At 42.2% G+C, this 72089-nt stretch overlaps 1 long non-coding RNA gene across 1 annotated transcript; it reads left to right on the top strand.

Moving 5' to 3' along the window:
* Positions 1–39169: 39169 nt before the first annotated feature.
* LOC138737654 (uncharacterized) lies at positions 39170–67724 on the top strand. Its single transcript, XR_011341110.1, has 3 exons — positions 39170–39578; positions 65323–65408; positions 67424–67724. It is a non-coding gene; the product is annotated as an uncharacterized lncRNA (long non-coding RNA).
* Positions 67725–72089: the final 4365 nt, after the last annotated feature.

Raw genomic sequence — 72089 nt, 5'->3', positions numbered from 1 at the left:
GGATTCAAAAGGTCCTTTTTTAAGAATAACTGTTATAATAGCTTGTGAAAAAGATTCTGGTAAAGATTGTGTATCTCTAGCCTGCTGTAAAACTTCAAACAACAGAAGTAATAATTTTTGCAATTTCTTATAAAGTTACACAGTAAAACCATCCTCTCCTAACAATTTCTTTAAAATCTGTCCACTTCTCCAATTGTTCCTTAATCCAATCATTCAAAATGGTTAAATATAACTTATTGAAAAATCCATCTATTTGATCTTGCTGCACTTCTGAAGTATATTTTTTTTATAAAATTCCTTAAACTGCTCATTAATATCCTGAACTCTATAAGTAATTCAATTTTTTTTCTAACTGCCTTTATTGTTCTAGATACTTGCTCAGATTTCAATTGCCATGCCAAAATATTGTGCCTTTTCTCCAAATTCATAATATTTTTGATTAGATCTTTGCAATAAACATTCAACTCTACAAGTATTACATTTCAGTTTCTTAGAATCTAATTGTACGTTTTTCTCTTTATCAAGTGGATTCCTCTGTAACTCTTTTTCCAAAACATTTATATCTTTCTCTAACCGATCATCTTCAGCTAAATATTGCTTTAAGTATGACTGTAAAACTAATATGACCTGTTACAAGTCAAAAGGACCCCAAAACCCAGCAGCAATAGATATTCACCAAGTTATTTTTAATCAACTTTGAACATGAAAATAGAATCAAACTAACTTATCTCTATATTTATCTAAACCAAATTAACCCCCTTCTAATTCTAAGTACAAATGTAATGAGTGTGTAAATTTAAGAAAAGTTCTTTGGTTCACAGTTCAATCTCACTTCTCCTTCTTCCAAGTTCTCTGGATGCAGGCAATTCTTATACTGTGCACAGAATTTTACATGTATAAAGTTCACCAGGCTTTGGTGCTTGAAAGGTAAATGTTTACCACTCAGGAAAGTTCTTGTAGGATTTGCAGAGAGAGATTTGTTGTTCCAGGATTTCCACAACTGAGGTAGTCACCTCAATGTCTCACTGATGAAACTTGCCCCATCCGGGTTTTCCAGATGGTATCCTCTTTCTTCAAGCTATCACAGAGTTCCTTTCTGTTTCACTTATTCCAAAAGAAACATTAGACAGATAACACTTCCAGCCATCCAATGCTCTCGAACTTTGTTTCCAACCAGCTCTTCATGGCTTGTTTCAGCTGTGACTGTTCAGTCTCACACACACACTAGCTGAGAGGGTTAGTTTCAGAATATCCTCCTTGACTTTCCTGCAATGTTACTGAATATGAATTCTTCAGTATTTCAAATAAGATCTGTTTTAAAATGCATGTAACCTATTCTAAATCTTACTAAATTCTCCCAATATTTATCCATTATAGACCTCTTAAATATGCTCTTAAAGCATCCCATAGTACAAATTTACTGCTCACAGAATTTCTATTTATATAGAAAAACCGTTGTATTTGTTCATTAATTTACAAAATTCTTCATTTAATAGCAAAGGATACAAGGGCCCTTGTCATTTAATTCTTAGAACAGTGCAACGCAAGATTTATGAGCTAGTCCCAGGCACGCATGCAGGGATGACATCTATTGCTGCTGGAAGATCATCGACTTAATGAAAGACGCTCCTTGGTCTGCCTGAAACATATTGGTCTACCAGCACAGTGAGAGGATTCTGTTGTCTAGGCTGCAGGAATACATGCTGAGGGACACACTGTGGCCAATACAGTCTTTGTGGGGAAGGACATGCTACTGAGGTTGGTGGGGGGGGGCGCGGAAACCAGTGAGGAATCCCCTTAAATAACTGAAGATGTAGTAACCAGAGGGCCATATTAGCAGCAATGTAATAAGTGATTAACACTGCAATGTACATGGCAACACCACCAAAAATATAAAAAAAGATTTTCCACTATTTTCCTTGTACACATTTTTATTGTGAATAGTTAATAATTCCTCTCCTTCACTCCTCTTTCTCCCCCCCCCCATGCTATTTGTCCGGCTAAGATCTTATAGCAGGTACCCCCTCCACCCCCCATAAACTGTCCAATTCCCTTCTTACAAGTAACTAGAGTTTCTAAATCTATCTTGTTTACCCTTGCTTGCAACTTTTTCTGCAAAGTGAAAGAGAAGGACAGTTTTGGAGGAGAATACAACTAATCTTTCCATATACAGAACCAGTGCTGGAGCAACCCTTAATTGACTAACTGCATTTACACAAAATGTTTTGGCAGTGTAGCTCCTCTTGGTTGTGTTTGGAGCAGGGAAGCATGTGGATGAAGTGTGAAGGATGACACAAATTCCACAAACTCCCCACCATTGGTGCCTACAAAAAGAATGAAAATTTCCATGGTGTTTCTACAAATGTGGCTGCCAATTCTCCTGACACATAGCTAAGAGCTGTTAAGAATCTTTGTAGTGATCGCAAACAGAAAATTTCAGTTCTTTACACTAGTATTTTAAAGTGTTATTTTTGCAGTTGTTATGGAGCCCTGACAAAGGGAGATTAACTTTTAAGTTGATCCTGTACCAAGATAGAAATTATACAGTATGCGGCAACAAATCAATAGCTGAGATATTCCCTGGAGCCCCTTCCCTCTTCTACTTTGACAACACTAGTAGTGTTGAAGAAATGCAAAAAAAAAAGGATCTGTGCCACACTTCTGAAGTTATTGGAGCAGACATAAGCAAATTGAATTTAAACTGTCATTTGTAGAAAAATATAATGTTAAATTATGCTGGGTTAACAGACACAACTGAATATTCAAACCAAAAATTAACGGAAGTACATGTTTAATGCCAGATCATCTCGGATATGAAATATTGTATTGTTTTCATTTCTCCAGTATCAATCCCTCAAATTGTGCTTGTTGAAACAACATCTTTTGGTTTCCTGAAGATCTAAACTGAAGGATTTCACTTCAAAATTGGTTTGTTGTCAAAATTGTATGAGTAATGTTGGATTCATTAAGTGTTTGATCAAGTCCTTCTGATATTCAATAAGTAAGACTTTTTACACTTCAAATGTCCATACAAACAAGATGCTGGCAAATTATTTCAGCAGTCCAAATATTGTAGGTCAAATGAGATAAAGTTATGGAACTATTACATATTACTGAGAGATTCATTAACCTTTACCTCATTTGGCCTAATCAATGACATGTAACATTTCTACATCATTAAAAGATGAACAACTGAGAAGAACATGCAGCCTTTTCCTTATCCAAGGAGGGGGCTATAAATTTCAAACTGTAGCAAAAATATTCAATTTGATGGAGTCGATAGATAATGGTTCTCAACCTTTTTATTTCCACTTACATCACTTTAAATATTCCCTATGTTTTAGGTGGTTTGTGATTAGTAAGAGATTGCTTAAGCTGGTATAAGAGTGGACAGAAAAAGTTTGAAAACCACTATTTTAATCATACCTAATTGACTCGTTATGTGCATGGTTTCATAACTCCAAAGGAAATGGGCCAATGACAAATTTTCTTAAGCAAAATATTTCAGTAACAATTGGGTCTAGAGCAGTGGTTCTCAACCTTTCCACTCGCATACCACCTTAAGTAATTGGATTAGACACTTGTTATGCTGGACAATAAATTTGTTTGACAAGTCCCAAAAATATCTGGTATTATAGCACATACTGAAACACTGTAGCCAAGAAATTTCTTCCCTGTATGGTCAGCTGGCAATCATGTCATTTTTTCAATGCTTAATAAAAGTGAACACTGAACAGCACACGAAGAATTAAGCAGTGGCTCAATTTTCCTCAAGATACAAATGCTTTTGGTGCATGTCAAACGCCCAGCAACTGAAATTTTCTGTTTGCAATCACTACAAAGATTCTTAACAGCTCTTAGCTATGTGTCAGGAGAATTGGCAGCCACATTTGTAGGAACACCATGGAAATTTTCATTCTTTTTGTAGAATGCAAGGAAGGTGGAGGTGATGATGGTTGTACAGCAAAGGATGCTAGAAACAGTCAAATTTGTATAGCTTATTTCAGACAACGCCCATCAAATCACCCAAGGCTAACTTGCTTTACTCAACATTGAAACTGAAGTTTTGGTTCCATAGTTTGGCTCCATAAAGTAAATAACTTTTATAAAACTACAGGATAGAAGTTTTAACTCTCCGCAGGATGCCTTCAGAAATAATATTGATGATTAATGTGAGGTTAAGTCAATTGAATGAATTAGGCAACAACAAATGGAATCTGGGGATAACGGACACGTGCTTCAAAACAATTTGCCAATTATAATCCATGATTCCAGTTTGTTCTGAAGCAGCAGTCTCAGGTCAAAGATCAACAGATCTGCAAACTACAATCATCAGTTCCCAGAAGCCCAACATGTCCTGACTACAAGCCTTATAGCAATAACAGTTGCAATGGTTGATTTTCAACAAATGATAATTATTTTCCAAGGGGGAATACTTTAAAATGCATAGGTTGATGTACCATCAATTACTCAAAGACTGAGGCTGAGAAATCAATAGGCTTTTATTCTCTAAAGAACAAAGGCCCATCCGTACTGCTCGACTGTCCTGCACTGAGGAGGGGGGGGGGGGGGGGGGAGGTTGTGGAACAGTCACATTTATACTGGAGGCTGTGGGTGGAGCCACAGGTACAGCCAGCTAATGGGTGTGCCCAGCCAGATAAATACATACAGTGGTTTACCACACAAGTTACATTATATATTCCTTGTTGAACCCAGTGTTAATAATTAAGGACCCAAATTAAAATCAGCCCTTAACTGAATAATGCATTCCACACACATTGAGAATATTATTACCTGTGCAAAATGTATTGGGTAAATTATATCAGTGATTTTACAAACTACAATGGTAATGCAATGGTTACAATTGGAACAGAGGCAAGAATAGTCAAGGCAAGTTTATTTCCATCTGATTGGACAAGTACAACCCAACAAAACTACATTCTCTGGTCCTCGGTGCAAAACAGGCAGACACACAGCTAGACAATAACACCATTAAAATAATATACAGGCAGTACAAGTACTTAATCTATACAAATAAATATTGTTTAGTAAATATTAGAGACTCAGATGGTTAGTGTGAGCAGTTCCTTTGATCATTCAGCATTCTCATTGCCTGTGGGAAGAAGCTGTTCCTCAGTATGGAGGTGCTGGCTCGGATACTCCTGCATCTCTCCATGATGGGAGCAGCTGAAAGATGGGTGCAGGGTGGAAGGGGTCCTCAATAATTTTGTGCACCTTCTTCTTTGGGGGATGAGAGGAAGGGATACTTCAATGATCCACTCTGCCACTGTCAAGGTCCTGTGGATTGACCTCCGAACTATTTTTTTAATTTTTCCCCCCAATTTAGTCATACAGTAACAGGCCCCTTCAGCCTATGCCACCCAATTAACCTACAAACCCAGTACACTTTGAACAGTGGGAGGAAACCAGAGCCCCAGGGAAAATTCAGATACAGAGAAAACATATAAACTCCTTACGTACAGCACAGGATTCAAACCCCTACTATGCCAACCACGCTGCATTTTCTCTGCAGCAGCCATACCACATTGTGATGCAGCTGACATAATGGTGGCCAGTAGCCTTGCCCACTTCAGTCTTCACAGGAAATGCCATTACTGTTGCACTTTCCTGACAAATGAGATGTTGAGTTCCCACGATAACGCTCAGCTCTCAAGAGTAATTATTACTCTTCAAAATTCAGCTCAACAAAGATTCCTGACCTGAAATGCTGACTGACCATTTCTCTCTATGGATGCTGTCTGACCTACTGAGTTTCTCCATCTTTTCCTTGATCATTCAAGGTTCCTGTATCTGCAGTTTCTTGTGTTTCTCCAGTTTTATTTTAAATCACATCAGTCTGTTTGAAAGCCAATTCCAACAGGTTTTACACCACGGTTTAACTGCAGGGCCCAGCTACAATCATGTCATATACCATATCCTGATTTGAACTTAATCATGAAGCAACTCACCTTCCTCCAACATGAGAGTTTATGAGTGGAGTTTTCTTCAACATAAACACACTTAGTCAGTGAATTTTGGTGACATTAGGCTGGTAAATCAATTAAACAATTTATCTCCCCAATTCCAACAAACTGATTTAAAAGCAGGCAGGCCTCTATTGTTTCCGGAGATTTTCTGTGACCTTCAGATAACCTTTGATAGGCTGTTGAGGTAATAGGGGAGGTTTTCACATCTTACCAATCAGGAGGGATGCAATAATAACAATAATTAATCCTGTGATTGATCTTGTGACCTGTATGCATTTGCTTCCCACTGGTGATTGCTGCAGCAGCTATCGTAAATGGACAGGATTTAACCAACAACTTCACAAATTCAACTACATTCAAATACAAAATATCTGGGTGGAAAATCAATAAGTAATCAAAAAAGTCATGTCAGAATGAAACATGAAAGTCTACAGATGCTGGGATTGTAGTAAAAACACTGAAATTCTGGAGAAACTCTGCTGGTCTTTTCAGAGTCTATTGTCCATGTTTTAGGCCTGATGTTAAATATCTTATCTTAATATATAAATTAAATAGTATTGCAAAAACATCAAATGCAAACACACTGTATATGGTAATGTCCATGCCCTCCTTTGGAATGGCACTATAGGTCATACGGAAATGGGCAAGGCCTTAAACAGCTATTTTGTGTCAGTCTTCACAGGGGAAGAGATTTCTAACAGGTTAAGGAGTGATGTTAAGGATTTGATGAGAGGTGAGGACTTCGTACTATGTTGAAAGAGGTAGTGCTGAGCAAACGTTGATCTAAAGATAAATAAAGGATGAATGCATCCCAGGATACTGAAAGAAATAGCAGAAGTTATAGTAGATGCACTTATGGTAATTTCCCAAAATTCTCTGGACTCTTGAGAGGTCCTGGCAAATTAGAACACTGTGGCAATCCACATTTTTGTAGCGGCAAACCTGTCCTGCTTGTCACGTGCGGTCGGCAGAGTAGCTACAGCAAGGATGGTGTTGTGGGACCGTCTCACTTACTACAAGCCACTTACTTTTGCTTTCGCAAAGTCCTCTGACCAGTGGTCTGCCCGACAACAGAGACACTTATCCTACATCTCTCAGTTCACTGCTATCTGACACCTGTCAGGAAAGCACAACATGATTGACGATGCAGTTTCTCGGCCTGCAGTCAACATCATGACACAGGGTATCGACTACCATGATCTGGTTCAGGCATAATGAAATGACCCCAAGACACTCAGTTTCAGAATGGCAATCACAGGGTTGCAGCTCCTCTGCGAACTTTTCACTGGCCAGCCCCGCCCCCTCATCCCTGCCCAGAGGAGGAGAACGGTTTTTGACTTAATCCACGGTTATCGCATCCCTCCATCTGCATGGCAGTGTGGCTAGTAGCCGCAAAATTTGTTTGGCATGGCCTACACAAACAGGTCACTGAGTGGACCAAGAACTGCACAGACTGCCAGACATCCAAGGTTCAGCGACATACCAAGCATGAACTCCAACACTTCAGCAGTCCAATCCGAAGGCTCCAACATTTCCATCTAGAGATAGTCAGGACCCTGCCTGTCTCCTGGGGATCCCGCTACCTACTCACAGTGATGGCAGATTTACTCGCTGAACAGAGGCCATACCCATCCCACTCCACCTGGGTCTCATCTCCACCTGGGTCTCCCATTTTGGTGTCCCAGCAGAGGTTAAAACCGACCAGGGAGCACAATTCACCTCTGCCCTGTGGACTCAACTCTCCAGACTCTTGGGCATGCAGCTGCAGTGTACCACTGCTTATCACCCCCAAGCCAATGATCTAGTGGAGTGTTTCCACTGACACCTCAAACTGGCACTGAAGGCCAAACTCGGTTGTCCTGGGTTCTCCTAGGCATTCGCACAGTGCCCAACAATAACCTCGGGACCTCCTTGGCTGAACTACTCTACAGCGAAGCCATTGCAGTGTCTGGACAATTCCTCCCTCCAGCAACCAAGCAAATCACCGACACCGCCGTCATCCTCGAAAGGCTGCGTGACAAACTGGGCTCCATTGCACCATCCTCGCCATTGTGACACGACCAATAGCCCTGCAATTACCCCTCAGATTTGTCTTCCTGTAAGTACGTGTTTGTGCGCAGAGGCGCATGCAGAGCTCCCCTTCAACAACCTTATGAGGGTCCATACAAGGTGCTGCACAGTAATGCTTCAAAGTTCACCCTTGAAATTGGGGCAGGGAGGAGGTACTCACACTGGACCATTTAAAGCCAGCGCATGAGGGCTTGTCCCAGCCAGTACAGTTTGCCCCAACAACTGCCAAAACAGCACGCCTCTCCGTAATGCATTCCAAGGGCATCGGTGCCAGTTCTTGGAGGGCAAGGGTTGTGTGGCGACACACATTATTGTAGCAGCGAACTGGCCCTGCTTGTCATGTGTGGTCGGCAGGGCAGCAGAGGCAAGGATGGCATCACAGACCTGTAATGTGTGTCGAAAGAACCAAAGACTTGTTGATCCAAACCAAGGCTTTTATTAACTGAAAGACTGGAGCATATCACAAGTAGGCCCACCAGTCCAGAATGACCTGGTCTGGCTAGAAGCAATCCTTTAAGACCTGCCAGTAGGTGTGGCTACACTCTCAGCCAATCACAGTCATCCTACACTAGAATCTGTACTATCACATTCACCCCTTCTTTGAGAACCGACCCCAGGGTGGATGGAGGTTAGGGGCTGTACCAGTCAGGGGGTCTGACCATCTGGCATGACCGCCATGGCGCAGGTATTGGGGTCGCCAGAGTCGTGTCGTTGGCAGGCCCGTAGGGTGCAGCCACTGCTTCGCTCAATTCCCCAACGGCATTGTCGACAGTCTGGCCTGAGCTGGTGGGGTGGTGCTGGTCCCTCTGTTCAAGCGCATGACCTGGGGAGATCGAATAGTGGAGGTTGGGTTAAAGACACTGCTGCGCTTCATCCGGCTTGGGCTAGGTCACTTACCGAGACTGTGTCCTCCCGTCCGTCCGGGTACTCAATGTAGGCATAATGCGAGTTTGCATGGAGCAGAGTCACTCGGTCAACCAAGGGGTCATTCTTAGAGTACCGGATGTGGTGTCGTAAAAGGACTGGACCGGGAACTGTGAACCATGGTGGTATGGTCGTACCCAACTCGGATTTCCTCGGGAAAGAGAACATCCTTTCATGGGGAGTGGTATTGGTCGCGGTGCATAGGAGTGAGCGGATGGAGTGTAGGGCACTAGTGAGCACATCCTGCCAGCGAGAGGTGGGGAGACCTTTGGACCGAAGGGCAAGCATAACCGCTTTCCAGACGGTGGCATTCTCTCTTTTGACTTACCCATTACCATGTGGGTTATAGCTGGTGGTCCTGCTTGAAGCAATACCATGCTCCAGAAGGTACTGCCACAGCTCCGTGCTCATAAACGAGGACCCCCTGTCACTGTGGATGTAACTGGGGTACCCAAAGATGGTGAAGATGCTGTGCAGGGTCTCTATAACTGAGGAGGCAGTCATGTCCGAGCAGGGCACAACGAACGGGAAGTGGGAGTACTCGTCGATGGCTGTAAGGATGTAGGTGTTACAGTTGATCGACGGTAGGAGCCCCTTGAAGTCTACACTGAGACGCTCAAATGGGGGGATGGCTTTGATGATGTGTGTGTTCTCCAGATGGAAGAAGTGGGGCTTGCACTCAGCGCACACTGGGCAGGCTCGGGTCATGGAGTGAATCTCCTCGACCACGTAGGACAGGTTGCGAGCTTTGACAAAGTGCGCGAACCTAGTGACCCCTGGATGACAGAGCTCCCCATGGAGTTTCTGCAGCTTGTCCAGTTGCCTGTTGGCGCGTCCCCCTGGAGAGTGCATCTGGTGGGTAGTATCACAAGTAGGTCAACCAGTCCAGAATGACCTGGTCTGGCTAGGAGCAATCCTTTAAGACCTGCCAGTAGGTGTGGCTACACTCTCAGCCAATCACAGTCATCCTACACTCTTCTTTGGCTTGGCTTCGCGGACGAAGATTTATGGAGGGGTAATGTCCACGTCAGCTGCAGGCTCATTTGTGGCTGATAAGTCCGATGAGGGACAGGCAGACACGGTTGCAGCGGTTGCAAGGGAAAATTGGTGGGTTGGGGTTGGGTGTTGGGTTTTTCCTCCTTTGTCTTTTGTCAGTGAGGTGGGCTCTGCAGTCTTCTTCAAAGGAGGTTGCTGCCCGCCGAACTATGAGGCGCCAAGATGCACGGTTTGAGGCGATATCAGCCCACCGGCGGTGGTCAATGTGGCAGGCACCAAGAGATTTCTTTAGGCAGTCCTTGTACCTCTTCTTTGGTGCACCTCTGTCACAGTGGCCAGTGGAGAGCTCGCCATATAACACGATCTTGCGAAAGGCGATGGTCCTCCATTCTGGAGATATGACCTACCCAGCGCAGTTGGATTCGATGCTGTCGGCCTCTGTCATCTCAAGTACTTCGATGTTAGGGATGAAGTCGCTCCAATGAAGGTTGAGGATGGAGCAGAGACAACGCTGGTGGAAGCGTTCTAGGAGCCGTAGGTGATGCCGGTAGAGGACCCATGATTCGGAGCCGAACAGGAGTGTGGGTATGACAATAGCTCTGTATACACTACACTACCATCTGTACATATGTACATATACACATTGGTGATAGAATCTGTACTATCACAAGACCATCTCTTTCGGTCCAGGCTGGAAGATCGCGTACGCGCTTGCATCATCGGGACGAAAGCATTGGGACCTCGGGGGTGGAACAGAACAGGTTGCAGTGCTTGATTCAAATAAAGTCAGTTGTGCTACCAGAGCTCAAAGCCTTTTGTCTCAGTATCTTCACTGCACTCGCTCACAACACACCACAAGACAACAAAAGGAGGTAGTCAAAAGGCAGATTACTATAGGCCAGTTAGCTAAGTGTCTGTAGTCATAAAAATGCTTGTGCTGTCATCAAGGATGATATAGCGAGACGTCTCATAGAAGTTGTTGCATCAGGTAGTAACAGCATGGATTCAGGAAAGTCCTGCTTAACACATTTAATAGTTCTTTGAGGATATATGATGGATGGTGTAGAGCTCGTCGAAAGAACCAAAGACTTGTTGATCCAAACCAAGGCTTTTATTAGCAAAAGACCAGAGCTCTTCACAGGTGGCCGACCAGTCTGGAATGATCCGACCTGGCTAGGGACACAACCCTTTAAGGCCCAGACAATAGGTGTGGCTTAGCTCTCAGCCAATCGCTGTAAGCACAGTCTAGATACAGTAACTATATACACTATGTACATTGGTGATAGATCTGTACTATCACAGATAGATGGTTCTTTTATTATTCAGAAATCTGACGGCAGTGGGGAAGAAGCTGTCCTTGTGCCATTGAGTGCTCGTCTTTAGACTCCTGCACCTTTTTCCCTGATGGTAGCAGAGAGAAGCCGAGATAGGTAAACTGGTTGACCGTTTTGAGTTTTGTGTGCCCGATGGAGATGTGGGGGGGCTGGTAGTCATGGTGGGGAGCTGGCTGATGGAGGACCTCAGTTTTCTTCAGGCTGACTTCCAGGCCAAACATTTTGGCAGTTTCCGCAAAGCAGGACGTCAAGCGCTGAAGAGCTGGCTCTGAATGGGCAACTAAAGCGGCATCATCTGCAAAGAGTAGTTCACGGACAAGTTTCTCTTGTGTCTTGGTGTGAGCTTGCAGGCGCCTCAGATTGAAGAGACTGCCATCCGTGCGGTACCGGATGTAAACAGCGTCTTCATTGTTGGGGTCTTTCATGGCTTGGTTCAGCATCATGCTGAAGAAGATTGAAAAGAGGGTTGGTGCGAGAACACAGCCTTGCTTCACGCCATTGTTAATGGAGAAGGGTTCAGAGAGCTCATTGCTGTATCTGACCCGACCTTGTTGGTTTTCGTGCAGTTGGATAATCATGTTGAGGAACTTTGGGGGACATCCGATGCGCTCTAGTATTTGCCAAAGCCCTTTCCTGCTCACGGTGTCGAAGGCTTTGGTGAGGTCAACAAAGGTGATGTAGAGTCCTTTGTTTTGTTCTCTGCACTTTTCTTGGAGCTGTCTGAGGGCAAAGACCATGTCAGTGGTTCCTCTGTTTGCGCGAAAGCCGCACTGTGATTCTGGGAGAATATTCTCGGCGACACTAGATATTATTCTATTTAGTAGAATCCTAGCGAAGATTTTGCCTGCAATGGAGAGCAACGTGATTCCCCTGTAGTTTGAGCAGTCTGATTTCTCGCCTTTGTTTTTGTACAGGGTGATGATGGTGGCATCACGAAGATCCTGAGGCAGTTTACCTTGGTCCCAACAAAGCTTGAAAAACTCATGCAGTTTGGCATGCAGAGTTTTTCCGCCAGCCTTCCAGACTCAAAACTCAAAACGGTCAACCAGTTTACCTATCTCGGCTGCACCATTTCATCAGATGCAAGGATCGACAATGAGATAGACAACAGACTCGCCAAGGCAAATAGCGCCTTTGGAAGACTACACAAAAGAGTCTGGAAAAACAACCAACTGAAAAACCTCACAAAGATAAGCGTATACAGAGCCGTTGTCATACCCACACTCCTGTTCGGCTCCGAATCATGGGTCCTCTACCGGCACCACCTACGGCTCCTAGAACGCTTCCACCAGCGTTGTCTCCGCTCCATCCTCAACATCCATTGGAGCGCTTACACCCCTAACGTCGAAGTACTCGAGATGGCAGAGGTCGACAGCATCGAGTCCACGCTGCTGAAGATCCAGCTGCGCTGGATGGGTCACGTCTCCACAATGGAGGACCATCGCCTTCCCAAGATCGTGTTATATGGCGAGCTCTCCACTGGCCACCGTGACAGAGGTGCACCAAAGAAAAGGTACAAGGAATGCCTAAAGAAATCTCTTGGTGCCTGCCACATTGACCACCGCCAGTGGGCTGATAACGCCTCAAACCGTGCATCTTGGCGCCTCACAGTTTGGCGGGCAGCAACCTCCTTTGAAGAAGACCGCAGAGCCCACCTCACTGACAAAAGGCAAAGGAGGAAAAACCCAACACCCAACCCCAACCAACCAATTTTCCCTTGCAACCGCTGCAATCGTGTCTGCCTGTCCCGCATCGGACTTGTCAGCCACAAACGAGCCTGCAGCTGACGTGGACTTTTTACCCCCTCCATAAATCTTCGTCCGCGAAGCCAAGCCAAAGAAAAAAGCAGAGAGAAGGACATGGCCTTGGTGTTGGGAGTCTTTCAGGATAGAGGCTGCTTTTTTAAGACACTGCCTCATGTAGATGTCCTTGATGGAGTGAAGTCTGGTGCCTGTGATGGCACAGGCTGAGTTAACAACCTTCTTGAGTTTTCTCTTGTCCTGAGATTTGGTGCCTCCATACCAGGCAGTGATGCAACCAGCCAGAATGCTCTCCACTGTACACCTGAAGAAATTTTTGAGAGTCTTTGGTGACATACCAAATGTCTTCAGACACCTCACGAAGTATAGCAGCTGGCGAGCCTTCTTCATGATCGCTTCAAAATGGAGGCTCCAGGACAGGTCCTTGGAGATGTTGACACCCAGGAATTTGATGTTCTTGACCCTCTCCACTACTGAGCCCTTGAAGAGGATGATAGCAATGAGGACAGAGCATATCCTGGGAGGTGAAATCCTTGATGATTGCTGCTGCTTTCCAACGGCAGTGCTCCATTAGATGTTCTCGATGACGGGGAGAGTTTTCCCTGTGATGCACTGGGCTGATTCCATGACCTTTTGCAGGGATTTCTGTTCAGAGGTGTTGGTGCCCTCATACAAGACTGTGATACAGCTGGTTGGCTCACTTTCCACCACACATCTGTTGAAGTTTGTCTAGGTTTCTGAAAACACGTCGAAGCTCTACAAACACCTAAGTGAGTAGAGGTGCTGACATGCTTACAATGACATAGGTATGATGTGTCCTGGAAAGGTCCTCCAAGATAGTGTCTCCCAGGAATTTAAATTTGCTCACCCTCTCCACGTCTGGAGAGGGTACCACTGGAACTGATACACATCTGGGTCTCCTTTTTTTCATTGGCATAGATGGCATAGTGGTTGGCACAACGTCTTTACAGCGCCAGCGATCGGGACCGGACCGTGTTCAAATCCTGTGCTGTCTGTAAGGAATTTGTACTTTCTGCTGTGTCTGGATGCATATTGAATGAGTCAAATGTGTGTCCTGCTAGTTCATCCACTGTTCATCCATGATGGTGTCTATGAATGCCTCCACTGGTAAATCATGCAAAAGACCTTTGACCCTTCTCCCTCCTGTTGGCTGAAGGTAAGGATGCTAAATGGCCTCTCCTTGTCAAAAATTTGGTGGCCTCCCTAAGGCATTTGAGAGCAGCAAACTGAGATACGGCAGAGATTACCAGCATTATCCTAGGATGTCCTGAGCCTAGGAAAGGGAGAATGACTATGACATCTCTGGCACATTTGATGCCATTGGAAACCTGTGGTACCCAATTAACCTGGAGCCCCAAATGTTTTGGGGGGTAAGAATAAACCGGAGCACCTGGGGAAAGCTCACATAGGTAAGAGAAGGTAGAAACTCCTTTCAGACAGCGTCGGATTCAAACCCAGATCACTGGTGCTGTAATGGTGTCGCACTAACTGCTACATTAACCGTGCTGCATGAAGCAAGGACAAATAATGCAATTTCCTCACAATCACTTAAAACACACAAAAATCAGTGAAAATTTACTTTGCTTTTACAAGAACACAGCGCACTTGTCTGTTTCTAGACCTTAAAATGTGTTGGTTTTCTGTTCTACTGCTTCAAAGGTTATATCATTAGTGGGGAATGTATAATTAGTTGAACATGTTAGTTTTGTTGTGGTATATTTTTGCTCGTGTGTTTTTTTCATTTTTTGGGGTTTTTTTAAGTGATTCTTGTCTTTCATTATCTCTAAACTGTCCATCATCAGTCCAGCATCTTGAAGCAGATAATGAGGAGAAAATTACTTTCAATCAATATTAGAAGATGGAAAACCTAGTCTTTCCTTTTTGTCCTTGATTGAAGCTGAATGAATTTGTTAGTGAATCATTTAACTGCAAAATCTGAACACTAATCCACTGCATTAAAATAGAAAGCTTTCTCTTAAGTGCTGAACTTTCTGATCTTTTTCACACAGAAATGAGGTACCTGCTGGAATACCCCAAGAATCATTTCTTGGCCCTCGTGTATTTATTAATCTATATTAATGACATGGAGGAGGGAACAGAATGCAAGAGCTCAAAGTGTTCCGATGAAATAAAAATAGGTGGGAAGGAAGCTGCAGTGAGACTCTTTGGTCTCTGCAGCGGGGTATGGATAGGTTAAGTGAGGGGCAGAAAGCTTTGCAAATGAAGTTTTAAGTGAGAAAGTGTAAGGCAGACTATTATCTAAATGAAAAGAGATTAGAGTACAAAGAGGAAAGTCTGCTGGTCCTCTGATTATTGCGCAATACACAAAAGTGCTGGAGAATCTCAGAAGGTTATGAACCATCTATAGGAAGCAAAGAGTAACCAATGTTATCATTCTCAGCTTTTTTTTCCTTCTGACCCGCCCCCCCCCTCCACCCATATCCACCTATGGCCTCTTGCCTGCTGGCTTATGTTCCTCCCCCTGCCCCTTTCTCTGTACTCTCCTCTCCCTGCCCCCACCCTTTTGATTCAGGTGCCTGTCTGGTTTTTTCTCAGACCTTGAACTCGAACTCAAGCCCAAACCATTGCCATATTCAAAAGTAAATGGTAACCAGAGATTAGAGCATAGAAGAATCTAGGAACTCTTGTGGATAGAACTCAAAGCATCAGCCTCCAGGTAATTAAGAAGGCATGGAGGTCTTTATTGCTGGAGGACCTTTGTTTGGAAAATGCAAATTAGGATTCCCAAGCATGCTGGCAAAGGACAAAAACTCAGTTTTGGAAGAGTATTTGATCCATTTGATAAAAGTGGTCAAGGAGAAATAGTGGATATCCCCCCCCCTCAAAAGTATTAAACAAGCCTGTCCGCCTCCAAGTCAAAATTCCCTCTTCCACTCTGAGTAACCCCAACTATTTTTGACCTCTTCTATTTGCAAGATCCCCCACCTCCAACTCTCATTCCCCAACTTAACTGACCACAGTCAGTAAGTGGATGGTCTCTCCTTTCTGCCGATTTTGTGTGGACAATGAAACGGCAGAAAGTAAAGGTTCTGTTAGTAGTAGTAGTAGCTTTTATTGTTATTTAAAACTGGTACATAGTACACAATTAAAGACAAAATTACATCCTCCAGAAACAACAATAACAGCGATTACACTTCAGACAACACGAGACACCATTTCTGCTCCAGACAAAACAAAAGATAAAAACTACAAGACTAAACCACACCTACACAAAACTACATCATGAGAGAGAAAAAAAAACAATGCTAACAATACAATAAAAGATGAAAAACTAGGCAATAGGCAGAGTGGAGACAATTTCAGAGACTTAGGTTTCAAAAAGTTGGTGGCTCAAAAAGAAGAATCGCCACACAGTTCACAAGTCCATACAGGTCCGTCAGCTTTGGCACTGTAATGGTAGAGAGACCCCCATGGCCTCCTCTCCAACTCCACCATCTGCCGCAGGGCCCCGCGCTCCAAGATGTCACATCTTCCCGAACTTCTAGGTCAGGCACATGACACGGTCACTCCAGGTTCCATTATTGTCATGTAATACTACATTTAGAATGTAACATACATGAAATTCTGTAACTTTGTCCACTGTAAGGAGACAGAGAGTCACCACTTTGTCCAGTGTCCCTCACAGAAATGAGGCCCCAGCGATAAACGAACTTGCAACCTTAGGTTTATACAAGACCAGTGCTCCAACCACTGAGCTATTGGAGCCTCAGTATAAGGGCTTGTGAGAGAAGACCACAAGTATACAGCAGCTACTAGTTTGAACCCCATTTATTTGTTGATTGCTCGTAAACTACACCCAATTAAATGAAGTCCATGAAGTAAGGTAAAACTTCTAAAGAGGGAGGTACTTGCCAATCTGCACAGAACTATATTCATTCCTACCTCTCTTCTGTGAATAACCAGAGTTCTTTTCTTCAGTAAATGAAAACAACCCATTGGACATTACTCAGAATAATTATTGGCAGGAAGCTAGAACCTGATTCATAAAGAAAAAGTAATGACTTGCATTTTGTGGATCTCCTGATGTTGATTTGCTAGTTTGTAGATCTTTGTCTAAAGAAAGAGGCCCTGGATAGTGGTTGGTCAATGTGCAATGTAAGTCATCACATGATTGCCCCAGAACAAATCTTACCCATGCGTTAAATGGAAAAATTCCAAAGGCTGTCCAAATCACGCATCCATATTTGCCAGCTCTTACTTTTGTTTAAGTTGATTTAATACATGACTTTAAATACTGGTGATTCCCTATCCCCCCAGGCTATACATTTGCAACAGGTCAGACTGATCCTTGCTGAATTTGCAAGCATCTGACACCAGGATTAATAAATGATCAGAGACTAGAATCCTGCAGTCAGTTGTGATATACATTTACTTGACATTGAGAGTTTAAAGTACCTTTCATATTACAACCGACAGAACCATATCATACCACTCCCTACCCCTTCATACTATGATCTGAGATGGTCATCTGAACATACTCATCACCATCCCAAAATCAGTCTGCAACAATCAGAAGATGCAAAATTTCTGGTGACTGAACAAAATATCTTTCCTAAGCAGACAAATAATTTCTCCCCATGGATGCTGTCTGACCTGCTCGACTCCTCCAGCAATTCTTTGTCTGCTCAAGATCCCAGCATATGTAGCTCATGTGTTTCTTAAAATATATTTCCATGACTCTCGTACCCTTCTCATGAGAAGTTTTACTTTGAAGATTAAACTTTGCAACCATTGCCAACAGCAATTACAATTCTTCCCATCCCTACCACCCACTTCACTATGTTTGGCATTCCTTTTTCCTTTCCTGATCTAACCTGGTACCTATCCCTGCCACCCTCGTTTGTTTGGTCTTTGTGTCAGCTCTTAATGCTGACACTGGTCAGACAGTTGTTAATGTTGAGAAACACAAAAACAGCAGATGCTAGAATCTTGAGCAAACAATGAGGGGCTGGAGGAACAATAGATCAGACAATATCTGTGGGCAGAAATGGCCAGTCAACATTTCAGGTCAGAACCCTTTATTATGACTATTCTCTTCTAACAAAAGGCAATCCACCAATGGGCCTTTGTGCCAAGACCTGGGAAAGGGGAAAGGTAAAGGGAACACATCTGCAGGATGAAAAGTGCAGTCTATAAAAGTTCTGGAGAAACTCAGCAGATCACGTGGCATCCCCAGAAAGTAGATTCAGTTGAATTTTTGGGCCTGAGCCGTTCTTATTTTTCCAAACTGTTCATTTTGGCAATCCTAAAGTTTGGGTGATGTCTCTTGCTGTTTTATTTTTTTTTGTTTTTCAGCCTCGTAATGACTCCTTTGACTTTCATTGCTGAAAATTGGGAAGATGCCCAAATAAAAAGGAGGTAGGGGAAGAGGAAGGGGAAAGAACAAAGCTAATGAGCGTTAGGGGAGAGGACAGAGGAAAGATACTGGAGCTCCCTGACAGGAGAATGAATAGGAGGTGGAGAGCTGATAAGGGACGAGGGCAAAAGTCTGGGGGAGGGGTGGAGTCTGGGAGGGTCGATATTAGCCCCTTTTAAATTGCAGCACCTGGGTAGTCCTCCTGGGACCCAGGTGTGATGACTGGGGCAAAGGTGCTGAAATTGCAAGGGGATTGACCCATTAAATCACCAATTGAGCTATTTAAGGGGGAATCCCACCCCTGCAATGATGCATCACATACTCACTGGAAGTACTGTCGGATGTTCAGATGCTGACTGCCCGGTGATGCACGCACGCAAGCGTTGACATCACCAGAATAAGCGGGTCAGCCATTTTCCTGTTCAAATTGCCTGTGGACGAGACCTAGGTAAGTTTAACTGGGTTCCCTGACTACCTCTGAGGTAGGTCAGTGACCCGGTTGGATTCCAACGGAGATGACTGAATCGGACCCTTTCTAACTGTCACATAACTGAGGCACTAACCGGACAAATTGCCCGGTTAACCCCATTTTACATGGCAGCTTGAAAGGGTCTGTTGATGCTGTCTGGCCTGAGAATGAATAGAAAGTGTTGTTTCTCCAATTTGCAGTGGCTTTGATTTGGCAGTACATGAGCCCATGGACAGACACATCAATGTTGGGTGTGGAATTGAAGTGGCTGGCAACTGGAAGGTCCTTACTGTTGCAACTGGGAGGTCCTTACAGAGCAGAAGTGGTCAACAAAAAAATCTCCCAGTCTGTATCCAGTAATACTGATGTTGAGGAGACAGTATTGGGAGCATCAGATGTGCAGATGACCCCTAGAGATTCAAAAATTAAGTACTACTAATCTACTATCAATAACTCAAAAGAACAATAGGCTTTTACTTACAATAAGCTTGAAGGTCATCCTGTGCTGCGACCCAAGTTTTCTAGGGAGGGGTTGTGGTGTTGGAGCCTTAATACAGGGTCGAGGGAGGAGCCACAGAACAGGGTGGAGCCAGATTAATGAGTGTACAGCAGTTCACCACATTTGCATCATTTGGAAGAACTATTTGGGGCTCCGAATAGTGATGAGGGAGGAGATGACAGTGCAAGTGTAATATTTCAGGTGGTTACAGGGTACCAAGGAGTGATTGATAGGAAGGGATGAGTGGATGAGAGAGTCACAGAGGGAACAATCCCTACAGAAAATTAAGAGGGGAGTGGAAGATGTGTCTGGTGGTGGAATCCCATTGTAGGCAGTGGAAATTCAGGAGAATTATAGAATTATATATTGAATATTGAAGATAGTGGGGTAGTAGGTGAAAATGTGGGGACTCCTGTCTTTGTTGTGTCTATGGTGGGGAAGAGGCCAGGGCAGATGAATAGGAAATAGCAGAGATAAAGCTGTGTGCTGAATTAAAGAAGGAGGAAATCTCAGATGAAATAATTTGGTGTATAACATACCAACCCCAGATTATCCACTTCTTCAGACACATAGAACATCTTTTCAATTTATTGCAATGTAGCAAATACTCGATTTAGGAAATTCTCCCACATTTGGATCAATGAGGCTTTATCCTTTTTGCAGACGGTCTAGCAATGCTATAAACATTCATGTGGTTGCAGTTCTACATGATGCAAGATCAAAGAGAGCAAATTGCATTTTCAATAAACCTTCCACAAAAGCTGTTCAATTTATTATTGCCTTACAATGAATTACAGCAGTAGTGTTTTTTTTAATTAAGGATTTTCAATTACCATGACGTTACAAGACAAAAATAATCAAAAAAAGATCACAGATATATACAATACAATACCAAATCCTAACTACATGTTGATATACAAAGAAGGAAGAATCAACACATTATCACAAATATCAAATTCTGCACTATTGTCTATAAGTACAAAATTACACACCAGGCCGATCCTTCAAAGATAAGTTGGAAATCTGAAACTAAAACGAGAGGACACAGTCTCAAGATTCGGGGAGTAGATTTAGGACAGAGATGAGGAAAAATAGTTTTTCCCAGAGAGTAGTGAATGTTTGGAATTCTCTAACCAGGGAAGTGGTTGAGGCTGCCTCATTAAACATATTTAAAATTCGGTTAGATAAATGTTTACATGATAGAGGAAATAGGGGATATGGGGAGAAGGCAGGTAGGTGGAGTTAGGTCATAAATTAGATCAGCCATGATCATATTGAATGGCGGAGCAGGCTCGATGGGCCATTTTTGGCCTACTCCTGTTCCTACTTCCTATGTTCCTATGTAACAGAAAAGAAGAAAAAAAAGAAAAAGAGAAAGACCCCCTCCCCTAAAGGAAAAGAAAAAAAAGAAAAAGAGAAAGACCCCCTCCCCTAAAGGAAAAGAAAAAAAAGAAAAAGAGAAAGACCCCCTCCCCTAAAGGAAAAGGAAAAAAAGGGGGTAATTCTCCCAGATGATGTAACAAAATCATCTGTTTTCCAAAAGGATCAATTACATACAGATGAAACATTGTGTGATTCATCCAGAGCTTACTTCCTCCCTTAAAGGATAAATGTCTTGACATAGACAAGGCAAGGGATACCGGAGCGATATTGGAGAACGGAGGAGGGGTGGAATCATCAAGCGTTAATCCCCGGGTATCTTAAATGCAGGTTCAATATTCTTAAAAACATTTTGTAACAATTCCTGAGGTTGTAATAGTCTTCTCCAGGAGAACACAACTATGCACTTCTGACTTCCAGTGGGTAAGTCTCAGTTGGGAATCAGATTTCCAAATAATGGCTATATATTTCTTGGCTACCCCTAAAGTGAGTTTAACAATTTCAATTGATATTTTTGACAACATCATTTTAGGTCTTATATCTGCTAATTTCCCCAGCAGTAGTTCAGAAATGTAGTGAATAGGACCATGATCAAGGATGCCAAGATGTTAGTTCCCTTAATTTAGTTTTAGTCCTAGGTTTCCAGAGAGAGGAAAAAAAAACACAGATAAGATGATAAGCTAAGAAAATGGATTGCATAGTTCCCAGTTTTTAGTGCTACTCAGGCAATGTTCTTTTGATTGTGTCAGTAATCATTTTAAAGTGAAATTGTATCAGGCGCGGACTGACTGAGCACATCTGAGATAACAATCTATGTTAATATGCCTGACCTCCTTAATTTCTCACCATATAAAGTGAAGCCCAAAGGTCGTTGTACAACAGAATATTTGCTGCAATGATTTTAGGTGGCACCACTGGTAAGATTACATTACTGAAGTTGCTATGACAATGACTGGTCATTCAGAGTGGTTTGGGGATTAGAGACAGGAGGGAGAGATGTGCCCATTAATAATCTCTTTCCAGACTCTTCAGATACATCAGCATTCCTGAAGAAGCATCATTCGAACCACATTTTCCAAATCTATCATCACTGAAAAATGGCAAGATCTTTTGCAACAGTCTTGCTCTTGGGCCACATAGTGGTATCTTGGACAATGGGCTTGCCAGCATTGCTCGGAATCCACAGAGATGGTTGCCACTAATTACTTTCAAAGATTTCCATTTGATCAATTTGCAGCTCAATGTGGCCATGGACAATGAGAAGAATGTATTCTTTGTGAATGTCATGTGTCTGGGAAGCCCTCACTACTCCTCAGTCTCGAGGAAGTCCAGAGTACCATCCATTTTCTGAAGTCAGCACTGCAGGAGGAGCAGATCTTGGTCCACAAGGGCTGTCATCTTGTCCCCTGACTTCACTAGCCACAACATCTGAGCACAGATACAATAAAAACCGCACAAATAGAAAGATGATAATAAAAAAAAACACCAATAACCTCCTCAAGGTTAGATTTCTTAACCTGAATCAGTGTAGAGACTCCACGTAGGACATAGCAAAAAGATAATGTGATATTATCCTTGTTTGCTCCATAATGAACAATGTTTCAAACAGCAGCTCATATCAGTAACGATACAGCACAGACACCCAAAGTGTGAGGAGATAGAGCCTCAGTCGCAAAAGATTTGGAAAAAGATGATAATAAAGCAGCTGTCCCTGTTCAGAATACATGGCTTCATCGCGCAATTGATACAGGAGAGAAGCATTATCTACTTAAATTACTGTGGAGTCTCTGAGGAGCCTACAAATTCACCATCCGCTATGTCATGGTTTCCAACCTTTTTCTTCCAACTCACATACCACTTTAAGTGCCATAGGTGCTTTGTGATTCGTAAGGGATTGCTTAAGGTGGGATGTGAGTGGAAAGAAATAAATTTGAAAGCCACTGTTTTAATCATGCCTAATTGACTCGTTATGTGCACGGTTTCATAACTCCAAAGGAAATGGGCCAATGACAATTTTTCGCAAGCAAAATATTTCGGTAACAATTGGGTCTAGAGCAGTGGTTCTCAACCTTCCCTTCCCACTCACATCCCACCTTAAGCAATCCCTTACTATTCGCAGAGCACCAATGACATAGAGAATACTTAAAGTGGGATGTGAATTGGGAAAAAAAGGTTGGGAACCACTGGTCCATGTGAATCAAATAACCCACTTCGATCATTAGCACCAGATGAAGCACCCAGGTCATGTGTGTAAAAACAAATCAAATCCACCACTATTTTTCAAGCCCAAAATAGTTCAACCAGCTAAGAGTGGGGACTTTCTGTGGTGCGCTGTTAGACAGAATCAGACAAACACAAGGTAAAGACTGAACAACAGAAAAACCTTCACAGAGCCAGGCTGGCTGTGGCCACAGTAACACAGTGTGAGGCCTCGGGAGGTTGGCACAGGCTTATATCCCGGAGGGTGATTGGCACCCGACCAGGTGGGGCTTGATCCATTCAAGCTGATTGATTGGCAGCCAGCTAGGTGTTGTCCTGTCTCCTGACACATCTGCAGGTACAGAGGTTGTCCCTGCAGTAGGCTGGTGGTGTACCACCACATTCACCCCCTTTAAAAATGTCCCGGGGGGGGGGGGGCAGTAACAAGGAATCACACCAACTATGTACACATAATATTTACAGGTTGAGACGATTCGGCGGCCGCCGGGGTCTCTGTGACTGTTGTAGGACTGGCTCCTGGTCACTGGTCAAAGGGGAAGTCGGGGGGCTGGAAGCAGGGGTGTATGTGGCTGGTGTGGTGCCGCGCGGAGGGCTGGCCAGGGGGGGCAGGGTCGACGTATGCAGGTCATATTGGATGGGTGGGGGGGCAAGTTCGAAAACCTCCACAGAGCCAGGCTGGCTATGGCTGCAGCAACTCAATGTGAGGCCTCGGGAGGCCGGCACAGGCTTATAGCCCAGAGGGTGATTGACACCTGACCGGGTGGGGCTTGATCCATTCAGGCCGACTGATTGGCAGCCGGCCAGGTGTTGTCCTGTCCCCTTACACTTCGGCAGGTACAGAGGTTGCCCCTGCAGTAGGCTGGTGGTGAACCACCACATTTTCATTTGTCATAAATATGGCAAATTCCATGGCATTTCCACCTTAAGAGGCATTTGATTGGAGTAAAAAAACTCCCAAAACTGCAACCATTTCATGCCCTTCCAGACACCTCCCAAGCAACTTGATGCCATGAGTAACCTTTGATCAGGAGGCTGCCTCCTGCACATATAGTGCTTTAGATGCCTTGCAATTTCCTCTGCTCCCCAAGTACCCTGCCCACCAATCATTCCTGGGCAGCAGTCCCAATGATGGAGCAGTGCCACATGTTTGTAATGTGAATCTCTAAGGTCTGCTTCCTGAGTTTAAAGATGGGCTTCATCCAGTAATGCCCCCACTGATCCTGAAACTGTGTGACAACTATACATCGATCCCAAGTGTTCTAATTTTGAACAAATGCCAATGAATTTTGAGATTTTTTAAAGATCTTTTCAAACACCTTTGTGGAGGTTGTTAATGCAATTCTGGTGCCTCACTGATTAGGGACCAGGGATTGATTCTGGTATTGCTGTCTGTGTAAAGCTTACATGTCCTTATGGATTTTCCCCCGGTGGTGCAATTTTCTCCCGCAGGCCCAAGGTGTGCATGAATTGGTCTCTGTAAATCACTTCTCGGTGTAGATTAACAGCAAAAAGAATTAGAAGTGGTTGATGGCATGTGAAAGAGAGAATAATTTAAAGGAGCATGTTCTGCTGAGAACAACCTGGACCAAAAGGGCTGAATGGCATCCTCCTCTGTCAATATAAGAAAGCCTGCAAGGGTAAATTTCTAACCCAGGATCAGTAAAACTAATTTGATTTGTGAGTAAATGTTGCTTTTCAGACTAATAGGTTGAAAATCTCACCACACACGAATGCTACACATTCTGCTATCATTACTTGGAGAATTTTAAATTAGAAAACAAAATTCCTGTCCCAAACAGTCATCAAGAAATCTGCAGAAAATTACCCAACTTAAGGTGTTTAATTTTCAACATTACATCACTGTTTCCTTTGAACATATGAACACACATTTCTGGGCCTTAGAACACACCAGAGACATCTTTTGTCACAAAGAATTCACTTCCAGGATTAGTTGTTTCACTTGAAACTGTATAAATATTCAGAATTGGTTACAATTCGACAGGATGAATGGAAATAAAAGGGTTTGACCAAAATTGGGAGCAATTCTTATTGAAATATCTTGCTTGCATTGAAGGTGATTGGTTTGAATGGCCTGCTTTCATGTTATGAATTCTATTTATTTTAAAATTTTGGTTTGAACTCAGTGAGGTTTCAATATAAAAGAAGAGTCTGCATGGCAGTGGACAGACAGCTGAGGATAAAGAAGTTTCAATGGAACAGAGAAACACAGAAGTGATATTTTCAGAGACACCGTGAACAGAAAAGAGTGATGCCTAGTAAATAAAAAGGCTTTTGGTATGTCAAAAGCATTATAGTCCAGGCTTGAAAGATTAAATCCTACTCCCATCAAATCGATTGAAAACACAAACCCACAGATTGAAGGAATTTAAAGAGCTTAATGATCTTATGAATTCTTCCTTGGATCTGTTTACCAGTGACTATATAATGTACTTTTTTCCAGAAGGAAATTTAAAAAAGAGACTCGTTTCAAAATTAAGGAAATCAAGAACAATTTGTTAAGTCTCAAGCAAGACAGCTCTTGTGGTGGTGTCCAGTTCTGACTGGTATTCCCCTGAGCTGCTCTTACCAAAATCCATATTATCTGATTCACCTTCAGCCTGCTTGCGTGCATGTGCAAAATTTTACTAGTGGACTGATGTCCTGTATCGTCTCATTTCTACTGAGCATCTCCTACCTAATTAAAGTTTGTCAGGTCTTTTCCGCAACTGCAAACAACAATCCATTTGTCACAGCCAGCTCATGGGAAATTCAGTGACTTACTCTGGAATTGCACTGCACACAGCAGGACTCAACTTCACCAGGTGATGAAAATGGGAATTTAAAAATGTGAAAGATTTGTTCAGTTGTTATTTCTGTGATGCATACTTGTGGCTGAGAATACATGAATCACCAGCTGTTTCCAAGGTAGCGGGCATTGAAGGCACAAGGCATTCTTAGAAGCATAAGTGGCCAGAATGACGTATTGTGCACACATTCAATGAACAACATCCATTTCTGCTCTTGAAATTGTCAGCACTTACAGATAAATATTTTATTGTCACATAGGTGGCAGGGCTGCCTACAGCTGAGGGAAGCAGCCATGAGAGAGGTTGAATACTCTCCCTTTCTCTTTCTTCTATTCTCCCTCTCTGCCTCATTAAGTCGACAAGGATGTAAACTCAGCCAGAAGCGTGTTTCGGTGGGAGATCTGTTTCACAAAGCAATCTTGACTGAGTAATGGAACTAATGCCACCAGAGGCTACTTGAAAAAAATAGAACTAATGTGTGAAAATGAAATGCCATTAACTACTATTACAATTACTAACGAGGTTGTGCCTGTGGTGGAAACAAGCAACAGGATATATTCCAGCTGCTGGCACATCTCAACCATGTCCTATAAGAAAACTGCACATAAACACTTCTCAAGTTGTTGCCCTTGTGACATCGATATCTATGGGTCAGGGGTTGCCGACAAAAATAAGGACATAGTCTCATAACTATCATATTTTAATTTTTTTAAATTTAGACATACAGCATGATAACAGGCATTTTGGCCCACGAGCCTGTGCCACCCAATTAACCTACACCCTTAGAAGTTTTGAACGGTGGGAGGAAACCAGAGTCCCGGGAAAAACCCACTCAGTCATGAGAAGAACGTATAAACTCCTTACAGACGATGCGGGATTCAAACCCCGGTCCCGATCGTTAGCGCTGTAAAAATGTTGCGCTAACCATTACACAAACCATGCCTCTCAAATGCATGCTGAAAAACAGGAATCCTTAATCATAACTGTCAACAATATATTGAATTCTCACCTTTAGGTATTATATGTAACTTCAAGATCAGACACTACAATCCATGATCTTTTATAATTAGCAAACGTGTTCTATGGCGAGCTCTCCACTGGCCACCGAGACAGAGGTGCACCAAAGAAGAGGTACAAGGACTGCTTAAAGAAATCTCTTGGTGCCTGCCACATTGACCACCGCCAGTGGGCTGATATTGCCTCCAACCGTGCATCTTGGCGCCTCACAGTTCGGCGGGCAGCAACCTCCTTTGAAGAAGACCGCAGAGCCCACCTCACTGACAAAAGTCAAAGGAGGAAAAACCCAACACCCAACCCCAACCAACCAATTTTCCCTTGCAACCGCTGCAACTGTGCCTGCCTGTCCCGCATCGGACTTGTCAGTCACCAACAAGCCTGCAGCAGACGTGGGCATACCCCTCCATAAATTTTCATCCGCAAAGCCAAGCCAAAGAAGAGAAGATCTTGGAGTGTTGTGAATTTGGTAGATCTGGAAAATTTCGTGTCTGTTGCATCATTGTGGCTGATTCCTGCCACACAATTTGATGTACAGAGGGATCTAGGGTCCAAGTTGACAACTCCTTGAAGATGGCCACTCGAGTAGATAGGACGATAAAGAACCCATTGACATGCTTGCTTTTATTGAGCAGAGCACTGAGTGTAGGATAAAGAAATTATGTTGCAACCACAAGAAACTTTGTTTAGCTGCACTTGGAGGATTGGGTGGAATTCTGGTCATCCCATTACAGAAAGAAGGTGGAGACTGGAAAAGGTGCAATGTTGAAGGCTGAGGTGAGACCTGATAGAAATGTCTCTTTTCAGAATAAAAATACAAAGTGTTACCATGTGTTTAAGGTGTGAAGGGGAAAATTTAAAGGAGAAGTGAGGGGCAAGTCATTTATCCCCCACACAGAGAGTGGTAGATACCTGGAAATGGGCTGCCTGAGGTAGTGGTGAAGGCACATATGAAAATAGTATATAACAGGCTTTTAGATGATTCTAATGGTTGTTTCAAAACAATCTAATTCATTCTGAATTTCCCCATTTTCCAACAATAGTTTCTCAATCTTTTTTAAACTATTATTTTAAGCCCTAAAAGTAGGATTCATGTAGATGGTCCATTTTAGGTGAACATGAGGGCAATAGAGGCTTTTTTTGTGCTGTAAACTTTTGATTCCTTCGTATGACTTCAGTGGAACCCAAATTTAAGAAGAAACATTCTATGTTCCTGTACTTCTGTTGTTTCCTGCTGTGATCACCAGTTATGTTTTTTTGACATAGAACTTGCATGGTTTTTTAATTCTGAAATGTCTCCCTACCTTCCGGAAGTGGCCATTCACACAGGAACGACCAAAACTCCAAATATCTATAATCACACCGTGAGTTTAGACAGAATACCCAAAGCATGGTATTTAAGGAGGCTGGATGTCCTATTCATTAGCCCATTGTGCACGGATCACCTACAGTTCAGTTTAGATTGCAGGTGATCTATGAAAATAACTAGGGGTCGAGGAGGTAAAATGTCGGAACGGGAATGAGTTCTTATTCACTTTTACACAGACTGCATTCCAGGCAATTAGAAATAATTTTCTAGAATGCAATGGCTGTGTAAAAAGCATAATTGAGGAGTCAACTGATTAGATGGTAGTGGGCTGCTAGGTATTTCAGCTTCATTAATCTATTTTGATCTATAAGAAAGCCATAGTGAGTGTATTTAAGACATCTTCATTTTGAGACGACACTTCAAGAGGTGAGGTATTGGTGATAAGTGTGTTTTCTTGATGATTTTACCAAATCTAAATCAGTATTATTGGGCACTTTCCTCATGAGAGTAAAATCTTTTTCTTGCAACCTGCACTGAGAAACTGAAAACTGAATTTTTTTTAAAAATGTAGACATTCAGCATGGTAGCAGGCTCTTCCAGTCTATGAGCCTGTGACCCCCAAATACACCAATTATCCTCCAATCCTCATATATTTTGAAGGGTGGGAGGAAACCAGAGCACCCAGAGGAAACCCACGCCTTCATGGGGAGAATGTACAAACTCCTTATAGACAGAGCCGGATTCGAACCCAGCTTGCTGGTGCTGTAATAGCATCGCGCTAACTGCTAGGCAAACCATGCCACCCCATTTTAAAAATAAAACCAAAAAAAAATCTGAAATTCAATGATATTATCATTACGGCATTCACAATAATCAAAATCCTGGGAGATCATCAGGATTCAGAACAGGAGCAGCCACAAAAATGCATCACTCCAACAGCAGGTCATAGGCAGGTTACTTTACGGTCATTTATTTTCCTCATGACATCAGAAGAGGTAAATAGGGAACTTTGTCAAGAGTGTTTTAAAATTATTTATCTGGTCTCCTCAACAATATAGATGTCATTTGTTCACCTCAAAAACTAAATTGGACAAGCCACATAAATATTGTGACCACAAAACAGGACAGAGGCTAGGCTCCATTCATTAATTAATCTCCTGACACCTCAAAGCCTTTCCACCATCTATAACCACAAGACAGAAGCATGATAGAATACTTACCATTTGCACAGATGAGTGCAGCTTTTTTTTAGTTGCTTTACACTATCCAGAACAAATATATGGCCTTCTGTCGAATCCCGGACTTATTTACATTCAGTTGGGGGGGTAAGGGGAAGCTAATTAATGAAACACAATATTTGTGGCAGATCTATGCAAGGGCCTTTTCCAATAATACTTCCACTTCACATTTAATTGTATTCCCCAATCAAATTCCCCTTTCTTTAAACACAGGGGGTCATTGATCAGAAGTTTTACTAATCATGCCAGCAGTGTCTTCAGTAGTCAAGGGCCCAAGCCCTGGAATTTGCCTCCAAAACTTTTATTTCTTACTGTATATTTTTGTTTCTTTTAGGTACTGTCTAAAACCTACTTTTTGGAGTAAGCATTCAATGATTTGCCCTAAAATCGCATTATATGCCCTTTTGTCAAACATTGTCTGATAATCCTCATGAAAGTTTTGCTTCATTAAAAATTCAATATAAAGACAAGATACAGCTGTATTTGTTGACTTTTTGAATTTGCCTTTTAATCAAGTACTTTTTAAATGAGCTGATGAATCACACTGTTTAGATTTCATAATTATTTTCATTTTCATTATATGAAATGATTCAATTATCAGAATAAAAGATGGATAAAACCTTGCAAATACAATAAGGTAGTGGCTATTTGGTGATAGCCATTAATAGCTTTATGCTCTTAACACCAAATGCACAAAACCCAAGGTACTTCAGCCACTTCAGTGATAACTGAAAAAAAAATCAAAAACTAGATTCAATTAAAAGACTGCCATATAACTACCTGCACCTTTTAACGGTGTATTCCTGCATATGATATTTGTCCAATACCTATCTATCTATATATTGTTGAAAATAAAGTACTTTCTGTTGCTCTAGTATGGAGTGGGCAACCTCTAGTATGGGGCGGGCAATCCTTTACCATGCTGGATGGTGTATCAGTGGTTGAATGGGGGGCCGCACTGATGCTACCATAAACGAAATAAATACTAAAACACAAGCATTATGTAATTGAAGTTTTCGATTGTCTCTGCTTGAGGTACGTAATGTACAATATATGAACATAACTGATGAAAATTTATCAAAAAATGATCCATTAAAAAAAAGTTCAAGCAATGACATCAACCATATTCCTTCCAAAAAACTAGAATGATGCAATTCAGATCAGGGAAAGGATCTTCAAATTTGGAAATGCACCAATAATCACGAGTTAGTCATTAAAATAACACAATTTTTAAAAAAACATAAAAGTAAAATAGGATAAAAATTAGTCACAATTAAAACAAAATAACTAACCCCAAAAAAGCTCAATCTGTGGGAAACAATTTTGTTTGTTGTTTGAAAGCATTTCGATAGTGAATGACATCATTGTTGATGTCAATAACAAGACATCATCTCAAGTTTTCAAATAGTTCGGGAGTTTTAAAAATAATCAGTAACAAATAGTTTTGTTGCAAAATTGAACCTTTCTCAGCAGAAGTTATTGGGTATTCCTCTCAACTTCTGCCTTTGATCCAGATTTCCAGCTTTTATTTAATTTCTCCGCACTCTGAGATGAACTATGAGTAGGTGAGGTAAAGCCCATTACTTTAGCTTTGTGCTAAATTTGTTTTGCTTGCAGGCAGAGTCAAAGAAACATCATAGCATCCCACACACTGACATCGTAGTGCCCCACACGTGCCTTTTTGAGCCGCTCAGGGGAGTTGAAAAAAGGGGGAGGGGGGGCAGCAGGGAGAGGATCGGCTCAGGAGGGGGAGAGAGAGGGTCTAAAGAGCACGGAGAGAGAGCTAGGAGAGTGTGCGGCTCAGGGGAGTAGGGAGAGGGGGTGGGTGGGCTGTTCAGGGGAGGGGGAACTTTGGGGTCGCTCTGAAAGGTTCACCCTTTTGGTTGCCCCATGGATGAGTAGCCTGGACCAAGAGCGGGATAGCTTGTCTTAGGCCCATCTTGAGGGTGAAGCATGTTCCCATAATTGCCATGATGAGATATATTTCCAGTGGCAGAAAGTCATATGGTTGATGAGAAATTCCTGATTATATCGATGTGGAGAGACTTCAGTGAACATTCCATGTTAATGCAGTCATTTCACTGCACGGTTTACAACCATGAGGGATCGGGTGGCATTTATATAGCCACAAAGTATTTCCTTTGTTGAGGGATATTTAATCCATGCTCACAGACCTGGTGCCACTGATGACAAAGGCTGACAGATTAGTGCGACGAATGGTATAGGTTGGAGCGCAAAGGATGATTGGGCTGCGGACCGGATAAATTTAGAAACAGCTCACAGGTCATAGTTTGCCCACCCCTGTTCTGGTAGTTGATCATCCATATCCAGAATATGCGAGAAGACATTGATTACTCATCCTGGTGATTTTGAATGAATCTTCCAAGTTGGAGTTTGAAACTGAAACACTCTGATAAGTTCAATATTGGGTCTACAACAGGAGTGGCCACCTTTAGCTGTTAACCTTGTGTATTCATGTGATAATGAAGAGCGATTATTATATGCATAAGTATAATGACATTTTTGCTTGCTGTGCTATAAGCAATATGATTTTACCTGCTAATAGACAAATTGAGATTTGTGGAGGGACACAAGAAGAAGTGGTAAGGTGATATTGGCAAAGAAATTGGTTTGCAGCAGGAATGGTGCTCCAGAGAATCGTTAAGAAGCTAATTGTTGTTTAGATGGGCCAGTAATCATTGCTTAGGAAATAAACATGCATTTTCGGAAATACCATTTGACTTAAAAGTCCTCTCCCAAATGAGACTGGTTGACTGAGAGTAAATCAGATGTTGCGGCATATTTTGTTGCTTAGAAGGAACTGTTGAATTGGTGCTGGAGGTTTGGAAAAGACCTTTGAAGAACCGCAGGAAACTTCATTGGATCCTTTGCCAAGACTTCACCACTTGAGCAACAAGTGAGCAAAAACTTGAGCAAGCATTCTCAAAATGCTTGGGGATATCGCCTAAGTTGAGTTGGTGCTGCATTATTCTACTTCCTGTTCAAGGATGTCTTGATTTGGTCTACTGAAGGAAAGAAAGGAAGATGTAACATTCTGCAGAGCTGCATTGATTGCTGCAGGAGGGAAAGGAAGATATGGAAGTGTTGGATGGGGCTTCTTCACTATCTGGTGACAGGATATACCTCTTCTCTGGGCCTCCATTGCTACATACAGAAATCTACGTACTTTTCATTTGATCCTGAAGCCATTCTAAAATTTACATTTAGATTGAGTATTCTCATTCTACACCTTTTGGTGGAAGTGAAGTTCGAGCTTATCATCTCAAATTATACACCTTCAGATATTGGATTTGGTGGTTCCAGACAATTGAAATTTACTAGATCCAAATAATCAACTTAGCTCCTCTTTTCGTCCTTTCATCAAATTGACCAAGCAGCCATAAATGACCAGCTCTATTTTAATTGGATGCAATTCAGAAATTAAGATGCACATGCACTGTAATATAGGGTACTAATTTCATTCCTGATTTCAATATAGCAGTGGCTGCAATTTGTTCTCTGCTTCAAAAAGTAGGTTTATGTTAAAATCAGTGGAACGCTGTCTCTAAAATGAAGACGTTGTGCAGCTACATGTAGCTCCCGCAAGAGTTCTCAGTTTCTACTCCATGGAGCCACATCTCCATGCACCCAATCTGCATTTACCATTCATACCTATGCTAGCCCTTGCTTTGTGTGATCATACTGCTCCAACTGTTCTTCTAGTGCCATTGCTACAGCTCTTTAAAAGCAGAGCAGGCCATTGATGGTAAATGATTGCAGGTGGTGCAAGCTGAGAGCTTCTGAAAGTTTGAACTCCTAAAAATCTTTTCCATTGGCTCTATACCTTTGATCGCCAGAGACATTTTGAAACATGAAAAACAATTAAAAATCAAGATGCATTTCGTGGAAATACAGCATATTTAAGTCACGTGAAGTTCAGCATAAGTTGTACTACCTGCATCATTTAGTTGTCAGATACAAAGTGCAACCAACCTCTCAGCTCAGCACAGTAGGGTATGTCCCTGGGTTCATTACAAAGTCCAGGTTGAGAAAGCCTTGTCATCTGCTGCCCTTCTGTTGCACACACATTTAATCTTCTAAATGTAGCATAGTTCAAGCTGCACTGCATAGGCAGGGATGTCTGGAAAGCATTGATGGCTACATTGCAGATAGCTGGTGGATCCATCACCTACTCCTTGGTACAAGCCATCCCTTAACACAGGAAAATGTTACAAGTTAAGTTCATTGTCAACCAAAATTTGATTGTGGATTACATGTTAAGAGAAAAAATGAGAAGCTTTGGTCAAAAATTGTTTTTGGAAGTACTTTAATAATAGAGAGCAGGAGTGATTTAGAAATGGAATTCAGAGCTAAGGATAACAAAAAAATTAGACATTTATTAAAACTTTGAGTGTGCCACAACACTAAAGAGGAGGCACACAGAGATTGCAGATTATTCTATGTTTGGAGGAGGTTGAGTGGCCTGCGAGGAGTGAGTTCAAGACAACTATGGATAGTAAATATGAGCCAACTCAGGAGGGCATTGGAAGAGCTGGGGATTGAGATTAAAGGACTGGAAGAGGGCTTAAGCAGCAGAGGAACTGAGTGAGAATGGAGACACTATATTAGAGGGAATACGCCATTTTTGTGATGATCCAAACAGACCAACTTATGCATTTTTACAAATCATACTTTACAAAAGATCAGCTATGTTTTGTTGTTGATGTTATAATGTAGATAATCTAGCAGTCAATTTTATGGAAGTAAATTCTATGAAAAGAAATGAGTAAAAATTGCACATCTTGTCCTTTTTTGTTCTTCCAGGACCCCAAAGATAACTCTTTGTTCTTTTTCGAAATATTGCCAAGGGATTTTTTTCAGCCAGCAGAGAGGATAATCAGAACTTTAATTTGGCAGCTTATTAAAAAAAAATGCATTACCTGCAACAATGCTCCACTGCTTCAGAACCACACTGAAACACCTACCTAAATTTTTGTTCTCACATTTCAGGAATGGAACTTTAATATACAACTTCGGACTCAAAGATGAGAATTCTTTCAATTCACCACAGCGGATACTGGAATGCATCTCTATGTTAAATAGAACATCTCTCTTGCAAGCAGTCTGCTTCATTTTGTCACGTAACTGAGTGAAGGTTAAAAACTGAGTGAAAAAAATCTTGTGCTGAATAGTCAGATGACAGCCAGATATCAACATCATGCCAAGTAATAGGGATAACATATTTTAATCACTCTTGCCAGCAGATGTAGAAACTGGATTGTTAGTTCCTCTTAGGTTTTTCTGTGGATAAATTCACTGGGGTTTGAAAGGATTTACAAAGTACTGTGGTTGGTTTGCACCACGTGGCTGAATGTATTGAACTCCAGAGTCACCATTGCTCTCAGCTGAACTAGTTCTCGTATGGTTCTTCACTTGCTACAGACCATGTGCTGGGTCTGAAAATGAAAGCACGAGGAGAGATATGGAGATAATAAAGATAAGACACAGTATTTTTCCCTGGACCATTTACTTTTCTCCATTCAGAGAATCCAGTGAAGTTCAATTTGCCATGAGGAGAAAAAAAAATGGCGACAGTGAGTCAGTAGGAGGAACTTAGGGCTTCCTATAGTATAGGAAATAAAAGACAGGAAAAACAAAATTTCAAAGAACAAAAGATTTAGGAAGAAATAAGAAGTCATTAAAGTTTAAAAAAAGAGAAAAAATTGGAAGAAAACTGTAAACTTCGATTTTAGAAAGGCGAGAGAAGTTGGAGCAATGAGGAAGCCCACTTCATGGTGGCCAGAATAGCGGGGATAACTTCGGGCCTACGTCAAAATCAACAGTAGCAGCGGAGCCCCAGACAGCCCTGCAAGAGAATGGCTCACCCAGGGGAGGGGGGCCAAGAAGGACCAGTGGTCAAAGCAGCAGGAGCACCATCGGACATGCAAGGTTAGGGGCATAGCGGACAGTAGGAGTGACCTAGGCCTACATTAAAATTGGCAGCAGCAGTGGCAGGACCAACGCCTCAGTGACCTAGTAAGGCCAATCCATGGGGAGGGGGGTGGAAGGAACCACGGTCAGAGCAGCATCAGGAGCGCTATCATGTGCACGAGGCAACAGGCCTCGCAAATAGGGGAGCAACGTTGGGGTCCGATGGATAGATGGGCAGCTGGGAGACACGGGCAGTCTCGACCCAACGTCGGAGGAAGGAGGAGGAAAATCCAGCAGAAAGCGACCCAAGATTTTGCTGGACAGCAGTGAAGGAAAGACAGGAAATAAAGGAGGCAAGGGGCTTGATGCCCTCTAAAGAAACATTATGGTGGCCATTGGGCAGTTCAAAATTGTCACATTGGTGACAAGAAAAAATATGATTAAAGAGAGATTGAATAATTTGACTGAAAGAGTAGTAGTCACAGAAGAGAGAATGGAAAAATTGGAAGAGAGATTGGACAGGAATGAAAATGAAATAGATGCAGGTGTGAGGGTAAGGGAAAAGATATGGGAGAAAATGGACTCCTTGTAAAATTTTAGCGGGTGGAATAATTTTTAAATAATGAAGGAGGATGTAGAGGGAAGAGATCCGGTGGGATTCTTAACCTGCTGCTTATTTTCTTTAAATATCCTTCTATTTTAAATTAAATTCAAGGTTACTGCAAATTTTAAACCAAAGAACTTAAATATCACTTGGCATTGAACTTATCATGCACTGAAAATATTGCAATCTTTTGCATCAGTTATTCCTATGTCTGAGAAGGTGTGTTGCAATTGTGATTGTGTGTAGTATTTGTGTGTAGGCCCCAGACAAAATGATGGAATTATTTCAATCAATTGGAAATGTTGCTTTATTGCAAATTTATAGTAGGAATGTGTCCTGGGTAAACTTATACCTCTCACTTTGTTCATTTTAGATTGGTCACAGTGTTTGAGCTACCGAAAGAAAATAGACACACACATCGAGAGCAGTTCAGTTTATACAAATGTTTATTACAAATTCAAAAGCTGATTTCAAACTACAATATGCAAGCCCTTCCCAATTATACTTATCAACGCCTGGACTGGTCCCAACTGCTGAAGCGAGGCAACAACCGCTCACTTGTAGTTAGTTGTCGGGGCGCCGGTAGCAGCTTCTCCATCTCCCCCGACCGGGACGTTGGCTGGACACTAGATGTTCTTCTTCTTGCTGAGATATGTTGCCACCTCTCAGAGAGTCTCAAACTTCAGCAGTGGGACCATGGCTTATATTACCCAAAAACTGCTTACCCAAGCACCTATTCTCAGCACAGCAAGAAAGATAAGCGAGCAAACTAGCATGCTAGGCTTCTATCGAATACCATAATTTTCAGATTATCACTTTGAATACAGTGGTTTATTTTGCATCAAGGCTAGGCCTCTGACAATCTGTGACCAAAACAAGCAGGAAGATTAAATGTTCTTGGTACACAGATGTCCTTTCATCAGATAACTGCATCTCTGGCCCCTCGGTGGAATTTAGCTTATGTCTGCCGATTCTAAAAACAACCAGGTTCTCAGCCTTGCAGAAGCAAAGGCTGCAAAAATAAAAAAACATGGTTTAAATCTTCCATTACAGAATGTTCGGATTTTTCATCTCTTTCAAAACGTTTCATTAGCAAAGAACCTGAAATGGTGAGAATCCCTTTAATAAGAGCTAGAAAACAGCCTAATTTCTCTTTGTCGGCTATTCCTTATTTGGAGTATGACCATCTCTTATTGAGAGGGTCATTTATGAGGTAGTTAAAAATAATCGTGTCTGGGCCCTGCCCGAAGGCTGAGATAATTGATTTACAAAAAAAAAATTATCTTTCTTTAGCACAAGTATGATTCCAGTCAATGGAATAGTTCCCTTTGATTTCTAATCTGTTCAATTAGTCCTCGAACATCACACTTATCAAATGCTGCCTTGATAGGAAGTGAATATATTGTGTTGGACTGCCCTGTATTTATTTCAGTAAATGTTGAATATTATATTCTTATTATACTTCTTGTGATAATTTTATACAAATCAGTGGCTTGTTCAACTGTTCAGAGAACAATCAATAGCAAACACAATGTTGTGCTTCTCCAATCACCTCTAGGTCAATCTTTTCAAAAAGGACATTGATGAAAAAGTTTTTTTTCTTCAACTCAATTGGATACAATTGTCATTAATAATGATAGATTTTAAATTCCAGATTTAATTTCCAGACAATTGGTTCGGGTTTTTGGATTATTAGTTGATTAATGTAGCCATTATACACCCAAACTTGTAACTAATATTATCATAAAGATTTTAATAGAGTGATCCTAGTCTATGATGTCTGTGTCTAACAGACACTGTGTCATTTTGTTCATTTAACGTTTTGTATAATTTGCAAAGGAACCAGCCCAGGTCAGGATTACTAAAATTGCACATAATAATCCAAGTGGGTTTTGCTAAGTGGTCTTTATACGTGGACATGAATGTCCATATTTTTTTTAATCAGGAAAGTTTACACTTTAAAAAGTGATCTTGTAGCAGCTGTGTCACTGTGTGAAATGAAGAATGAGAAAATGATCAGACGTCATAGAGTTGAAGTTCACTAAAAGTCATTAACTCAAACAGTGACCTGCAGCTTTAAAATCCTATGCATTCCAAATGATGTCATCACATTGTGACATCATGACGTCACTTGGAACCTCCCGAGCTAGTTCGATTAAGCCTCCGGTGAGCTACTACACGCCACCTGCCCCCCCAGAACCAGCAATAGGAGGCTAAAGCTCTGGTGCTATTACTGTCCACCACTCTTGGGTGGTTGTCACGCTATCACATCGGGGGTCGTGGGAAGGGCCAATCAAGGTTGAGATGAGTGGGCTTTAGTCAGTCAATCGTAAATATCTCTAGATGCCCCCCCCCAAATGTCTAGTACACAAGTTGTACGATTGTTTCATAGCACTCTGAAGGGGCAATCATATGGCCTCTGTAAGGGTGGCCCGTGTGCACTTCACGCACAAACTCAGAGTCCTGGAGTTCCTTTGGGAGGAAGCGTGTCATTGTACCATTCCTTGACATGAAAACTGGGGTCAATTTTCCAAGCCGCTCCCATAGCTTGCCTGAGACTTCAGTTGGTGGCACTTCCTGTCTTGCTTGCTATGGGGACGAACTCCCCAGGTACAACTCAGCTGATAAGTTGAGATCTCCTTGGGTACCATTCTTATTCCCAGGAGGATCCAGGGCAGCTTGTCCGCCCAATTACCTCGTCCCTGAAAGCGGACCATCAGTGCAGGCTTCAAGTGCTGTGTGTGACACAGCCCTAATTTCTGTGAGCCTCGAGGCTTGCTGTTTTACACGCCACAGAATATCTGTGCAGGTGGCCATTGTATGGGGGTTACCAATGTGAGGCAGATGTCTTCTGGTATATGCTTTAAAAACAACTGGTCTAAGATTGCCATCTGAAAATGCCAACATGTCATTCATTAACTCTGAAGGGGTGTGGTCCCCTAGACCACTGATATGGAGGAGCTGTGCAGCTCTCTTGCACCGAGAGATTGTAAATCCAGAGAAGGAAGGCTTTTAGGGCTTCATACATGCTAAGATCTGGTGGGTCCCAAAGGAAATCCATTACTCAACTGGCTGTGTCATGGTCAAGAGCACTTACCACATGATAGTACTTAGTGACATCCACTTCTATCTTGCAAATGTGGAACTGCGCCTCAGGCTGCCTGAACCAAACTTCAGGTTGAGTGGTCCAAAAGACAGGCAGTTTGAGCGAAACCGCTGTGTTGTCCATGTTGATTCCAAAATCCGTTTGGGCCCATTGGGGTCACCAATGTAGCAACTGTGTCGCAGTGCGAAATGAAGAACGACAAAATGATCAGGCATCATCAAGTTGAAGTTCAGTAAAAGTAATTTACTCAAACAGTCACATGCAGCACTTAAAAAACTGTGTGCGTTCCAAATGATTTCATCGCATGTGACATCATGTCTCCACTCAGAACCTCCCGAGCCGGTTCGATTCAGCCTCCGGTGAACCGTTACAATCTCACATGGTTGCTGGAGGCAGTGGTACTGCCATGCTAATACCAATATGCTTAAAAATAATCCAGATTTGCTCATAAACATGAAAATCTGCAAAGGCTGGAATCTATTGCAGTATCCAAAAGTGCTGGAGAAACTCTGAAGGTCATCCATCATTCACAGTAAGTAAACAACATTTTAGACCTGAGTCCTTTGTCAGGAATGTTGAAAATCAGGGGAAGAAGGAGGAAGAGCCAACAGGTTAGAGGTGATAGGTGGATACAGATGGGAGGGTAGAAGAGAAAGAAGCTGAGAGGTGACAGGAGGAGAGGGGGAAATACGCTGAGTATTCTCTCATAAGTGATACTGATCAATATGCATCCTTTTCTTGCAATCCTCAGCAATCCCTTCGAAGCTTAACAAACTAAAGCAAAAATCAGTTCAGAACTTATGAAGTTCTAGTTTTCATGCATCTTATTTAATACATTAATGTGCATTTTTCCCAGTGGGAAATTTGTCATAGTACCATTGTTCATGACATTTTTATCACATATATCACTGTACTGTCTTGCTAAATCCTGTGTTGTTCTACATATCAGATTTCTGGCTGCCATTTCTTTTTCTTAAAAGCAAAATGTGAAATAGATTATTTTTAGGCAACAAAAATGACAGGTTTCCACATGATTTCCCATCACAAAAAAAAAACTGTTCCTAAATTAATTACAGCAGTGATATGGCACAAAAAAAAACACATATAAGGCTCCCCTTCACCATTACTGATTTTGTGCAGTAAAGAAGAGCAGTTTGGGGGAATTTCCAGGCTTCTGACACGAGCTCCCTCGAGGAATTTTAAAAACCTACTGTAATTTACACAGAGCCATTCTTTTCTTAATGAAAAAAATGGCTCTGTGTAAACTACCTTGTATAAAAAATTCTGTTGGGAATTGCAGCTGCTTGTATTTTGGAGATGAATTTTGAATTAATAAAGAATAAAACAATGCAGTTCTAACTATAAAACCAAGGGAATACACTGTAGAAATAAATGTATTTGCTCGTGATATGGTTTGCTGTACTTTGGAGAAACTAATTGCATATTAGGTGTTGTTTTCTGAAACATCTTTTTTCTGTGCACAAGGGATTCCCTGAGTATCCAGTTGACTGTCACTTTAATCCTTCATCCTACTCCCTACTCTGACTTAAGCTATCTGTGACCTTCTATAATGCTCCATTGAACCTCCACATAAACTGAAGGGACAGCAGTTCCCCTTCCAACTGGGCGCACGGCAGCCTTCCTGACTCAACATTGTATGCAACACTTCTGAATTATTAATGTTCTCTTATCAGAAATGGCTTATACTGCTTTGGTTCATTCATCTACAATATTTTCCCATGTTTTTTTTTCTCTCCACAGACTATTTTATAGATTTAAATTTTAGTCATACAGTATAACAGGCCCATTTGGCCCACAAGCCGGTGCCGCCCAATTACACCTAATTGAATGGCAAGAGGAAACCAGAGCACCCAGAGGAAACCCATGCAGACATGGGGAGAATGTACAAACTCCTTACAGACAGCGCCAGACTCAAACCCAGATCGCTGGCGCTGTGACGGCAATGCGCTAGTTATTCAATGCACAAAAGTGCTGCAGAAACTCAGCAGGCCACACAGCATTCTTTATGTAACCAATATTTAGGGCCTGAGGCCTTTGCAAGGGTATTTTAGTTATATTGGTTGAGGGATAGATCTTCCTGATTAATAAGGGAAAGCATTTTTAATTAATAACATGGAATGTTGGCAAAGCTGACGAATCAAGCATTTATGGCCCATCCCTAATTATCCTCAAGAAGGTTGTCAGTTTAGTCATTTTAATGGACTTATATAAGAAATCTGGTTTAGTGCTTTATATGAGAGTTATATTTTTGTAAGTAGTTTATCAGACAGTGTGATTAAAATATCTTATTCCTTGCCATTTCTTGTCAAAGTATTATAAATTTATTTTTAATAGCTGATCTTTCCCAGGAATCAATATTTAGAATAACCTGTAAAACAGTGTCTGAATGGTCATTCAATTCTCACTGACAAATGTTTGTACTAAAATAGTTCAATTAAACCCATGTATTATTTTCAGTTCTATGACATTCTCTTCACCCACAATTAGCCACAAATATTGCAAAAGGCAGTTGGCATTAACCATTGGTCTAATTTTTACCCCCTCCATAAATCTTCGTCCGCGAAGCCAAGCCAAAGAAGAAATCCCTCCAATGCAATTTCTGATATATTGGAAATATATTTTAAGAAATGTTCCAGAACCTTTTGCTACTGTTGTTATGTCTCTATTCCTTGGGAAGCTTCTTATATAACTTTGAGATCCAAGATTCAAATTACAAAAGAGTCTTTACTTACTGATGCCTTCCACCGTCTCAGGAAACTTTTCACACACACACACATATATGCCCCTCAGTCATGCTCTATAGTTACTACAGTGAGAGGGGTGTATTCTTACGTGGTTACAAAATAGTTAACATTATCCTGACTATACAACATCCCTCCTTCTCAAGATAAATATTTAGTGTTATTTATTACTTTCTTTCCAGTGCAACTTAATTAACTGAACTTGTGCATTCATTTATTTACACAACTATTTTTAAATAGTTCTTATCGATATTGCACTGGTGGCAGTATGTAGCTTCACCATCTTGTGGATTTGGTTGCGACCATTGGACTCTGTGTTGCTGGTACACATGTAGGTGATGTAGCTTTTGTGCTTCACCTGACAACTGTTGTGTTGATGTTTCAGTATTAGTGGTTGTGGTCTCTTCTGTTGATACCTCACTTGATATTGGTGTTGCAGGCTTTGCTGGTATTAAAGCTTTCTGCTTCATCACATCTAGTGTTGGCTGGATGTGAATTCTGTTCCTCCTCAGCTGATTGCCAGAGTCTTTCTCAACAATGTATGATCTTGGTGTCTCAGCTTCTCTGATGACCTTTGCTGGGGTTCATGTTTTCAACATTAACTCTTGAATATGCACATGCTGCCCTCTGAAGAGTTCTGGCAATGTTTGTACATGTTTGTTATAATGCTGGCATCCTTATTCTTGCATGTCAGCCAGTCTTCTGGAGGGTTTATTTTGTTGGTAGAATTGTTTTATATCTTCTGCCATTTAGAAGTTCTGCCAGGGACTTCATGTCAGCCCTTAAAGGTGTTCCTTGTAATGATAGAGGAGCGAGGTCTGGATCTTCTTTTGTTTCACCATCACTTAACTAGTGTGCGTTTCACAGTTCACACTATTTTTAATAAATCCATGACCTTTAGGGTAGTATGAGGATGATATAGTGATAACAAACCCCTACTCTGCAGCCAGCTTTCTGAATTCTTGTGACATGAACTGTGTTCCATTGTCACATATTCCTTCTTCAGCAAAGGGTGCTCTCATTTCTGAGGTGATAGCTGACGCTCTCAGGAATTTCACCCTTTTGACAAATGGAAACTTAGAGTAGCAACAGTGGTACCCCTCTTGATTCTCAGTGAACAAGACTGCTCCCACTGTAGAAATCATTTCCTCTTTTTGTTGTGTGTTCCTGTACTTTTGGCATATTTGACATGTAGCCACCATATTGTCAATGTCTGTGCATATACCAGTCCAGTACATGGCTGACTTCACTCTGAGTTTGCATTTCTCCATTCCCATGTGATCTTCATGTATTTTCTGGAGAATCTCGTTTTACATTGTTTCAGATTCAATCAGTCTTGATCCAGCCATCAGAACACCATTCTCCAACAATATGTTGTTAATAGGCCATTTCAAGTGAACCCTCCATTTTGATTGAAAACTATGAACTCACCTTTCAGGCAGCAGCCCTAAAAGGCTGCTCCAGCATCCCATTCACATCCAGAGGTGCCTCTTAACGCCCTTCGGATCTGATGGAGGCGGAGACACTGGTGTCACAGCGCCACCCATCATAAATATGTGGTATAACAATGGTCATCTGCTCTACCCATAATCTCCCACACAGGTGGAACCATTCTGTGTTTCCCAGAACAGTTCCAGCTGCATGGGGGATTATGGGTAGGGAAGACTGCCATTGCTATGCCATGTTTTGAGCTGCAGAGAGCGGCCCTGAAGACAGAAGCATCCAGTGAGGTGCCAGAGTGGCCAGCCAGGCTGTCACAGCCCGCATGGCCGCCCCCAATAAGTAATAGAAGGATGGCCAGAGAGGATAGAGCCTTCAATACATCAATATTGGTCTATTAGAAGGGCCTTTCAGGTGGCCCAAACCGCCCCCTTTTTCCTCTTTATCCTCTCTGGCCATCCTTCTATTACCTATCGAGAAAGCATTTGCCACACATCATCCTTACTGGTTTCTTCTATGATCTGGCTTAATTTATTACTGGTCACACTGATAAGATGATGTATCTTCCATTTCATATTTTTCATTCGAGGAAAGTCGTGACAAGGTCTCAGCAAACACCATCTCTTTTGCCTGGTATGTATTTTAAGTCAAAGTCGTAGCATTGTAGTCGTAGAAGTAATCTCTGCAGTCTAGCTGGTGTCTTGATTAGGTTCTTTCTCTGGATGTGTTCCAGTGGGCGATGATCAATTTCCATTATAAACTTTCTTCCATACAGAAACTTGTGAAACTTCTCACATCCATATACAACCACCAACAGATCTCTCTCAACATTGGCATATCTGGTATCCGTTGTTGTTAGTACTTTTGAGGTAAAATATATTGGTTTTCCTTCTTGTACTAATGCTGCACCAAGCCCTCTGATAGATGTATCTACTTGCAGAGTGTGGGCTTTTTCTCTATCATAGTATCTCAACTCAACTTCTCTGCATTTTATTTCTTTAAGCTGGTCAAAACTTCTTTGATGTGATGGTGACCAGTGAAATTCCACGATTTCCTTCAGCAACACAGAATGTTTGCTGTGTCATCTGACATATGTGCTATGAAGGAACTCATGTACTGGACCAACCCAAGGAAACTTCTGAGTTCCTTTTAGTCCTTTGGGTGCTCCATCTCAGTAATGGCTTGAACCTTCTCTGGGCTTGGGTTTACCCCATCGGGAGTGTACACCATTCTGAAGAATTGGCAATCCTTCTCTTTTATAATGCATTTGTTTCCATTAAGTTTAATTCCAGCTCCTCTTGTTCTCTCCATGGCCTCATGTAGATGAAGATCGTGAGCTTTTCTATCTCTGCCAAAAACCTGGATGTCATCCATGATGTCAACCGCACCTTTACACCCTCTGTAGGTCTCATCAATCTTCTGTTGGAACATGTCTTGACTCACCTTTAGGCCAAAAGGTAGTCGCAGGAACTTGTAACAATCAAATGGAGTATTGAGCATTGTTAGTAGTGTTGATTCCTCATCTAGTTTGACATTCCAGTATCTAGCTGGCTTAAGATTTTGGATTCTGTTAGTTCCACTGTATTGTCTTCTAGTGTTGGTGTTGGGTAGTGACCCCTTTTTATTGCTTGATTTAAGTCTTTATGGTCCAGACACATTCTCAACTGGCCATTTGTTTTTTCTTTGACCCCTACGGAATTTACCCAGTTAGTTGGCTCAGTTACTTTGGCTCTGACCTGGATCCTTTCCATGTCCTTTAATTCTTGCTCCAGCTTCTTCTCAAGCTCCAGTGGACCTTTCCTTGGTGCAGGGACAACTGGTTTTCAGTCTGGATCTATGGTGATGTGATATTCAAAGTCTCCAAACCATCCAACTGAATCATCAAAGCATTCCAGGTACATGCCCATGAACTCAGCTTTGTTTGTGACTGGAGGTCAATTCTCCAATGGGATGTCTCTTTTGATCTATTTCATCTGGATCTCATAATTGACAGAGATCAATTGCAACTCCTGGCAGCTATCCAGACCTAGAATTGCTGGTCCGTCTGCATCTACCATGAAGAACATACGGAGGATGTTCTTTCCTTTATTGGCAGCCATTAATCTTGGCTCTCCCTAGCTGCTTGATCATGGGTCCACCATAGGCCGTTAATGTGACATTTGCTATTTCCAATGCACTGTCTTTTGGATTTCCTTTTATTATGTTCTCTGGGAATATCTGGTGGTAGAGTCTGAGTGGAAGGACGTTGCATTGTGATCCAGTATCCAGCTTCACCTTTAGGTTAAATATTGTATGCTTGTTCTAGATTGTCCTCTGTATTTGGATCCTTGTGTGAAACTCGCTTCCTTCTTTCATCTCATCCGACATCTCGTGGAGATGTATGGATTTTATGTCCAGTATCTGGGTGTCAGAGTCCTTTTATGTGGTGAATCTTCTTCCTGTCTTTTTTATTCACTGGTATAACTGTTTTCTTCATACCAGACTTGCACATCTTTGCCCAGTGGTTTGCTTTACCACAGGCTCTACATTCAGAACCATATACAGGGCATTTGTTTTGGTCATTGAAGGGGTGTTGTCTGCTGCACTTTCTGCATGTCTTGTGGGGGGGGGGGGGTGGTTTGCAGTTTTCTGATTGTGTTCTTTATAGCATCAATCCTTCCTTCTCTCTGTTCTGGATGGGTCTGCATAGATAGGGATTTCATTTGCAATCTCATGGCTTTGAAGGCTCTGGTTGTGTCTATAGTTCCAGCCAACTTCATGCTATCCTTCCCTATCAGAGACTTTTGCACTTTGGGAAGGGCAATCCCCCATATTAGTTGATCAACTAATCCTTAAATCTGCATTTTGCAACAACAATTTTTAGTCTAGTGAGGAAGTTATTAACAATTTCATCAGTCTCTTGCATTAAGCCTTGAAATTCATAGCATTTAATTCTATGTTTAGCCCTTAGTTCAAGGGCTAAAGAGCTTTGTAAGCTCCCAGCTATTAAACAAGTTAAGGCCTTGCTCCCCTTCCAGAGAAGTATAAAACTGACCTTCTCCTCTGGTGTTGCATTTTTAAAATAACTTCTGAATGCTAAATTGCACTTCTGCTGAAACATTTCAAATGATTCAGCAATGCCTTCAGCCTCCCAGCCCATCACTGGGTGAACTGCTGTAGCTCCAGCCATTTTTTTTCCAGTAATATTTTTTCCAATCTTCCCCTTCATATTTCAGTGACTTACAATCAATTGTATGGCTTTATTCCTGTTCTCTGATACCACTGCCACCATGTTATGTCTCTGTGTTACTTGGGAGGATTTTTAAATAACTTAAAGATGCAAGATTCAAATAACAGAAGAGACTTTACTTACTGATGCCTTCCACCATCTCAGGAGACTATTCACACACTCACATGTACATGCACCCCTGTGGTGCACCACATTTACTACACTGAGAAAGGTGTATTCTTACGCGGTTACAAAATAGTTTACAGTATCCTGAATATATAACAACTGTCTTTCATTTTGCCATATTCTCCTTTCTTCAACATCCTACTTTTTTAAAGAACCGTCATTTAATCATAAAACACATTTTTTATACATTTCTTAGCTTTGAATGAAGCATTGACCAAAGTAATTTGTTTTTTTTTAAATTCTGTGACACATCCTGGGCTATAGATTATCATATCTTGTTACGAAAAATGGGTAGCATTATGTATGTAATAGAGTCAAAAGAATCAGATGCTTGAAAGAGAGTACAATGAAATGCTATTAATGTAGCATGACAAGGGCACACCAAGAACAAATACACCTTTCATCTTTTTTTATTTGTCAATTGGCCTAATTTTTGAACAATTATATTTGGGCATTATTTAAAGGTTAGCCCAAATTTTTCTGCAATGAAGCACCTCAGGTCTGCATTGTCAGGCATACTGCTTTATGCACATTTAAAGCTTAAGTTTTTTTTTGTTTGCTGACAAATTGTTTTTTTTTTAAAATCCTTTGGTGAATTGTGGAACTGACTGGATCTTCTTCACCAATGACAGTAAAGTAACTAAAATCAAATTAGGTTCAAAGGAACATCAGGAAAGGGAAATGGTTTATTAAGAAAGAGAGAAAAGGAATAGAAAAAGAAACTCAAAACATATTTAGATATAACATTTAATATTAAGTCTTTGCTATTCAGGAGTTAAAATCATTTGATTTCACATTCTGGTTGGATAGGTTCTGTTATTCATCAGGTGGTTCAAAAGATAATTATGATATTAATTACTAACCAGTTTTCAGAAACTTGCTTCATTGACAACTAATGTTCAATTGCAGCATATTTTACAAAATAACCGGGAGTAAAGCTAAAAGCTGACAAAGATGCAACTTTGCCAACACCTTGAGGTTACTTGGAATTCACAAGAAGTCTCCTCTTGAGTATGAGGTGCTAACTGACTAATAATACCACACATAACTGTCATGGTGTTTTCTCCGGCCATTAACATTTGAGAAGAAAGTGTCACAGCTGTGGAGGGGAAGGAGGAGGAGGAGCACAAGGTAACTGGTAAGAAAGAGGTCATAAGCGAATGCATGCAGGAGGGTCACAGCCATGAGCCAAATTAAGTTATAGGTAAGATTTCAGAGGACAGGAATATTTCCCTCGGGCTTTGACCAACATGGATCTTGAATTAGGAAATAAGCCCCATCAGAAAAATCTGCGTAAGATTCCGCCTTCCTAATTTGGACAAGACAGCCTCATTTTCATAGCCCTTTTTCCCCAGAGTAGATTAATCTAAAACTAGAGGGAATAGATTTAAGGTGAGAGAGGAACTTTCTCTACACTGTGTGTGGTTAGTACATGGAATGAGCAGTCAGAGGAAGTGGGGACAATTGTAACATTCAAATGGCATAAGAAAGGTTTAGAGGAATACTGGCCAATTGCAGGCAAATGGGACTAGCTTTGTCAGCATGGACAAATTAAAGGGCATGTTTCTGTGCATAGAAATCTGACTCTCAATGAAACTGAGCAAGTGCTGTGTGCCTTCCTTACCATCTTGGGCACGATTACTAAGATAACTGAGAAAGGTTAATAGTGTGAGAAGACCCAATTTAATTGGAAATTCAAGGCTTTGAATTTAGTGTGCATTTATAGGTTTGTGCAACTAGTGCTGTTTTCAATTCCTGTTGACAATACTGAAATAGCTGTAACAGTCTGTCATTTGCAGCTTCCCTGCTCTTGCTGAACCTGTCTATAATATAAATGGAATGATTTGACAGCAGAAAAACTGGCACAGCTAATGAACTGCTTCCAAACATTAAAAAATGGGATAGGTATCAGGCACATTAAGAATCAATCACTCATTATCACTCTCACTCTACTTTCAAAAGCAAATAATTGGCATCACTGTCCGTCTGTTCAGCAGGACTAAATTGGATTTTGACTGACAAACATTCATTTCTGTTCACAGTTGCATTTCAGATCGTTTGCAGCTTTCACAGCTGATGGTATTAATTTCAAACTGGCAGTTCCTTTAGGAATCATTCTCACTGCTAACAATCAGTTTGTTCCTTTTTGGCTGATGATTGAGCATGTTTACATGCTTTATGTGGTAAGAAAATAAACACTCATTAACCTGGCTCCACCCTGTCCTGTGACTATACCCATGGCTCCTCCCTCTTGGCCCTGTATAAAGGCTCCAACACCATAACCCCTTCCCAGAAAGCCTGGGTCACAGAACAGGATGACCTTCAAGTTTATTATAAATAAAAGCCTATTGTTCTGTAACTCCAGTCTTTTGAGTATTGATAGCGCATCAATTTTATTTACCATTTTTTTCGAATAATGGAACAACGCTTGAAGCCTGATAAGCTGGAGGTAGACCCACAATCACCAGAAGCCTCAGACTGCTTTGAACTCTGGCTACGCTGCTTTGATGCCTTTCTGCAAAATTCCTCCGGAATCGTGGCCACAGAAGCAAACAAGCTGCACGTACTCTTCTCCCAGGTCGGACATCGAGTTTTCCCAATGATCAGGAACACCTCAACATACAGGGAGGCAATGGACATACTCAAGGACCAGTGCAGTCAATGAAATATACGCCAGGCACATGCTGGCCACCTGCAGACAGAAAACGAGTGAATCCAGTGACAAATTCCTCCAGGCCCTGCGGGGACTTGCATGAGTGTGTAACTTCTAGTCAGTGTCAGCTACCCAAACACAGAGGACATGATCTGGGACACCTGTATCACAGGATTCAGGTCAGTCTACGTGCGCCGGAGGCTAATCGCATAAAGTTGGACTTAAAATGGGCCATCGACCATGTGAAATCGCTGGAGATCGCCCTCTGTAATATGGAAGCTTACCCAATGAATGGCATAGGATTCACAAGCAATGAGAATGCTGAATGACCAAAGGAACTGCTCACAGTAACCATCCAAAACTCTCATTCATTAAATAATATTCATTCATTTGTTTGTCTGGCATGTGCATTGTTTGTTGTTATGTGTCTGCATGTTTTGCATTGAGGAGCAGAGAACGCTGTTTCGTCCGGTTGTACTTGTGCAATCAGATGACAATAAACTTGATTTTACTTGAAGATGAATAATTGGCTTCCTGTCTGCCTTTCGCTGAATAGGCATGGATTAATTCACAGCTCTTGCCTGTTTGAGGAATCATCAAACTTAAACCACCATTCCATCTTGCAGAGACTCCTCACCTGACCTTCATTTTCTTTCAATAAATCTGAAGAATTTGAATATAAAAACAAATGACCAGAACTATTGTAACATGTGCAGATGGATATGTGCTTGATGGCTTAGTGAATTTATGTTAAATGATCAAGTTCGTGTGAACCAAATCTGCAGCAGGAAAACTCCCTGAATTGTGCTGTGATGGTGCTCAACATTCTGCTGTCAAACTGGTCATACTGTGGTCTTTCCATTTGGAAGTCTAGAATTCAGTTACAAAGAAGGGTGCTGTGTCTGTAAGAATCTCCATCAATTGTTTTGTACAGTCCTTCGGTACCCGACCAGTTATGTTATCTGGTCCTGCTGCCTTGTGTTGGTTCACCTTGGATAGAGTTCTCCTCACCTCGGCTGCAACTATACAGGGGCCGGATTATCAGGGACATGGAACTTTCTTCAATGTCAGCCTGTTCTTCTCATCAAACCGTGCATAGAAAATGTTCACAGGACACCTCAGAAATGTGAGCTCAGCATGCTCCTGTTCGCACTATTGACATACGATTACAATACCAGATCTAACTCCAACAGAGTCATCAAGTTTGCAAATGACACAACAGTCATTGGCCTCATCAGCAACAATGAAAAGTTGCACTTTAGAGAAGATGCGGAAAATCTGGTGAGAAGCTGCGAGAATAACAACTTGACTCTACAGTTGCTGTAGAAATTGGATTGGAAAATCCATAACCATAAGAGCAGCACTGGTGTCTCCCCTACTGTGATCATTGCCTGAAGAGGGAACAGAAAATCATTGAGGACTGCTACCACCCCACACACAGCATATTTCACCTACTCCCATCAGGAAAGAGATACAGGTATCAGCTGGAACCTCCAGGCTGAGAAACAGCTTCTTCCAACAAAAATGTATTTTATCCAAGGAGAAATGATGCAAGATTGTAGAAAATATTTGGCAAACTGAAGGATTTAGAGCAGTTCAGAATCCAGCAAAAAGGGAACAAGTTATTAAGAGAGCAAAAGAGAAGTTGCATGTAAATTTGCAAAGAACGTAAGACAGCAGAAGCTTCTACAATTATGTATATAGAATAATATTAGTGAAGGCCAATGTCATCCTTACAGTCAGAGAAGGGAATACAAAGAAATTGAAGTGAAATAAAACAAATATTTTTATTCTGCCTTCATGCCAGTTAACATAAAGATCTGCTGACTGGAGAGAGCCAAATGTAACCCTATAAGATATTAAAAATATAGGAAAGAAAATAGGGAACTATAGACCAGTTAACCCACCATCAATAGTGAGGAAAGAGCAGGAAACAATTATAAAGAAATAGATAAACAATGTGGATTTGTGAAAGGGAAGTCTGTCCAGGAAACCTATTGAAGCTTTTAGGGAATGTAACTTCTCAAACAGATAAGGAACAACTTGTGGGTGTTTGTATTTGAATTTTCAGAAGGCCTTTGATAGGAGGTTAATGTGCAAAATTAAAATGGTAATATTGTGGTACAAGTTGAGAATATATTGTGGTATTACAAAAAAGGCAGCGCTGCCAGAGCTGCCATAACAGCAAGGTTACCACTAGTGTGGACGCACGGAGAGCGAAGAGCGGAGATACAGTGCTCCCAGTCAACTGCCATCTGCTCTGTACAGGCTTTGAATGGCCTGTTAAAGGAGCTGACAGTGGTTTTATTTAAAATCCCGCGACCGCGGGGTCTGCACCCAAGATGGCGGTGTCCCTGATCAGCAGCAGACACAAGGGGTTGCGGACTCCAAGGAAGCAGAGGACTTCCGCAGAGTTTCAGAAAACAAGGAAATCACACCCCCGCCCCCCCCCCCCCCCTGTCTGAGAAGGAAAAGCAGAGGAGAAGGCCAATGGTGGAGGACCAGTGAGGGGGCTCTGTGGCTAAAAGACTCACACACACAGCGAGCTGCTGGCAACTCGAGGTGAGGAACCCACGGAGGCAGTGGGTTGTTGGAGACTACTGTCTGGGGACTCGCACCATACTGCAGACTGCTGGAGACTGGCTGAAGGGGTACCAGGTATCAGAACTGGGATGTGAAGGGGTGCCAAAGGTGTTGAGGGGTTGCTGATTCTGTCAGAGGTTCGAATCTGGAGCTCGGGTTTGGGCTGGACTCTGCGAGGCTGTGGAGGCTGTGGGAGAGAATCTATGGACACTTGGTGACTCTGGGGGGAGCTCTTTTTGCTTCTCTTTCTCTGACTGTCAGAGGTGCTTCAGGCAATTTCTCCTGATGGCAATTCTGCAGGCAAAAGCAATTTTGTGTCATAGGACACTGTTTTATTATAATGACAATAAATTAAATCTTGAATTGCTTTTTAGAGATAGTTTATTGTCATACACAATGTACATATGCCCCAGGTACCTATAAAGAACAGGTACCGATAGAGAAAAACGAAAATAGTAAACTGACTGAATTAAATTAACAATATATGCATAAGAGACATGATAATTATTCACGGTAATCCTAATGCAGAAAAAAGTGTTGCAATAGTGCAGACACCTCATTTAGGCAGATAACAGAGAGTAGAAATAAATGAATCTTTTACTGCGTAGAAAATCATGATTAGAGCAGTGCTTCTCAACCTTTCTTTGGTTTAAGACCCACCTGGCTTCCAACCTAACATGCCATGGCCCAGTAGTGGCAAAGACTGAGCAATATTTTCAAGTCAAAGGCAGCTCTTGAAGAAACACATCTTTATCTAATTTATAGTATTTTATTTAACATTTTTAAAAGACCCTCAGGGGTCAGTGCCTGAACCCCAGCTTCTCAAAGATTTGAATGAGGGAACCAAATAATATTTCTAACTTTATCAATAACATGAAGCTAGGTGGATTAGGAATTGTGAGGAGGATGCACATGGACTTCAAGGTGATTTAGACAAGTTGACCAGTGACGATTGTGTGACATTTCTTGCAATGTGGAATGATGCATCTTGGTAGAACAAAGAGTATTATTTAAATAGAAGCATAGAAACATAAAATAGAACCACATTAAAAAATGGAGAGAAAATTATCTTTTGTAACAGCCAAATCAGCAAGCGAGTTGGTAACTTGTTTAACATCATTTCTGATTTTCCATTCACGTTAGAGGAACTTATGTTTGTTTTTGTCAATAAAGGGCTGAACTTCCAATTTGTCTATAATTTACATCTTTCCATTTTTCTTTTATGTGAGCTGCTGAGGAATGAGAATTTCTAGATGGTAAAAAGGCAAAGAAGTTTAAAACTTGATAACTTATGTTATTTTCTGTGGTTCTCTCCTTTCTTTCTCTTGCAATAGGTTATTTAACTTTGTTGTACTTTTTTTTTCTTTTGTTTCTGTTTCAGTCCTGTAATATCATTCAGTTTTTGGATCCTTTTCTTCCTAATGTGAATTTAGACAAGTGTGGGCAGCACTTTGTCATAACCCTACTCAAAATTCACAGAGTTCTTCTTTAAATTCAGGATCGCGCAATCATGAATCACATGCTCAATTTAGGCAAGTGCCTGGTTTGCCCATGTGAAAGTCTCTTACAAACTATGGCAGAGAGTGTCATGGACAGGAGTTTCACAGAGGTGTACATACCACCTGTTTAGGCGCTTCCTCACATTTTGTCATGCATTAATTAAGGACACAAGCTCGCAATTTTGGTTATGCATCTTTATCTTTGCTACATGACCTGTTGAATTTCTCCAGCATTGTTTTACAGTCTATCTCCTATGCCTGTTTCCAGGAGCTGTCCCCTTGAATCATTCTTCAGTTTCTCTGCTATCTTTACTGGACTCACCCGTTTTAATTCAGCATGTATAATTTCAATATATCAACAAGCTGCGATGAGAGCTCTTGGTAAGATTCTGATAAAAGATCTCATCCTGGGGTTGTGAGCTGTCAGAGGAGAGCTTGAGGATATTTTGCACATAACAATTACTCTGAATAATTCAGGAAGAAAATGCACGATAATATTGCTTAAGCAGTGAAACCTTCTTATGGAACAGAATAATCCTGGAAAGTCAAAGGCAACAAAGTTTAGTGCTCAATTGCAGAGGGCTAGCCAATACATACTGTTGAGTCCTGAGTGATTTATTTGTTTAATGGTACATGCCCTATTCAAAAAGGAATAAATTGTAGAAACAACAGCTTTATGTTGCTATCAATATGGATCAAGCCAGTCAAACCAGATTCTTACTCTTCAATTTTTTTTATTAGTTTTTATAAAAAATAAAATACAATGAAGAAAAGGGAACAAAACTGCAAGTACAGTATCACGTGTATAAAGATAAAACTTCAGACAGTATAAATTTGGTTCCCCTTCACTGCAATGGATGAAAATAAAACATCAAAAGTATTATATATTAAAAAAAATTAAAAATACTTAACCTACTCTAATTAAAAATAAGAAAAAAACTAACAAAACAGTTGAGCAGCTTACTCTGAGGGTTATATATATTCTGTAGTTTTTGGTTCCTACTGCAAATCAAAAAAAAAAGTAAGACTGTATCTCATCTGGAAGAGTAAATACATCTAATCATATAAGAAACATTTACATCATGAAAATAAGATAAACATCTTCAAATTTCACTGATGAATCAAATACATGATATCTATTTTTTTCTTGGTTCAGACAAGACATAATATGAGAAAACCACTGAAACACTGTTGGAGGTCTAATGTCTTTCCATTTGAATAGGTTGGCTCTTCTAGCCAATAATGTAGAGAAGGCCACATTGAAAAGGTAACAGAAAAACTCCTTATGTCTGAGTCAATAACCCCAAAAGAGCAGTCTTTGGATTGGGTTGAAGCTTCACCTGGAGTATAGTTGAAAAGCTGTTAAAAATTTATTTCCAATAGTTTTCTAACGATGAGCAAGACCAAAACATATGTAAAACCAGATTCTTAATAAAATTTACTTTTTTTTTTTAATTTTTCTTTCTGCATTTTGTAGTTGCACTGACAAAAAAGCTTAAAAGTTACAAGAAAAGTCAGATGATGAAGTGAGCATATTCGAACATAGAATATTACAACACAGTACAAGCCCTTTGGCCCATGATATTCTACCAACTTATATTAACCTACTCAACATTCTGAACCTTCTCTACCAAAAACACATAACCCTATATTTTTCTTGCATCATGTGCCTGTCTAAGAGTCTTTTAATTAGCCTTGTATCAATTTCCACCACCAACCCCACCAATGCATTCCAGGCACCCAGCACTCTGTACAAAAAATAATGTACCCCCAATATCTCCCCTGAGCTTTCATACCCTCACCTTAAACAGATGTCCTCTGGTATTTGCTACTGTTGCCCTGGGAAAAATATACTGGCTGTTCACCCTTTCAATACCTCTCATAAACCTCTCTTCAGTCGCCTCTCATTCTTCTTTGCTCCAAAGAGAAAAGCCCAAGCTCTGTTAACCTTGCCTCATAAGACACCTTCTCCAATCCAGGCAACATCTTGGTAAATCTCCTCTGCACCCTCCCCAAAGCTTGTACATCCTTCCTGTAATGGTAACCAGAACCGAAGACAATATTCCAAGTGTGGACTAACGAGAGATTTATAGAGCTGCAATGTTAAATGCAATCCTATGACCAATGAATGTCAGCATACTGCAAGCCTTCTTAACTAACATCAACATGCATGGAATCCTTGAGAGATCCATAGATTTGGACCCCAGCATCCGTCTGTTCTTCCACATTGCTAAGAATCCTGCCATTAACCATGAACTCCACCTTAAGCACGATCTTCCAAAATGCATCACTTCATACTTATCCCAATTGAACACCATCTACCACTTTTCCGTCCAAATCAGAATTCTGTCTGTTGTAACCTATGGCAATCTTCTAAACCATCAACAACACTTCCAACCTTCATGTCATCTGTACGCTTACTGACTCATCACTCTAGTTCATCATCCAGGTCATTTATAAAATTCACAAAAAGCAGGCGTCTCAGAACAGATCCCTTCAGAACTCCTCTAGTCATGGACTTCCAGACAGAGTATCTCCATCTACTACCACCCTCTTCTTTCTGTTGGCAAGTTAATTCTGAATCTAAACATCCAAGGTTCAATGGATATCATGACTTATGACTTTGTGAGTGAGTCTTTTGTGGGGAACTTGGTCAAATGCCTTATACACAGCATCTACTGCACTACCTTCATCAATTTCTTTTGTTACTTTCTCAAAAATTGCATTTAGGCTCATGAGGCACAACTTTCATTTCACAATCCTATTACTATCTTTGAGAAGACTATGCTTGCCAAAATGCTCATAAATCCTGTCCCTAGGAAGCCTCTCAAACAGTCTGCTCACCACTGACACAAGATTCACTGGTCTATAATTCCCAAGATTCTCCTTATTACCTCTTTTAAATGAGGGGGAAGACATTTACTCTTCTTCAATCCTCCAGTACCTCCCCCATGGCTAGGGAAGTCACTAAGATGATTGACAATGCCACAGCAAACTCTTTTCTTGCTTCTTGTAGTAGCCTGGGGTCCATCTCATCCAGTCCCAGGGACATCAGTCCAAATGTTAAGAAGATTCAGCACTTCCTCTTCCTCAACATGCTCCATCACATAAGCTTGTTCTATTCTGACCTCACATTAAGCAAGGTACTTCTCTGTGGTGAGCACTGAAGCAAAGTATGCATTTAGGACCTCTCCTATCTCTTCCAGGCACATGCTGCCTCCTTTTTCCTTAAGCAGACCTACCTTCACTCTTGTCATCCTTCTATTCTTCATGTATGCATAGAATGTCTTAGCGTCTTCCCTAATCCTAATTCCCAAGGCCTTCTCATGTCCATTTCTTTCTCTCCTAAGTCTTTTCTTAAGTTCCTTCCTGGCTACTATATAATTCTCATGAGCCCTTCCTATCTTTTACTTCCTAAACTTTATGCATGCTTATTTCTTCTTCTTAACTAGCTGTCTTACCTCTTTTGTCAACCATGATTCTTTTCGCCTACCATATTTAGAGAGGAGAATAAGTGTCTGGTGGTGGGATCACAAAGTAGATAGCAGAAATGGCAGAGGAGAATGTGTTGGATGTGGAGGCTGGTGGGGTAGTAGGTGAGGACAAGAGGTATGCTGTCCTTGCTGCGCTTGGAGGCGGGGCCAGGGCAGATGTGCGGGTAATGGAGGATATGCAGGTGAGGGCCGAGTTGATGGTGGTAGAGGAGAAGCCACATTGTTTGAAGTAGGAGGACACCTCTGATGATCTGGCATGGAAGTCCATGTCCTGTGTGCAGATGCGATGGAGACAGAGGAATTGAGGGAATGAAATGGAATCCTTACCGGTGACAAGGTAGGAAGAGGTGTAGTCAAGGTAGCTGTGGGAGTTGATGGGTTTGTTGAAGATATCTGACAAGATTTGTCTCCTGAGATGGAACCAGAGAGATTGAGAAAAGGGAGACTGTTGCTAGAGATGGATCAAGTGAATCTGAGGTCTGGGTGGAAGTTGGCAGCAAAATAGATGAAGTCGACGAGCTCAACATGGGTGGATGAGGCAGATCCAAAGTAGTCATCGATGTAGTGCAGGAAGAGTTGAGGGGCCATGCCTGTGTAGGGTTATTGTATAGATTGTAGCCAACAAAAAGGTAGACATAGCTGGGGCCCATGCCTATACTCAAGGCTACCCCTTTGACCTGGAGAAAGTGGGTTGAGTCAAAGGATATTCAGGGTGAGGACAAATTCTGCCAGCTAGAGGAGGGTGGTGGTGGGAGTGTTTGGGGAGAGGGGTGGAAACTAGTTGGGTTTGTTCTCCAGAAAAAAAAACAAAGAGCTTTGAGTCCTTTGGTTTGGGGGATGGAAGTGTATAGGGATTGGTATATATGGTAAACATAGGTGTATATGGTAAACACGAGACGATCGAGTTCAGGAAACTGGAAGTTGTAATGATGGAAGATGTATGATGAGTCCCAGATGTAGGTGGCGAGAAAATGGACCAGGGGGTCAAAAAGAGTCAAGGTAAGCAGAAACCAATTCAGTGGGGTAGGACCATGCAGAGACATTGGGCCTGCTTGGATAATTGGGTTTGTGGATCTTGGGTAGAAGGTAGAAATGGGCAGTGCTAAGTTGGGAAATGATTAGGTTGGAGGCTGTGCCATAAATGATGAGTTCAGAGATGGTGCATGATTGTGGTTTGTGGGGTCCTGTTGGATGGGTAAGTAAGAGGAGGTATCTGAGAGTTGTCATCTGGCTTCATCCAGATAGACACCTGTGTACCAGTCCTCAACAGTGCCATCCTTGTCTGCAGAGTGGAGGGTCAGGCATTCCAAGGGGGTGAGATTGGAATGAGTGAGGGAGTAGTGATACAGTTGATTTCATGGTGGCAGTTGGAATTATATAGGTCCAGAGAAGGAAGTAGATCAGAATGAGGTGTCCAAGAGGTGGAAGAAGTTTTAAGGTGAGAGGTCTATAGTGGGGGTTGGAGAATCATGGTTGTGGAAGTAGGCATGAAGATGGAGCCAACGAAAGAAGAATTCAGCATCATGGCATGCATGGAACTCGTTGAGGTGTGGGTGAAAGGGGATGAAGGGGAGGCCTTTATTGAGGACAAAATGTTCAGTTCTCCAAGAGGGGATGGTGAACACCAGGCAGGCATTGAAGGGAGGTTCACTGCGATGGAGGGTCAGGAGGGGAGGAGGTGGATCAGGAGGTTGAGGGTAATAAGGGTCCAAGGGAGGGAGGTAAGGGTGAACAGATAGAGCCCCATGTGTTTCCAGAGCCAGGGTAGGAATTTGCAGTGGATATAGGTCCAGGGGCCAGTGTAGAAACCCATGTCTGATGCTCAGTCCTGTAGGCCTCTATGTTTAGGGTGAAAGTTCATGTTGGATGTTCCGTTCTGTAGGTCACCGGGGCAGAGACTGAGATACGTGTCTGAAATTCAGTCGTATGGGCCAGAGAGTTCACGGTGAAATTTCATGTTGTGAACTTGGTCCTAAAGGTCACTGAGACCAGGGTGGGAGATCGCGTCAGAGGCTCTGTCCTGTAGATCGCCATGGCCAATTTGGAGGCCAGTGTCGGGAGCTGAACTGTAAACCACCAGAGCCAGTGTAGAGACCCATGTGGGAGGTCACCAAGGCAGCAATCTCCAGGGATGCTAGCTTCTGATCCTTGATGGATGCCAGGTATGCATGAAATCAAAAGTTGAACATGAAGATCAGAGTGGAGTATGAAGTGTAAGAGAGGTCTGTGACAAGTCTGGCAAGTAAGAACTGCACTGTAGTAACAAGAGAACGAGGGTCCACTGGTACCCGTGCATCAAGCTGAGGATAGCCCATACAATAAGGCGGGAGAAGTGAGAAGAGCAGGAATCAATGCAGCACAAGTACCAAAGATCCTGGTGAGGGCCAAACTGGGAGGCTCAGAACTGGAGATGGAATCCACATTGCACCAGATGATGGTGGAGGCGAGTAGCCAGGAAAGACACATGGCTGTGGAAGCGAGTCTGGGTGACAATATGGTCTTGGAGCTGGAGAGCAACAGGCAGTGCAGATGGGCAAGAGTGAGAGAGACGCTCCCAGAAATCCCTCAGAAGAGAGAAGGGGCACTTCTTCAGGTTGGGCATCCCTTGAAGAGATTTTGCATAGGATCAACTCAAATGAGTGAAACATAAAAGTCTGCAGAGGCTGTGATTGTTGTAAAGACACATCAAAATGCTGGATGAATTTAGCCAGACTTGCAATGTTCATAGGAGATAAAGGTATATTGACAATGTTGTCTTGGGCCCAAGCCTTTCTTCAAGGAATATGCAAAGAATAAACAAAAAAAACAGGAAATCTCAGAATAGAGACAGTGCTGGCTAGAGGAGGAGTCCAGACCAACTAAAAGATATCATAGGAGGAGTGAGGATTGATTTTATCTCTATAAAGGAGACAGAAGGGAAAAAGTGGGGGGTGGTGGGAGGGGAAAGAGCAGTGCACGAGACCATAGACAGACATATCAGCAAGGGAATGGGATGGGAAATTGAAATGGGTGGCCACTGTGTGATCCATGTGGATTTTTGGCCCTGTAGGTCACCAGGATGGTCAGAGCCGACCTCCCAGTCTGTGCCCAGTCTCTCCAATACAGAGGAAACCACATGGGAGAACCAGATTCAGTGGACGATCCCTTTAGATTCACAAGAGAAATGTTGCTTCACTTGGATGAAGCCCTGAATCGTGGTGAGGGAGATATAGGTGCAAGTGGAGCATCTCCTGCCGTCACAGGGTTAGGTACCAAGGGGACGATTGATGGGGAGGGAGAAGAGGAAAAAGACTCATAGAGGGAGTGGTCCCTGCAGAGGGCAGAGAGGTGGAGAAGTGAATATGTGTCTAATGGTGGGATCATGTCGTAAGTGGGGGAAATGTCAGAGGAGGATATATTGAATGTTGAGGCTAGTGGGGCTGTAGGTGAGGACACGAGGAATCCTATCCTTGTTATCAAATTACATCTAAAATATATTTAAAAGCATTATACTAATATGAGGACTTCTTTTAATTCCATTTTTGTGTTTGAGGATTACTAACATCAATGAGAGCTGTTGTCAGTATCAAGCTAACAGCAAGCTGGCATGTGACAGATGCAGAGTACAATTCTTTTACTCTACCACAGCAACTCTCATTAGGGGCACAGAATCCAGTTGCCTTTCTAACACCCTCTGGTCCCTCTGATGAGTTGACAAATCAGTGCCAAATCAGGAAAAAGACTTAATCTGATGTAATCATATGGACCATTGAAGGAGAAGAATGAAGGATCAGGATTTGAAACCCTGAACAAAGCTTATAGTCAACCAGGCAGCAGCAATACCAGTCCTCTTGTATGCTTCAATCATACAGGCTACCTGCAGCAGGCAAATGTGGTTACATTTCAGTTGCAGATTTATTGTCAGAGTACATACATGACATTATATACAACCCTGAGATTCTTTCTCCTGCAGGCGAAGCAGAATTACTACTTACTGGCAGTGCAAAAAAAAATTATACACAAATGTATACAGATAACAAATGTAAACAAAATGTCTGCAATATGGAGGGAATAAAACAAAATCAATAAAGTGCACAAATAAGAGTCCTTAAATGAGTCCTTGATTGAGTTTGTTGTTGAGAAGCCTGATGGTGGAGGGGTAGCAGCTGTTCCTGAACCTGGTGGTGTGAGTCTTGTAGCACTTACAGCCCTTTCCTGATGGCAGCAGCGAGAAGAGAGCATGTGCGGGGTGATGAGGGTCTTCAATGATTTCTGCTGCTCTCCAATGGCAGTGTTCCCTGCAGATGTACTCAACAGTGAGGAGGGTTTTGCCTGCAATATCCTGGGTGGTGTCTCCAACCTTTTGGAGGGTTTTACACTCAGGGGCATTGGTGTTCCCAGACTAGACTGTGATGCAGCCGCTCAGCAAGCTTTCCACTACACCTCTGTAGAAATTTGCCAGGGTTTCATGTGTCAGACCAAACCTCCACAAACTCCTAAGGAAGTAGACGTGCTGACAAGGTTTCGTCATGATTCCATTGATGTGTTGGGTCCAGGAAAGAACTTCTGAGATAGTGACTCCCAAGAACTTAAATTTGCTCACTCCAATGATCACTGGATTGTAAACCTTTGGTTTTCCCTTCCTGAAGTCAACAATCAACTCCAGGGTTTTGGTGATATTGATATTTTGGTTGCTGTTGGGGCAACATTCCGCCAAGTTTTCAATCTCCATCCTGTCTATTAATTCATCACCTTTCTTTACAAAACCCACTGCTGTGGTTTTGTCAGCAAATTTGTAGATGGTGTTACTGTCGTACTGAGCCATACAGTTGCAAGTGTAAAGTGAGTAGAGCAGGGGGCTAAGATCGCAGCTCTGTGGTTCTTTAATACTGATGGAGATTGTGGAGGAGATGTTCTTACCAATCCTCACTGATTGTGATCTGGAGGTGAGGAAGTCCATGATTGAATTACAGAGTGGGGTGTTGAGTCCCAGGTCTTAGATTTTGCTAATCAGTTTTGACAGGATACTGGTATTAAAAGCTGTTCAGTTGTCGATAAAGAGCATCCTGATGAAGGCATCATCAGGATCTTGTATAGAACCAATGAGATGGCATCCACCATAGAGTTGTTGCTACATTAGGTGAATTGGAATGGATCTATTTTACCACTCTGACAGGAGCCAATATGCTTCAAAACCAGCTTTTCAAAACACAGTCATTGCTGGTGCAAGTCCTACTGGTTGGTACTCATTACTACTCTCTTCTTGGACACTGGTATGACTGGCACCTGTTTGAAACAAATGGGTACCACACCCTGCTGGAGCAAGATTTTGAAGATATCCATGATAAATAGGTCAACATAGATTTCCCACGGAATCTACCAAATTGTCTGGCAGAATAAACAAACCAATTATGACTTCTTTCTACAGCCGCTGCGTTCCAGGAAACTATTCCCATTTTCCCAGAATGAATGCTGTGTAAAAAAAAAAACTTGGAACTGGAATGAGAGTGCCATTCCCATTCTGACATTTCATCCCTTAGACCCCCCTTTCATTTTCCTGGAACACCTGCAGTCCAAACTGACCTGCAACCAATGGGCTAATGAATACGATGCAGAGAATACACACAGCCAGTATATGCTATCTGAACTCACTGACAGATACGGACTTCTGCTGTTTTGGTCATTCCTGTGTGAACAACCACTGCCGGGATGTCAGGAGGCTCTTCATAGCAGTAAAATCCTGCAAAGTCTATGTACAAAACACTACTGCCAGCATCCTCTCACAAGACAACTTCCCTACTATGACTCAAGACTTCAGAACAGACACTGCTGCAGTGGTTTTCAAACTGCTCCCCTTAAACTCACATTCTACTTTAAGCAATCCCTATGCTAATAGGTGCTCTGTGATTAGTAAGGGATTGCTTAAGTTGACATGTGAATAGAAACAAAAAGTTTGAAAATGACTGTTTTAACTGTACCTAATTGATTTGTTATGTGCACGATTTCATAACTCCAAAGGAAATGGGCCAATGACAACTTTCCTCAAGCAAAATATTTCAGTAACAATTGGGTCTAGAGCAGTGATTCTCAACATGCCCTTCCCTCTCACATTCCACCCTAAGCAAATCCCCTTACTAATCACAGAGCACTTGAGCCATAGGGATCACTTAAGGTGGAATGCGAGCTTAGGGGGGCAGTTTGAAAAACCACTGCTCTATTCCCATCCTTCTTAAGGCAATGGAGGAGGACAAAGGGATAGTCTCAAGGAAATGTTCAAATGACTTGAAAAGCCCCTGACCATTCAAACCATTCAAGAAGCAGCAATGGGGTGACAGTGAGTGTTTATACAGGGAAGCAGATACTTAGTGAGAAAAAAGTTGAAGGGACATATCACTTCCTGCACCATCCATCCCCATGCCTTGTGAAGCCCCTCCTGTTTCAACTTCAGCAGAGTCCACAGGCACCACATTCCCCTTATTGGTTACAAATTGGAAGCAAGTCATTGTCAAGCTAAAAAGCTGCATTTGAGAAAATGCAAGGACCCAGGTTGAGATGATGTAAGTTTAATTTATCTTCTTGGTAAAAGGGATTTATACTCCATCATCAAGATGAATTTGAACCTAAAAGTTTTATCTGCTGCCAAATTCAAAATAAATTATGTCAAAGAGTGAATGGAAAATCTTTTAATGAAGAAAAAAGCATGAATTTTCTTGGCAAGATTAAATAACTTTACAAGAGAAACAAATCTGAGGGAGAGGATTGATTGAACTGCATTTCAAAAGGCAGGGACTAATTAAAGATAGTCAGCATTGTACTGTTAAGGGGAGATCATGCCAGACCAATTTGATGGAATCTCTCAAATAGGTAACAAAATGAATTGATGGAGGCAGTGTCGTTGATGTAGTGCACATAGACATTACTAAGGTCCTTGACAAGATTCCCTATCGGACACTGGTCCAAAAGGTAGAACTTATGGAATGCAAGGACAATAGTAGATCCAAAATTGACTTGGTATTAGAAAGCAGAGGTGATGATGGGGGCTGTTTTATTATGGGAAGCCTGCAGGCAGTGGTACACCACAGGGATCAATGCTGGGACACTACTGCTGATTACTGTACACACACTAACAATTTGGATACAAATTTAGGAGGTATGATTTAAAAAAATCATGGGCTAGATAATAATATTGATTATTTGCTCAGATGAGTGGAGCAATGGCAAGTGGAATTTAATCTTGCTAAATTTCTGGCAATATATTTTGAGAAGACAAAAATCAGTGGTTTTCAAACTTTTTCCTACACTTACCACCTTAAGTAATCCCTATGCCGTAGATGCTCTGTGATTAGTAAGGGATTGCTTAAGGTGAGAAGGTCGGGGATCACTGCTCTAGACCCAATTGTTACCAAAATATTTTGCTTGTGAAAAAATTGTTATGGGCCCCATTTCCTCTGGAGTTATGAAACCATTCACATAACAAGTCAATTAGGTACGATTAAAACAGTGAGTTTCAAACTTTTTCTTTCCACTCACATATCACCTTAAGCAATCCCTTACTAATCAGAGCACCTATGGCATAGGGAATACTTAAAGTGATTCCAAAGAAAACATTTGAAAACCACTGGGATAGATCATGCACTATGAATGGAAGGGGCTTATGGAGTATTGAGAAATAGGGGCTCCAGGAAAAGAAAGGGGCTTATGGAGTATTGAGAAATAGGGGCTCCAGGAAAAGAAGGAGAACTAGCATATAAAGTCATAAAAAAACCAAATGGAATACCTCCATTCAGTAACCAAGGCATAAATTATTAGAGCAGAGAGGTTATGGAACTCCTTGATTAAACATTGTTTAAGTCACAGCTTAAGAACGGTGTGCAGTATTGGTTGCCACCCTGGAAGAAGGTTATTATTGCAGTGGAGTGAGTGAAGAGGATATTTGCCAGGACATTGCCTGGGATGGTGTTTCTGTTAAGAGGATTGACTGGATAGACTACATTTCTTCTCTTTGGGGCAGAGGACACTGAGATGGGACCATATGAAGTTACACACCATTATTAGGGGCATAGATAAAGTAGTTTGTAGGAATTTTATCCTCAGCAGAGGTATCTAAAACTAGAATGCATAGGTTTATGGTAAAGGGTAAGAGACTTAAAAGAGCTCTAGGGGGTATTTTCTTTTCATCCAGAAGGCAGTTGAAATGAAGAATGCACTGTCTGAGTGGATGATGGAGACATTCATCTTTAAGCAATATCTAGATGGATACTTGACTCCGAAAGCAAAAGGGGATGGAAACTTGTCATTCTTGAGAGACTTTTCAGGCACACATGAGTGAACAAGTTCAGTCCTGTGGACTCTCATCAGGATATCTCAAATATTCAAAGCCTTTTTTCTTTAGTGATTGAGTGTCAAACATTCCTGGTAGGGAACTAAAACAAGAATTTTGCACATGCTAATAAAAGACTCGACTTTTCCCAGACCCCAGCTGCATGAAGCAGAAAAGAAAATGACTTGAGCTCACTTGAAACCTCTCTTGACCTTCGACATCTCACTTTGTCCTACAGGTATGTAAATCCTGAAAGATATTTACTATTTCAGTGTAAGAAATTAGAAGGTCAATTTGGACCTAGTACGTTTTAAGCAATTTTCAATGAGGAAAACCATATTTAGGACATCAATAATAACATTCCTGTTCCACATCCAGACAGTGTTAGAGGGTCTGTTATAGTCACCTGAGATGGGAGCCCTGGCTTAATTCTCATTCCCGCCACTGGGCCCCCCCCGCCAAAGGGCCCCCCCGCCACTGGGGCCCCCCCGCCACCGGGGGCCCCCCCCCCCGCCACCGGGGGCCCCCCCCCCCGCCACCGGGGGCCCCCCCCCCGCCACCGGGGGCCCCCCCCCCCGCCACCGGGGGCCCCCCCCGCCACCTGGGGCCCCCCCCCGCCACCGGGGGCCCCCCCCGCCACCGGGGGCCCCCCCCGCCACCGGGGGCCCCCCCCGCCACCGGGGGCCCCCCCCCGCCACCGGGGGCCCCCCCCCGCCACCGGGGGCCCCCCCCCGCCACCGGGGGCCCCCCCCCGCCACCGGGGGCCCCCCCCGCCACCGGGGGCCCCCCCCCGCCACCGGGGGCCCCCCCCGCCACCGGGGGCCCCCCCCCGCCACCGGGGCCCCCCCCCGCCACCGGGGCCCCCCCCGCCACCGGGGCCCCCCCCCGCCACCGGGGCCCCCCCCGCCACCGGGGCCCCCCCCGCCACCGGGGCCCCCCTGCCACCGGGGCCCCCCGCCACTGGCCCCCCCCCGCCACTGGCCCCCCCCCCCACTGCCCCCCCCCCGCCACTGGCCCCCCCCCCACTGGGTTCCTCCTCAGCTGCCTCTGCCCAAATGAAATAAACCTTCCTTATCCATCCCCAACTGTTACCCCAGCAATGTTCCTCAAAAATCACTGAAATTCTTATACCATAACTCTCGACTTGAAATAAGTATCTTGCAGTTCACCATTTGGAAGTGTTTTATTTTTGATTTTTTTATTATTCATTTTATTAATTTTTCATTAAAGATTCTGATCCTACTTTCAATCTCATCATATTAGGATGTAAGAAACATGAAAATGAACCACAATAATTGATGTCAGTAATGCATAATGGCAGAGAAATTATTGTGCACCCATTTTCCTTTGATGCTTATCCTAGCAGTTTTTTGTTCTGAATTTTTTTTGAGTTAATGATGCCAAGACCGGTCACGACCCTACTCTGTTATTCTGATCATTTGCACACAAAAGAGTACAGAATATACTTCATCGTATTCGGTAAAATAGTCCTTTTGCTGTCTGCAAGCTCATCAATTCCATTCCATTTCAAAACTTTCTAGATATATTGTGTCATGACCATGCTGGCACTGGACAAGCTATTCTTCGAACTGACAAATCATTCGTATCTTAATTGAAGTGCTTCATTAAAGCAATGAAGTCATTTATTTAAAAAAAATATATGCAAGCAGTACAATGGAGATCTGATTCTGTTTGTTGCTGGTCATGCATATCATTTTTAAACTTTCTATTTATTTATTTATTTATCAATTTGGTTCTAAATATATATATTTAAAAAAAAAACAGAAAATTTGAAAAAGCTGTAGATTAAAATAAATCTAAAATCAAAAGAGACAAGGCTGAAAACACAAGCCAGGCAATTTCTGTGAGGAAAGAAACAAAGTAATATTTCAGGTCAAAGACTATTCATCGGGACTTGGAAGGAGAGAAAATTTGACTGATGAAAGATCTTTAATCTGAAACATCAATTCTACTTCTCTTTCCACAAATGCTGCCTGATTTGCTGAATATTTTCAATATTTTCCATTTTTATATTATTTTGATGAATCTGGGTGCTTTTAAATTCATCAAGCTTTACAAACTGATATCAAAAAACCCATCGACTCCGTGGTGGTCTCTTTAAAAAACTCGCCAAAACTTAAACACTTGCACACAGCATGCATTTTTGATGAAATTATTTAAAATCTATATTTTTTTTGAAATTATGAATTCAACCCCTTCAGTTGACGCTCCTATTTTTCTGCATATGTACAGAGTGAAAGGAAACCCTCAACATCTCCAAAAGGCTCCAGAACCAGGGCGATTGTCTTGCGATTACCAGGCCAGCAGTTTGAACTGCATCGGAAGGTATCAGCTGAGAACCCATCTTGTGTGTGATTGAATATTCTCTCTCTGTGTTAGCTGGAGTGATCTTCCTGTTCCATGTTATGTCAGACATAAGTTGCCGCAGGTGTTCTCAATGCTCTGAGCCATTAGTATTTTAGAATCAGAATTTGTCAGGAACACATTACAAAATGTCTTGCTTTGTGGCAGCATTACAATGCAAACATTTATATAATCCATAAATCAATAAAAATAATGCTGGATAAAGAAAAAATGAGGTAGTGTCTGTGGTTTATAGTTCATTCAGAAATCTGATGACAGAGGGGAAGAAGCTGTCTTTTTGCCACTGAGTGTTGGTCTTCAGACTTCTGTACCTTTTTCCCGATGGTAGCAGAGTGAAGTGGGCATCGCCTGGATAATTGTGGCCCTTAACGATAGAGGCTGGTTTCTTAAGTCACCACTTCTTGTAGATTAAATTTAACAGCAATGTTTCAGGTCATTTTGGCCTTACAAGACTATGCTGCCAAAATTACACCCTATTAACCTACATCCTGGTACATTTTTGAATGGTGGGAGGAAACCGGAGGCCCCAGAGACAACCCACGCAGACACTGGGAGAACGTACAAACTCCTTACAGTCAGCATGGGATTCGAACCCAGGTCTAGTCCCAGTCACTGGCGCTGTAAAGGCATAGAGCTAACCGCTACGCCAACTGTACTGCCCTCATGCCAACCGAGATATCCTCGATGGAGTGAAGATTGGTACCTGTGAGGCGCAAACCAGGTTAACAACCCTCTGAAGTTTTTTTTCCAGTCCTGAGTGTTGGCATTTCCATACAGGGCAGTGACACAACCAGATAGAATGCTCTCCACATTTCATCTGTAGAAGTTTGATCATCTTTAGTGACATATTGAATCTCCTCAAACTTCTCACAAAGTATAACCACTGCTGTGACCTTTTCATGATTGCATTGACATGGAGGATCCAGATCAAATCTTCAGAGATGTTGGCATCCAGGAATTTGAAGTTTTTGACCCTTTTCACTGCTGACCCCTCGATGAGAACTGGTTTGTGTTCTCCTGATTTCCTCCTGATGTCCAGCCATCTTCGTGACTTTCTTAACATTGAGTGCTAGGTTGTTGTTGTTGTTGTTACACCACTCAACTAGCTGATCCATCTCCCTCCTGCATGCTTTCTCATGGCCATCTGTGATTCTGCCTACAACCGTAAATTTGCAGATATTATTTGAATTGTGCCTTGCCACATAGTTATGGGTGTAGAATGAGTAGAGCAGTGAGTTAAGCATGGATCCTTGAGGTACACCTGTTGGTGAGGAGATGTTTCCAATTCATACTGACTGTGGTCTTCTGATAGAGAAGTCAAGGATTCAGTTACAGAGGCAGTGGGGGAGGTGGGTGCAGAGGCCCAGGGTCTGGAGCTTGTTGATTAGCTCTGAGGGAATGATGGTGTTGAAGACTGAGCTGTAGTCAATGAAGAATAGCCAGATGTACGAGTTGATGTTGTCTACGTGATCCAGAGCTGTTAGGAGATCCAGTGATTTTGCACCTGCTATCGAGGAATTGTGATGGAAGGCAAATTGTAGTGGCTCCAGTCCTTTACTTAGGTACTTGTTAATTCTGACCATGACCAACCTCTCAAAGCATTTCATCACAGGAGATGTGAGTGCCACAGGGAGATGGTCATTGAGGCAGCTCTCTCTGCTCTTTTCAGAGTTGTACACATTTGCTGACAACCTCCACATTACATCTCTCGTTCCCTGATGTTTATCCATTTCTGATGTTAGGAGTTCTCAAAATCAGCATCTGAATCTTCTGCATGAGATAGATTCTGTGATGTTGCCTTTCAGCGGACAAGCACCCATAGAATTCGATGATCTTGCTTCTTGTTTCTGCTTTCTTTAAGCAAGTCATTCATCATTAAAAGACCATTTCTAAAGTGTGGTTCTGGGCTAGACTTACAAGAAAGTCATATCAAATGATATAACTCCTCTAGGACATGTTCTACATAAAGAACAGGACAAAGCAGAGAGAGTAATTTCTGCTGGAACATCTGCAGTTTGTCATGTTGAAAGCACAGGAAATTAAAGCAGAAAAACAAGATAAGGAATGCCTCCAGTACTTACCCTGACCATAGATCTCCCTGTCCATTATTCCCACAAGAAAAATATACAAGCAATCAGTCAGTCTCCTGCTCAACCTTTCTCTTGCAAGAAAGGAGGAACTGTGCAAGTTAACCCTGTTTATATCTACTTGAGAAGTTACTCCACTTTTTTGTCAACATCTTTAATCAGTGCAGTTCCAGCAGTGTAGGGGATTATGGGGAAGGAAGATGGCCATTGTTCCCACACTCCCACTTTAAACTGTCACCTGTGAACCAGAGCAGAATGTCATGGCATCCCTCCCCCATGGCAATGGCACATTGAGGCAGCACTGTGAAAGGATCCTGCATCGATCCAGCCAGTGACACACTCAAATGCTGACATCGCCAAAGAAACCAGGTCCACCATTTTCCCTTTCATCCGAGTAAGTTTTACTGGGTTCCCTGACCACTTCTGAGGTAGGTTTGAGACCAGATTGGACGCTTTCAAATCGCCATGTACCTGGGTCGTAAACTGATCAAATTGCTCAGCTAACACCATTTTACATAGCAATTTGAAAGGACCTAATGATTCAATTGTAATTAATTACTAAGCCAACTATCATGAGAGGCCAGATATTGGTGAAACTTCCAAGTGACATAAGAATGCATTGATCACTTCATGAAAATGTCAAACAGAATTGAGACAAGAGGCTGAATGTGTTTGCTCACCTCATCTCCTCTGGGCCCCTTGGGGAAATATTTGGCCAAATCAAATGAAGGTGCTGTAGGTAGTCTTTCCGACACCTCTATCTCCTTTTCCTGCTCTATTTTTGATACGCACTAGCAATGACTCCAAAGGCTGAGTGAGGAACAATAGGCTTTAATACACGTTAGATTTCAGCTGGCCCAACTCAATGTGCTCGAATGAATGGAAAGGGGTAGGGAGGTTGACCTTTATGGCCAGGTCACAAAGGGGGGGGGGGGGGGGTGTGGTTTACAGGGGATCAAGTCATCAGTGGGCAGGCCAGCCATTTATACACAGAACAGTATATACACATCACCGCAATTTTCTACCTCAATTTGTGCCCTAAGCATGGCAAACATCTCCAGTTATGCAACGGAGCAGAGACTGGAGACAAGCACTCCATACCCAGTCAACATATTAAGAGCTTTGCAACCTCAATACCAATACCCAGCCAAATACATAACCAGGACCCATCAAAATTTTTAATGCTGTAGCAATTGTTATCTCATACCTATCTCAGATTTTTCAAGGCACAGGGTAAAGCGGTTAATGGTTTGATGTAGTGATAATCAGCAATAGACAGAACCATTCAAATATCAGTTAAACAAGATAGTTTGCAGATGCTGGGGTTGAGTGCAACACACAGAACATGCTAGAGAAACCTACCTGACAAAGGGGCCAGACCCAAAATGTTGGTTGCCTGAAATGTTGGTTACCCTTTACTTCTTATGGACACTGGGTGGCCAGAGTTTCTCCAATTTCATTTAAATATCAATCTGCTTCTCTCAGATTACTGGTATTTTTTTTTTTAAAAACATACCGACACTGATTACAGTAAAAATAAATGGATTGCGTTGATAAAATGTAATGAACTGTTGCACAGTAGTTTTCAAAAATCACTGAAATAATGTATTATTCCAGTTATGTGTCTTTCCAAATTACTTTAATAAATCCAACCAATAATTCTAGATTCTTCTTTCTTTGGCTTGGCTTTGTGGACGAAGATTTATGGAGGGGTAATGTCCACATCAGCTGCAGGCTCGTTTGTGGCTGACAAGTCTGATGCGGGACAGGCAGACACGGTTGCAGCGGTTGCAAGGGAAAATTGGTTGGTTTGGGTTGGGTGTTGGGTTTTTCCTCCTTTGCCTTTTGTCAGTGAGGTGGGCTCTGTGGTCTTCTTCAAAGGAGGTTGCTGCCCGCTGAACTGTGAGGCGCCAAGATGCACGGTTTGAGGCGATATCAGCCCACTGCTGGTGGTCAATATGGCAGGCACCAAGAGATTTCTTTAGGCAGTCCTTGTACCTCTTCTTTGGTGCACCTCTGTCTCGGTAGCCAGTGGAGAGCTCGCCATATAACACGATCTTGGGAAGGCGATGGTCCTCCATTCTGGAGACGTGACCTACCCAGCGCAGTTGGATATTCAGCAGCGTGGATTCGATGCTGTCGGCCTCTGTCATCTCGAGTACTTCAATGTTGATGATGAATTTGCTCCAATGAATGTTGAGGATGGACCGGAGACAACACTGGTGGAAGCGTTCTAAGAGCCGTAGGTAATCCCAGTAGAGGACCCATGATTCGGAGCCGAACAGGAGTGTGGGTATGACAACGGCTCTGTATATGCTAATCTTTGAGAGGTTTTTCAGTTGGTTGTTTTTCCAGATTCTTGTGTAGTTTTCCAAAGGCACTATTTGCCTCGGTGAGTCTGTTGTCTATCTCGTTGTCGATCCTTGCATCCGATGAAATGGTGCAGC

This window comes from Narcine bancroftii, chromosome 6 (genome assembly GCF_036971445.1).
Source record: "Narcine bancroftii isolate sNarBan1 chromosome 6, sNarBan1.hap1, whole genome shotgun sequence".
Lineage (NCBI taxonomy): Eukaryota > Metazoa > Chordata > Chondrichthyes > Torpediniformes > Narcinidae > Narcine > Narcine bancroftii.
This window is presented reverse-complemented; position numbering and strand designations above follow the sequence as displayed.